The following is a 62,673-nucleotide window of genomic DNA, read 5'->3' as shown; positions in this document are numbered from 1 at the left end:
AGTTCGTATAGAGCACTGACCTTGGTAACACATTGAAACAATCTACAAGTCAATTGAGGATGTTTTGGAGCCTGGAGGCACTAACCACTAAACCGTCAAAAGGCCAATAGGACTGACTGACTGAGAGGACACACATTTTTGTCCACTGGTGCTTTAATTGGGGTGCTGGAGCTGTGAAACTATTTGCTCCAGGACGCCACATACTAATATGGCTGACCTGTAAAACAACACATTTCACTGCACCTATCTGGTGTATATGACAATAATAAAACATTTTTTCCCCAATAACTTTCCAAAGCCTCCTAGTCGTGGGATGTACAGCACTGTAGCCTATTTAGGAACATGTAAACTTGTATGCCCTTGTCAACACTCACAAAGCCATGTATAGAATGCCCTTATGGAAAGTCAAACTACAGATGCAATTGCCATTTAGGCTAATCATTGTGACCTCTTCTGGGTATCAGAGAACTGTTATGTGATGAAGAGCAGCAAGGTTCCTTTCAAACAAAATAAAACCATCCCATGATCACAGAGATTTGACTGAAAGCTCTAATAGGCCTAATATCACAGTAATTGTATTTGAAATATAGGCTTCAATGATCACCATGGTGATGCTAGGGAATGCTATCTCTGTCGTGATGGGAATAGCTACCTTAACACCGCATGCGACATGAATCCAAAATACACTCGGAAGGTTTTGGGGGTTATGTAATTTAATAAAGGACGTTAATATAAACAGCGTGTAGCTTCAGGCTACTGCAATTCACCAGAATGGCTATTTGAAAAGATATGACGGTAGACTATAACCTACGTAGGATAACAGAATAAAACATGCCTGATCTCGTTTACAATACATAATATAAAACGCCGGTACTTACAGTATCTGGGGCAAAATTCAAAAAAGGTATTGTCTTTCTCAAAGCTAGATCAATCTACAGTCCCTCGTCCTGTCAAACCCCGCTCACTACACACTTGACGGATGATGTGTGTCTAGACGCTTACGCTGAATACCACCGGAGCACAACAATGGTGATGGACCGCAGCAAAACTTGGCAGGCAAAATCTACGCAGCCGAAAGCAAAATTAAGAGAAGCACTGACTTCATTGGATAAGGAAATGTTGGAGCGATGCTGCGGGCTTCTTTATTGGACACTAGGGCCAGACGATGCTGGTCCGATTGGATAGGAGAAAATAGGTGGATACGAATAAATTGTACGAGATTGGTGAATTTTGACAGGTGAATTGCGCACCGCAATTGGACACAATCATCCTCATCACTGACTGTTTTCAAACATGTGTAACTATTTATATTATTCTGATATTAACTATCTTTATAGAGTATTCATAAAAGCTTTATGCACTATTCATAGATGTTTCACTAATCATTTATCAGCAAAGTCATCATATATAAAGCATAGACAATTACCTATGAATATTCTGATGCATGATTTGCCTTTTCAGAGCCAATATGCCCTGAGCCTCATAAAAGGTTATAAAGGGTTTATGAATGCTGACACTGAGGCCATTATTCCTGGGTTGTAACAAAAGTGGTAACAGACTGTTAAATATTTAATAGTCAAAGCCCTGAACTTGCATGAAGTCCTTTAATGTCAAGAACTTCCAGGCACAAATATTTATCCATTGCCATGGCTGTGTTTATCTTAATTATGGTTCATCATCATTCTTATGATGTCAGGCATCCTTTCAATCATGCAGGCACATGCAAAAAATGGCAAAGTTCCCTTCCCTCCTCATAATCTTCCAAATACTGTCCCTTTCATCCACTTGTGAATGGAACATTAAATACTGTGAAGCAATTGTCCCCAAAACAGTGACACTGACTAAAACAGAGAATTTGATATTTAATTTATTTCAGTTTAATTTAAGTAAAACAATTATTTATAGTTAATTGACTATATCTTTGAAGAGATCAGGCATAAATTATTGTACACTGGAACAAAAAATATTATAAGGAAATCAGTCAATAAAATAAAAATTAATCCATCTAATCTATGGATTTCACATGACTTGAAATACAGATATGCATCTGTTGGTCACAGTATACCTTAAAAAAATGGTAGGGGCATGGATCAGAAACTAGTCAGTATCTGGTGTGACCACCATTTTCCTCATGCAGTACAACAAATCTCCTTTGCATAGGAGTTGATCAGGCTGTTGATTGTGGCTCTGTGGAATGTTGTTCCACTCCTCTTCAATGGCTGGGGGCGGGGTTGCTGGATATTGGCGGGAACTGGAACATGCTGTCGTACACGCCGATCCAGAGCATCCTGCCGTGCTCAATGGGTGACATGCTCCAGGGAGTATGCAGCCATGGAGGAACTGGGACATTTTCAGCTTCCAGGAATTGTGTACAGATCCTTGCAGACATGAGGCCGTGCATTATCATGCTGGAACATGAGGTGATGGCGTCGGATGAATGGTACAACAATGGGCCTCAGGATCTCGCCACAGTATCTCTGTGCATTCAAATTACCATTCACAAATGCAATTGTGTTTGTTGTCCGTAGCTTATACCTGCCCATACTCCCACCGCCACCATGGGGCACCCTGTTCACAACGTTGACATCAGTAATCCGCCTCACCCACACGACGCCATACACGTGGGTCTGTGGTCTGTGAGGCTGGTTGTACATACAGTACTGACAAATCTCTAAAACTATCGTTGGAGGCGGCTACATAAAGAGAAATGAACATTCAATTATCTGGCAACAGCTCTGGTGTACATTTCTGCAGTCAGCGCTGCCAATTGCACTTTTATGGGTATGAACACCCTCTCGCTATCTTTTTATTCTCAGGTCATGAAAATGGGACCAACACTTTACATGTTGCGTTTTTATATTTTGGTTCAATGTATAATTTAGCATATTTTAATATTCAATAGGATGATACTTAATCAATCAATAACTACAGTATGCTCATTGATCATCGCATTGCACATCAATCAATAATTTAGAATATCTGTAAATATGTTGTCATGGCCACATTTGGAAACAATCATACAATATAATATACATTAAATGTGCTACTTTTCTGCAATGTCATTCATTATTGACAGGTTCTCACTGCACTGAACAGTGAATATACTCGTGAATCCTTGGTTACAAAAGCAGTGGGCCTATTAGTATGTTTCAATATTTACATTAAATCACTAAATAAAGGGCAGATAAATAAAGACTACAGAATATGTGTGTGTGTGTGTCTAAGACTCTACTAACTCACCTCACCTGCCTGGAGGAAGAGCAACTTAGCGATCAGTCATGTCTGCAAACAGCCTTGAAGACGCCTCCACAGGAGCCAGCCAGCCAAAACATTGATGAGCAAGGAAAGTGTTCAAACCACACACACACAACACCGCTGGCTTCATGTATGAATCACATAATAGCTTGCACCTGGTGTGTATGGGTGAGTCACTCCCCAATGTCCTGAAAACTGAAGCTGACGACAGAGCATTGTGGCGCACAGTCACTTCTAGTTAGTTAACCATCAGATCCACTAAAGACATGGGGATATGGGAATCTCACCTCTAGGGTGCTACTGTAGTTTTTTTTTTGCTGATGGAGTAATTCTGTATAGTCGGTATTGAATAACGCACCATTTCCTCATTAATGAGTAGGTTAATAATTTGGATGACTGTGTAGTACATGACTCTAATGAAACAGTCATAGAGGATGTTTGTTGTTGTTTTTTACCAGCTAAGCCTACCCAGGATGGTACTGAGATGGCCAATAGAACTACAGTATGAGTCATGTATGAGAAATAGGGCAGCTGGGCTTGGAGGAACGGAAACAGGCGAAACAGATACAGACTAATACAACAGACAGACATTAAAACATCCTGGCTGTAGCAAATACATCTACACCACCCAAGGATATGTGTTTACGAAAATGAATAGACAAGACAACACATCGCTCATGTAGAGTGGAGAGCAACAGATCATTATTTGCAGTTTCAGTTAAAAAACATATCACACTCCTAAGAGAAAGATATCACGCACTGTACTTCTCCTTTCGCAGGCACTGGCCTCACAGTAATAACAGCACTAAGTAATTTAAAGGCCCTATACTGACGGAGAATAGAGCAATCACCACAAGGCTGTCAGAGTAATCCTCAACCTCACACCCATCCTGTCACAAGAGACTAGTGTAACCCCAATAACATATACAGAATAAAAAATTCCATATATATCATTTTGAAATAGGCAGTGAAACTGAACTGCTTTGCTTGTTACAAAGTCACGCCCATTCCGAAAACATAAGCCTGTAAATCGGGTAATAGCGGACTGATATTTGCACTATAAACTGCCATAAGCCCATGTAATGCAATAACTCTTCATAGAGGCTGACATGATTCATAATGGAGTAGCGGAGACCTATCCTCCATCAACAAAATATAATATATATGCTATTTAGCAGACGCTTTTATCCAGAGACTAGGAGTCACACGTGCATATATGTAACATACGGGTGGTCTCAGACTCAAACCCACTTTCCTGGCATTGCAAGTGCCATGCTCTACCAACTGAGCTATAGAGGACCACAGGGTCAATCTACTGTAAGTCCACTGGTTATCGGTCTTCATTCTTACTGTAGGTCCACTGGCTATCAGTCTTCATTCTTACTGTAGGTCCACTGGCTATCAGTCTTCATTCTTACTGTAGGTCCACTGGCTATCAGTCTTCATTCTTACTGTAGGTCCACTGGCTATCAGTCTTCATTCTTACTGTAGGTCCACTGGCTATCAGTCTTCATTCTTACTGTAGGTCCACTGGCTATCAGTCTTCATTCTGTGTTGATATGAAGGGCAGAATGTCCTGTTACATGGGAGTACTAAACATGTATCGCCTACACAACTCTGATTAGGACTCACCCAGCACTATGGTCTATAGATATTCCCTCCAATCATTTCATGCATTGGGCTTAAGAGTGCTAATGGCCTGTGCTGGCAATAAACATGCCTTCATTAATTGGCTATTTCTCCTCAAATGTAATCAGATTGGTGCCTGAATGGGAAATGAACCCCAGGCCCCCCTCCCCCCAACTAGCCCAATCCCACCCTTCCTCGTCCCCTCTTCATCTTCCTCCGGAGGAGGCTGTACCTCTGGCTAAGTCCCAACTGGCATCCTATTCGGGCTATTATGCACTATTCTTGACCTGGGCCCAAAAAGACAACAGAGTACTGATTGTGCCATTTGGGACACAGCATCTGTCGCCTAACAGTCTGAAGTGTCCATCTACATCCATGTTTATCATCAGTTCTAGGCTGAAGATGTTTCCTTTCTATTTCTTGGACCTTGCGTGAGCACACCGCCGTTGCTACTTTTGGCGGCTCCTTGGCTGATATGACCGGTTGGTTTCTATGGATATGCTGCTGCTGCCTCAGCCTTGGGATTACAGATCGCAAAGTTTCAATTATAATGAATTCAGAACATGACTTCCACAATGGAATCTTTCATGTTCCATATCCATCAAAAATCTGATCTAAATTCATATTAACCAATATCACAAAGATGTGAAACATACATTGTGTTATACAAAATGAAGGGACAAAATGGAATGTACTGTATTGCATTTTTAATATTGCTTCAAAAGAAATGTGAAAGAGATACTGTACAAAAATTGAAAGGAGACATTGAATGACAGTTCTATTCTCAACATTTACAACATCAGTTTCTTTTTCCTCATCCACAAAAGTAAACTATTCATTTCCAACTTCTCCAGAACTGGGGGCATTATCAAATGAGGTGTTGTAAAATGCACACATTTGACAACTCTGTACATCCACCGATGTTTTATCATGGAAAAGACATTGACCAAAACCACTTAACCAAAAGTTCTCATTGATTTTGCATTGCAAGATTGTGAATAGGTACAGGGATGTGCATCAGGGTTTTTAAATAAATGTTGGGCTCTTTTGTGTCATGGCTGTACCAAAGCATCAATTTCTGACTGATCTACAAATAATTACAAGTAGTTATTTCGATGCAAGGCTATTTTTAGATCAAATAAATAAGTCTGCAGCTGCTTTAATGCAATGTAGTCGATCCCAAACATGATCCATGTCTCTGGGTGGGTGGGGGGATCGCTCAACTGCAGATCCAAAATGGCGTCTCCAGTCTAACAGGTTAGCCAGGCCCCCGCTCCTCTTCCCAGTTTCAGTCTCTTCCTCAGATGCTCACTAATACCTGCCAGAGTTTACTTGCCGTGCCAGGTTCTTCACAGCTTCACTAAACCGGCCATCTCACTCTCCTGAGATCAAAACAAAAATTGAAGGTTGTAAGGTAATACATTTTTTTTTCTCAAGAGTAATAATAATATTAAAAATGTAAATAAAGAGATAAATAGTTATTATCTTGCTGTTTGATAATCAGCAGGATAACATTTTCATTTTAGCTTCATGTCATTTTCTCATGGAGAATAATAAGCCAGACATTTATATTTTAGTCATTTAGCAGACGCTCTTATCCAGAGCTTACTTACAGTGCATACATTTTTCATACTGGCCCCCTGTGGAATTCGAACCCACAACCCTGGTGTTGGGCAGGCGGCCATGCTCTACCAACTGAGCTACAGGAGATCATCAGTGGTGGTTTGGCCACATGGTCAGGTATACAGGTTAATGAGAAGGTCTTACAGGAGTTTGCGTTTCTGTGCTGGCTTCATCAGGCTAAAGTCTGTTGGTTCTGGCTTCTTCTTCACTGGCCTGAGAGGGGGAAAGACAAAATGAGAAAGATGGTCAAGAAGTGACTGATTTCATATGGAAAATGACATGGTTAAAACAAGGGTAAAAAATGGCAGTCAGGAAATACAATGTGCTATCCATGTGCGACTGGTTCCAGGCAGTGCCATAGTTAGGACTGTCTTGTATGTGTTTAGTTCTTTAGGACTGGGGCCAGACAGACGAGTGCTTCACAAGTGTGGTATTAACAACAGACAGAGAGAGATGGAGGCCGGCCAACTGAGCTGGATCCACCAATGATCCATTCTGGCCTTGTCCATCAATTAACCATGCCAAGTTGCAAGGTCCAGAAAAACCTTGTTTGCTATTGCAAATTGGATGTTGAGTTTATCAAACATCAGCAAAGACATAAGGGCATGACGGGACAAACACAGGCTCTTGCGAGTTGTGACAAGTTTGACAGACAAGAGGAAAAGGGTAGACACGGACTTCATGCTTGCGAATTAAAACTATTTCAATACAAATAAATTCGTGTTTTTTCAACAGAGGGGTCAAGGAACTGCAGCTAGCTTGGAGGCAGTGGGGGAAGCCAAAGGTCAAAGGTGAAACAGCCTTGTGGAGTTACAGTAAACACACAGTCTAGTCTAAAAGGTCCATCCAGGACAGGACGGCTACAAGAGTTCAATTGGGTAATTAATCAAATATTATCATCATAAATATCAACTCTGCCCATAATAACACAGATGGAACACAACTGAGAACTTGATATCTTGCAACTGAAGAGAGATTGTGTTGGCTGAATAGCTAGTTAGTCAATTATGCCTGAAGGTTTTAAGTTTATAACAGGATGGGCAAATTGGCAGATCACACCGGGGTCTCAATTCCACGTTGATAGTTAGAATAATAGAATACACATAAGGTAATTTCAAATTGTGGTTGTGCATTAGCAAATACCAATTAGCCCATGTCAGCAAAAAATCTAATTGATTTGTAAATTAGTCTAGTGGCCAGCTATCCAAACTTGTAGGGTAAGCATGGTCGAATTACCGACTGTGGGATGTAATTCAATTGATCATCAGTTATCGCTTTAAAAACTGTAAACATTTGCATCCAACATTTGCATAATCTTATCTCCGCCTCTATGTCAAAATGTGTAGAATTGCAGGAAATGAAATTAAATCTAAAAAAATAAATATATTCCATTGGCCACGAGGGAGGCCGCCAAAATGTTTTGCTCATAAGGTGAGGTATATAATTCATATACTGACCTATATTGTACAAAAAATATATATATTTTATACTAATACAATTGCTCAGAGAATTATATTTTGTACATTGACTTTGCAATCGGTTCCCTGTATATATAGCCTCCTACTGTTATTTCTCAACACTTTTTTGTTGTTTTATTTTACTTTTTTTATTAAAAATAAATGCAACGTTAATTAAGGGCTGTAAGTAAGTATTTCACTGTAATGTCTGCACCTGTTGTGGAGCCTGCATGTGGCCACAAAATGTGATTTGGATTTCATCAAAGATTCACCACCACCATTTTTTATATTAGTATGGGGTTCTTTTCTGCATATGCATTCCTTCATTTCAACGCCAAACCCAATACTGGTGTGCGGCCAAAGAGCTTCATTGTCATGTCATCTGACCAAATCACCGGTTCCAATCCAAGTGCTAATGCCGCTTAGCAAACTCCAGGTGTTTACATTTGCTGGATGACATGAAAAATATAGCTCATTGGCTACGCACACCGTGCAGGGTTTGGCTTCAAAATGAGAATGCATGAGCAGAAAAGATCCTCATACCTACTGTTAAATATGGTGGTGGATCTGATGTTATGGGACTATTTTGGTCCCACTGGTCCTGGGGCCCTTGTTAAGGTCAACGTATCACGCCCTTTATCCAGTACCAGGACATTTTAGCCAAAAACCTGGTTGCCTCTGCCAGGAAGCTGAAATTCACGCAAGTGGATCTTCCAGCAAGACAATAACTCAAAGCACACATTAAAATCCACAAAAAAATGATGAATTGACCACAAAATCAACATTTTGCAAAGGCCATCTCAGTCTCCAGACTCTGGAAAACCATTGAAATCCCTGTGGTTTGAATTGAAGAGGGCAGTCCATAAGAGCAGACAAAGGACATCAATGATCTGGAAGGGGATTCTGTATTGAGGAATGGTCTAAGATCCCTCCCAATGTGTTCTCCAACTCATAAAACGCTTAAGAAAAGGTCATTGCCATTAACTCGCAAGGTGAGGTATTGAAACAGGGTGTCAATAATTTTGACCCTACCTTAAGGAAAAGGATTACTTGTTAAACAAAATCTCTTTATCTGAGCAATTGTATTAGTATAAAAGAAAGAATAAATACATTTCATGATTTGTTTTATACAGTCATTGTTGCTCATCTATTAGTTTGTAATAATAATTTCAGACCCCACTGTACATACACACTTTTCCTAACAAACATTCTATCTATTACATAGACGCAAGAGACTAAGTTGTCATGGTAGGCCAACATGTACAGGCGCTGTCTGCACTCTTACACTGGTTGAGTTGTATAATGAACCACACAACCCCAATCTTCTTCTAGAGGTGTCTGTCAGTGTCAAAGAAGAACAACCTTCATCTCTGGGGGTGACAGTGCAGGTACAGTTCCTCTTATTCCATAAAAAAGAACATCAAAAAGATAATGAACAGTTTTAGGATTTGATAAAGGTGGGAATTGAAGGAACATTAATCGTAAACATTGTCAAACAAATCATCGGTCAGGAGGAATTCCAGTGTCACATAGCTGTTGGTCATAAGCCTGTCTTGTTTACACTTCATACACATTATACTGACATCCTTGGCCTTGGCTTATGTTAGGATCCCTGTTTCAGACTTCAAATACCTCCATATGTCAACCTGACAGACCAGTATTAGGGCCTTTTACTTGTATGAATATACAACAGGCACATCTAACTGGTACAAAAGCAATACTCTACATCCATCTCCCCTGAATCTTCATCAAAAGACTGCCTTTCATCAACAAATAAACTTTTCTTTGACCTTCTTTATAGTGCCTGCTATTTTGGACTCCTGAATAATGTGAGAAGTGAGCCAACCTTACCACTGCCAGCAACCATGTCTCCATGGACTCTGATGGAAGGCTTTGTGAAGAACCAAAAGGCTAATTACCTGTACTGGAACAGTCTAAAGGGCCCTTTCACGGACCTATATGGTGAATTGCTTTGAGTCTGACAGTTACCATTAGGAGGTAGGTCATGTGCAAGCTCAGCTGAGCTCGCCATCTTGGTTTACTTTACCTTTAAGCTTGGGAAGAGAGATACAGATAGAAACAGATAGAAACAGACAGAGAGCGAGAGAGAGAGCTGCGGCAGCACATTAAAAATACAAAAGCAAGGCATTGGCTCCAAGGCATTACTGCCAGACATTTATGACCGAGTGAAAAACTGCCCATTACACAACAAGCTCCACTGAGGGCTTTCCCGAGCTGAATTTGACTTATTAAATAACCCTGGAAGCATCCAGAAACCAAAAGAGGAATGTTATAATGCACAATTGAAATTCTTAGAACTAGACCAGACTTGATTTACATGCAGGATTGACATTGGAGTGTAGATTTCTTCCTCTCATTTTCGAATTCCATTGCAAAACGCTTGGTGTGTTTATCATTTCATTTAGAACCAAATGGAATGAAACGGGAAGGACCTACTCATTTGTTGAATAGAAACTCCGAGGTTTTGTTGCAAAATGTTTTCCGCTTGGAGTAAACGGTTTTGCCAGAAAACGCTTAACAAAAGACCAAATATTTTGCAATGGAACTGACTAATGACAACACCCCAGTTCCCCTCCTTCTTCCTCTGGTTTGAACGAAGTCAAATTGCCCTTTATTATCTGCAACCCTGTCAGCAGAAGCCAAATCTGTCCTCTACACCTCACTAACGTCTGACTAATTATGTGCTGAAGGCCATACTGTGAGGTAGGGTAGTATTGGCTTGCTGGGTGTGGTGTCAGGCACTCTGATTCTGTCATAATGTACTATGTGGAAAATATATGGGAATGTCCATCCAGGTTTGTCATGTAACATGGCTCACAAATCCCAGTGACAGCGTCCTGAAGCACTGGGTGTTGCTGTGCTGGCCCCTGCTACCAGGAAATGATAAGTGAGGGGTCCCTGAGACCAACCAAACACTGGGACATTATGAGCTCATGTATTCCTGTGACAAAAATGCTAAGAATGACCTAAAACAGAGGGTTGAAATTCACTTGGATAAACTCAACTTGGCTCAGCTGGAGGAGAAACAGACAAAGGGTCAGACAGTGAAGGAGATGACAGAGCACCAAAAAAATCAACTACACACGGTTAAAAAAAGGATTTACCCATTTGAGGATGAAACAAGGCCTGCTGGACAAACACAGTTAATTTTCAATAGGAAAACTGGGCCAGGCAGCAGTTAGTGGGGTGAGGAAAATAGCATGTGTGACATCAGGCATTGTTAAGTTTCCCTAGGATGTGTATTTACACCTTGTTCTTTCTGGAGGCCTTTCTGGAGGTCTTGGTGGTGGAGGGGATGAGCTGCAAAGTTCTGGCAGGCGTCTGCCAGCGGCCTCATGTCACCCACAACGGGGCATGGCCGCCTCTTAGCCTGGGCCACTTGTTGCTCCTTTGGCCAGCTTTATGGAGCTGATCTCTAAACATCACACAGAAAATAAAGGGAGGTTACTATGTTTCCACTCATGGCACAAGCAGCAGAGACTTACTGTATGTCAAAGATGTGCATCCACAACAATGGGCAGCCTTACCAAGATTACCTATAACCTTTGGTCATGTAGTGTATCAATACGACTTGCCAAAAGGACCACATCTCATTCCAAAATCATGGTTATTAATATGGAGTTGGTCCCCTTTGCTGCTATAACAGCCTCCCACTCTTCTGGGAAGGCTTCACCAGATGTTGGAACATTGCTGTGGGGACTTGCTCCATTTATCACAAGGGAAGCTAGTGAGGTCGGGCACTGAGGTTGGGCACTAGGCCTGGCTCGCAGTCGGCGGCCCAATTCATCCCAAAGGTGTTCAATGGGGTTGAGGTCAGGGCTCTGTGCAGGCCAGTTAAGTTCTTCCACACCCATCCTCACAAACCATTTCTGCATGGACTTTGCTTTGTGCACGGGGGCATTGTCATGCTGAAACAGGAAAGGGACTTCCCAAACTGTTGCCACAAAGCTGGATGCTCAGAATTGTCTAGAAATGTAATTGTATGCTGTAGATAAAGATTTCTCTTCACCAGACCATTATTCCTCCTCCACCAAACTTTTAGTTGGCACTATGCATTTGGGCAGATAGTTTTCATGGCATCCGCCAAACCCAGATTCGTCTGGCCGTGACTGCCAGATGGTGAAGCGTGATTCATCACTCCAGAGAACGCTGCTTCCACTGCTCCAGAGTCCAATGGCGGTAAGCTTTACACTACCCAGCCGACGATAGCATTGCATGGTGATCTTAGGCTTGTGTGGGGCTGCTCGGATGGAAACCCATTTCATGAAGCTCCTGACGAACAGTTTTGTGCTGACATTGCTTCCAGAGGCAGTTTAGAACTCGGCAGTGACTGCTGCAACCGAGACAGAGGATTTTACGCCCAGCACTCTCAAGTGTCCTGCCTGTGAGCTTGTGTGGCCTACCACTTCATGGCTGTGTTGTTGTTGCTCCCAGACATTTCACTTCATATAACAGCATTTACAGTTGACCGGCAGTTCTAGCAGGGCAGAAATTTTACTTAACTGATTTGTTGGAAAGGTGGCATCCTATGACGGACCCATGTTGAAAGTCACTGGAGCTCTTCAGTAACTCCATTCTACTGCCAATGTTTATCTATGGAGATTGTATGGCTGTGTGCTCGATTTTATACACCTGTCAGCAACGGTGTGGCTGAAATAGCCAAATCCACTAATTTGAAGGATGTCCACATACTATTGTATAGTAAATGTAATGTACACTGCTCAAAAATAAAGGGAACACTTAAACAACACAATGTAACTCCAAGTCAATCACACTTCTGTGAAATCAAAACTGTCCACTTAGGAAGCAAACACTGATTGACAATACATTTCACACATGCTGTTGTGCAAAATGGAATAGACAACAGGTGGAAATTATAGGCAATTAGCAAGACACCCCAATAAAGAAGTGGTTCTGCAGGTGGTGACCACAGACCACTTCTCAGTTCCTATGCTTCCTGGCTGATGTTTTGGTCACTTTAAAATGCTGGCGGTGCTTTCACCTAGTGGTAGCATGAGACGGAGTCTACAACCCACACAAGTGGCTCAGGTGTAGTGCAACTCATCCAGGATGGCACATCAATGCGAGCTGTGACAAGAAGGTTTGCTGTGTCTGTCACGAAGTGTCCAGAGCATGGAGGCGCTACCAGGAGACAGGCCACATCAGAGACGTGGGAGGAGGCCGAGGGAGGGCAACAACCAACAGCAGGACCGCTACCGCCTTGTACAAGGAGGAGCAGGAGGAAAGACTACAGAGCCCCTGCAAAATGACCTCCAGCAGGCCACAAAATGTGCATGTGTCTGCTCAAACCGTCAGAAAACAGACTCCATGAGGGTATGAGGGCCCAACGCCCACAGGTGGGGGTTGTGCCATATAGCCCAACACCGTGCAGGACGTCTGGTATTTGCCAGAGAACACTAAGATTGGCAAATTCGCCACTGGCGCCCTGTGCTCTTCACAGATGAAAGCCGTCTACACTGAGCACATGTGACAGACGTGACAGAGTCTGGAGACGCCTGCTGTGAGAACGTTTCTGCTGCCTGCACCATCTCCAGCATGACCGGGTTTGGCGGTCAGTCATGGTGTGGGGTGTCATTTCTTTGGGGCGCGACAGCCCTCCACATGTGCCTCGGCTTGGGAGGTAGCCTGACTGCCATTAGGTACTGAGATGAGATCCTCAGACCCCTTGTGAGACCATATGCTGGGTGCTGCTGGGTCTCTGGGTTCCTCCTAATGCAAGACAATGCTAGACCTCATGTGGCTGGAGTGTGTCAGCAGTTTCTGTGGCAAGAGAAAGGCATTGATGCTATGGACTGGCTCCGCCTGCCTCCCAGACCTGAATCCAATTGAGCACATCTGGGACATCATGTCTCGCGCCATGTTGCACCACAGACTGTCCAGGAGTTGGCAGATGCTTTAGTCCAGGTCTGGGAGGAGATCCCTCAGGAGACTCATCCGCCACCTCATCAGGAGCATGCCCAGGCGTTGTAGGGAGGTCATACAGGCACGTGGAGGCCAAGTACACACTATTGAGCCTCATTTTGACTCTGTTTTAAGGACATTACATCAAAGTTGGATCAGCCTGTAGTGTGGCTTTTCCACTTTAATTTTGAGGGTGACTCCAAATCCAGACTCATGGGTTGATAAATTTGATTTCCATTGATGATTTTTGTGTGATTTTGTTGTCAGCACATTCAACTATGTAAAGAAAAAGTATTTAATAAGATTATTTCATTCATTCAGATCTAGGATGTGTTGTTTAAATGTCCCCTTAATTTTTTTGCTCAGTGTATGAATAGAATCTCTCGTTCTTCAGATTTAAAAAATATGTCCTTCATTCAAAAATGGTTAAAAGCATGGTGGTTTGGGCTTCTTGGTCTCCACTCAGAGTGCTGTTGATCCCATCCATTTCAGCCATGAGTTATGATGACTATGAGCCATATGGTTTGTTATGTGCAGAGTTGTCCATGTAATTGACTGTGACCATATCAGCGGCAAAACACTAAATCCTACATCACCACAGACTTTAATAAATACGGTGATCAGAGCCAAGGAGGAATATTCAAACCAGATGTCATCAGTGGTACAGACGTCCAGTTCGTGAACAGGTGAAAATTGAGGTGCATTAAACTTTATGGCTCAAGCGTAAATAATTCTAACTTTATGGATACGATCAGATCATAGACAGGATGTGTTGAAGTTATAAAAATGTCTGCTGAAAATTATTCACCGCCTTTAAGTCATTTCAAGCAATCTCAGGCTGTGTCCAGATTGTGCAGAACTGTAGATAGATACTCATGCAATGTGCGGCTTTGATTGAATTGTCCTATCTCTTATTTCATCTAAATTAAGAAACACATCGTTAATTAAATTTACCTTCAGAATATACAGTCTTAATAATAATCCTTATTAGTTAACACATGTTTTGCACATCCTCATCAGTAGAGATCCAGAGGACGCCACACTGCAGATACAGACAGCCCTGCCTTTTCCTGGAATACAGTTGGTCTATGACAGAAAAGCAATTATCAGATTTTTCTTTCTTCTGACTCCTTGTTCATTTCCTGAAAACTGCAGAAGTCTGAGGCTCATAGCCTGTCTCTAATTTCAGATGGAGTCAAAAGGGACCATTAGCTCCTAATGATATGCATAGAGGAGACATCTTGTGTTACATAGAGAATTGATTGATCAGCAGATTGGGTTACTCAGTGATCACAATTATAGAAGAATAGGTGGTGGTGTTACATGCACCTTGGATTCCTGGGAATCTTGTTCAATGGTCATTTCAGAGGGTTGCTGTTTTGCTGAATAACAAATGCCAGACTGTAGCTTTAAAAGGGCTTGTAATTACATAGACAGCTAGCTCTGTCCCGGGCTGGGCTGTCGAAGCGCAGAAACCTCAGCTTCTCAGTAGAGATCAGTGGGGATGGGGCTCTCATTGCACCAAGCTAATGCTGTTATGTCCTAAAGGCATCTATATATTGCCTTTCAAACATATGATTTTTGGAACACAAAAGGCTAAATCCTAAACATGATAAATTCAAACGCTTTTAGGAGAGAAATACCAATGTCATGGTTAGGAGTGCCGAAAGGTAAAAACGTGAAGATTAAGACTCCAGTTACCCATGTCATAGACTATTCTCTGCTACCGCACAGCAAGCAGTACCGGGACATGCACTAAGTCTGGAAAACTAACAGGACCCCTGGAACAGTTTCTACCCCCAAGCCATGACCAAGTAACAGTTAGTTAAATAGTTAACCAATTGCTACCCGAATATCTGCATTGACTCCTTTGCACCATTTTGACTCATCACATAAGCTGTTACTGTTTATTATCTATCCTGTTGCCTAGTCACTTTATCCCTGCCTATATGTACATATCTACCTCAATTACCTCGCACCCGCACATCGACTGGGTACTGCTACTCCCGTGTATATAGCCAAGTTATCGCTACTCATTGCAATTTATTCCTTGTGTTATTTTTTTAATTTCAAAATTTTAAATACTATTTCAAATTATTATTACTTTGCATTGCTGGAAGGGCCCATAAGTAGGCATTTCACTGTTAGTCTACACTCTGTTGTTTACGGCTATGTGACAAATAAAATGGTGATTTGTTACAGAGTCCCCTGCCTGTGAGTCTTAACACCTAATGAAGGTCACTCCACCCATCCCCCAACAGTGCCAGAGAGATTAGGGGCCTGGCAACCGCTCCTCAATCTCCCAATGACTCCCAGTGACCAGGCCACTGATCGCTTGCTAGGGTCTGGTGGTTGCTAGAGCTGCAGAAACAGTCCTCTTGCTCTGCTCTTGTGAGCCTCTTCAGTCTCTCTTAAGTGGACATGTGAATGGTGTGGGCAGAAGAAGTGCCATTATCACTAAAGTGCCAATATCACTATACAGTCCATATTATTATTGCTCTTGTATCTGCTTAGCCATTCATTATCAAGTGATATGTTTATTATGTACAGTATATTCATTCATCATCTCTCTTTGTACAGAACCACATTCATCACATATGTTCCTGCCAATAAAGTTCCCGACAGGCCCTCTGGTGAGGGTGCCTTATTCCTCTGACAGGGAAAGGTGTCGGCACGGGCAGACCAGCCAAATAGGAGGGTCTCCTTCATAGAAACAGTAAGGAGTCGGATCGATGTTAAGTTATGACAATACTCACTGTTAAGCCACCGGTCTCTCCTCTCCTTCATCTTCTTCTTTTCTTCATCTGCTGTTTCTTCGCCCAGGGGCTGTGAAATAGACAGACAGACAGACAGTGCATCCACAATGTTACATGGCACTTCACATTCAGTAGAGAAAACATACCCAAGAGGAGAAGCTACACCATGTAAAGAGGTAATCAACAATAGAACATAACATTCAAAGCAATTCAGTTCATCAATACTAAAAGCATTTCAGTTCATCAACATTAAAAGCAATTCAATCTATCACCATTCAAAGCAATTCAATTCATCACCATTCAAAGCAATTCAATTAATCAACATTCAAAGCAATTAAATCAACGATAAAGGAAGGAGTGACGACTTTTATAATGCTTTGGAAATTGAAATGTGCCTAATTTTTAATCCACAAGATAATTGGAACCAGTTACATTTTCCCTTTGCAAAGCAAAGAATTCACAGTTGAATAGAATCATAATAACAGATTTGAGTTTGGGGTATAGAAATGGAAATCTCTCAGCTTAGAGCTTGACTTTATTAAGGAAAAATAAAAGCCTGTAATAAAACAAACCATGGCTGAAAATGTAAGCCCAAAAGAGAGAAAGTAATCACAGAAAAGCTGTGAGCGCCAGAAGAAGATATGGCTAGATCAGGGACATGTGGCTTGTCTTTCCCGGTTCAAAGGCATGGAGACAGAGGAGAGATACAGTCAGAGGGAGGGGGTTGAGAAATAGAAAACACTCACTCTTAATATATCTAGCTATTTTCCTCTTTAGAAAAAACATCCTGTCCTGGGATGGAATGTTTTTAGTAATTGGGACAACTGCGTTGAGGCCCCTGTGTATAGGTAGCCCTAGGGGGTGTGGTTGTGATGTGTGTGTGTGTGTGAGCATTTGTTCCCATCTCTGCCCTTCCTGACAAAGAAAGAGTTATCACTGACACTGGGCGTATAAGAGCAGAGGTTATCACACAGACAGTTGCTTCCTGTAGCACAAATGACAGATGCTGTACAGTATGCTTATTGTCACGTCAACCATATCACTGGAGTGTCTCGGAAAACGAATACATTTAGAGAGAGAAAATGAGATGGAGTTGGTAAAGAAAAGAACTGCTTTTTTTTTTTTTTTTTTTTTTACACAAAAACATGTGACAGTATTTTTGTGGTGTGTTTTTAAAAAAGCCATCACCGTGATTTCACCTCTGTTGACGGCGTCGAGAGAAACAGGATCGACGCGCTGCTCCATGACTTTGGGGGAAAGCCGAAGTGTCCGTGTTGCAGCCTGGCCTTATATACAGCTAGTAGAGTCTACTGATGGACCAAGCTTTAAATTAGCAATGCAAGGTCCTGACTGGCATGCCCTGAGAGAAGGTTAAAGTGGAACTCAATGGGACCCAAACGTCACACCGCCTGTACAAGCATCCTAGTAGGGACTTTTCCTCTCATCTCTCTTATGTCAACACACAGTGCCACAATTGATTTTCTTCTGAACAGGCTACATTGTAACCTGGGACCTCATTTTCAGAGGATCTTGCACCTTTTGTGGCTGCCTATTCAGTGATACTGTTATTCTGTCAAACTGAACAAGGACGCCTAGTTTGATAGATGTTTTTTTTGTCTGCAAATGACATTAACCCTGATGATGGATCAATAACTAGACCTATTCATCCAGGCTTTGGAAAGATAAAATACATTACACCATCAATATTACTTCATGACATTCTAGATGTAGCATCTATCATTAGTGTTAAATTAGATACTAAGGATTCTAGCTTTAAGGTACTTCCAGTTGAAATGTAAGCTTTGAAAACACTGTCCCCTATGTTGCATTTTAAAAAACAGACACGGGTACAACAGACAGATATTAAAAACACATGTGCGTGTGCTGGAATTGGCCTTGGGGTCCTAATCACTGTACTGCTGGGAGTGTAGCTACTACGTTACTGGCTGTGACCCCACTCAGGAGGGTCTCAGGGGAGTTCCTGATATACAAAACACCAAAAATGTCCAATTCACAAAACTGTACAATACACACTTTTATGTGTGAAATAGGACAAATATAAGATCCCACCTAAATATTATTGATCATCTGTACTGTGCCTGCCTATCTCTGGAATCTAAATGCCTTGTAGAATGTATTTGAATAGGTACTGTAATGTGTTAGAAATGGATATGACTTATCAAGAAAAGTGAGGAGGAAAGGCAGGAAAGAACCACAATCAAGTTATGATAATACAATACAGTCGCCCACACTGTGCTGCAAATCATCTTCAGCCTACATTTTGGGAAATGACTCTCCACTAATGATAGCAGGAAGGAAAAATGAAAGGAGGAGAGGAGTGGGCAGCGGTTGGCAGAGAGCTGGCAGGGATGTCCAAGCAGTGGGTGGTAGCTAATATCATTCTGCGGCAATGAAACTGTCAGTGGGACGGTGGGAGTCAGTCACATTAGGAATTCATAGTGTTTGTGTTTCATTCTCTGCCACCTCCTCGCCTATCCACTGCTATTAAAAACATCCTACAGCTTCTCTCTTTATAAAACAAACGTATTATAAGACCAGGGTTAGCTCATTCAGCCTCAATTCAGAAAGTACTCCGATTCCAAATTTTCTCAAATCAAAAGCATTGGAAATAATTAGAATTGGGTTTTCAGTGGGGTACCCTGAATTGAAATTTCTAACCCTAACATTGGTATGGACTGTCCAATAATACCTTTCACAATAGTATTTAAATTTGAAATTATGCCAGGGTAATGATTAACTTTGACAAATAATCTAAATTGAAGTAATGTCATCCATTTCTGAGTAATGCTTTAGCTAACATGGTTAAAAAGTGCTCATGGTGGGTGAGCAAAGGCTGCACGGTCTGCTTTTAACTCTGTCCCTTATCGATCTCCGTCCTGCAGCCACAAGGTTGAAAGGTTAAACAACAGCCAGCCAACAACAAGAACACCAGTCATTTCAATGACCACAGCACGGTTGATGAGTAAACGGGATAAAACCATTGGGCCTTGCGAGCAGCAGTTATGTAAGTGTATTGATCGGTACAGTGACAATTGTAGTCTACTCTCATTACTTTACCCGGGAAGCAAATATTGATGGATCCTAACCAGAGCTCATCCTTAGACAACAGCAGCAACTGGTTCACAAAGAGATCAGAGTTGTGTACTACGAACGATAGAGGAGTTAGCGAGCTAATCCTGGCCAACTCGAGTTCAATCGATAGCCCCAACCAGCCACCGGTGACATGAAAGTGGGTCACCTTTTAGCCAGGTACATTTCTATGGCAACGAATCCTTCAGAACTAACCTGCTCTGAGGCAGGCTAACTCCACTTTCCCTGAATGAAGTGTTGGAGCCAGGAGTTGAGGACTCAATCAAATTTGATTCCTCTCTCGCAGAAAGAGCGCATCATCATCCCTTCATTCATAAGAAGACGACTGATTAAATATTTTATTAATCAAATGTTAGTGTTAAAAAAAACAGTCATTTTCAAATACATATCACACAACACATTTAGTAATGACAGGATGAATTTGAAACTTCACGCGTAGTAAAACTCCAGTATGACTTAATAAAAAAAATTGCTTTATCGACAAAAGTGTGGAAAGGGACTTGTGCATTGATAAGCACACAAAAGCATACCTGCTAATTTCTAATGGGCCATTTCACACTATGGCTCTTATCCAGAGCGTACTTACAGGAGCAATTAGGTTTAAGTGCCATTGTGTAGTATACTGTAGAATACCATAGTAAATACTACAGTAGTATCCGCAAACACACTACACTTTAACTATAGTAATACTACTACAGTATTTCATTTGCATATAACCTACCTATTCCCTCCCTCCGTCATCCCAATTATCGTGCACCATGAGTGAGAAACCTATACATGCCAAGTATAGACCATATGTTGTGTTCTCTACAGGTTATAAAGAGCAGAAGCTCTGAACTATCCATTCAGACCACAGTCCTAACTACATTTATAGTTTATGGAAAATGTGCTATTTTAGTATTTTGTCTAGTTGGTGTCCTCAAGGAGAAAGAAGTGGTATTATGTCAAAGATATTGAAACAAAAACACTATAGTAAATACTCACAGTAAAGTCCACAAAACCACTACAGTGATTACTGTAGTATATAAATGTAGTAATCCTACAGTATTTATACCATAGTGTACTATAGTATTTTCTCATGTGGGTAACGCTACCTAGCAAACAGTTTTCATAAACCGATACCTGTGAGACAAAGCATCGATAGAATATCGTCCAAAATAATATACACACACACGATATAAACTTTACCGATTTCCCCCATCACTACTACTTCGTTAGACAAAGTGTGACACTGACTCCAACTAACATCATATACTGTATATATGCCATTTAGCAGATGCTTTTATCTCCGTGACTTAGTCATAATATTGCAGTCCATATTTAATTTAGGCCCTAAACAAGTATGAACTGATTCTCAGTTGAGGAGGACCTCCCAATATGTTGGCCTGACACCTTTCATTATGTGACTATGATAAAACACCATGTTTTCTCTATCTGGACAGGAAAGGAGCTTTAGAAAGTCTTATGAAGTCCCTGTTACTCTTATCACTGATAATTATAATGTACTCTAATTATTGACTTATCGATTTTACTTTTCTAATGATTTTTGAAAAGGTTCTTTGATATAATGCAATCCTGCAAGCATTTTGAATACTGTAATGCTCCGTTTTGGCTTTGACTGATGTAGGAAAAGAAGCCGATGAATTTGACAAACCGCAGAGATCTGTCTCTGTTGAGTGGAGATGAGAAATAGTCTTCTGAGGTAGATCTGGTTCTGTTGAGTGGAGATGAGATGTATGCATGGGTGTATTTCTTGGCCAGTTAGTTCACCCAAATTACTATGACATTGGTTTCCTTACCCTGTAAGCCAGTCTATGGACAATGGGCGACAACAACATGCTTTGGTTTGGTTTCCTTGCACTGTTGTCACATTCAAGTCTCATCCAAGTCATTTGACGATATTGGCATTTGTAAAGTACATCAGCATAGAAAATGTATGCACTCACTAACTGTAAGTCGCTCTGAATAAGAGTGGTCTGCTAAATGACTAAAATGTAAATGTAATGTTTGCATATATTTTCCATATGGGCGCCCAAGCGGAATCGAACTCATGATCATCGGGCATAGCAAACGCCATGCTCTAAACAACTGAGCCACACCAACCACAACTAGATTCATTGATGTTGCCGATCATCTTCCTCACTGACAGGATGACCGACCAATTCCCAGCCACCCTCACTGCTGTTGCTGCCATGGCAATAGACAGGTCAGGCTCTCGCCTCACATCACAAATCAGGGTCACTCTTTACCCCAGGATGTATCACGCCGATCAATAAATCCTTGCAGAAAATGTGTCATCTCTAATCCTATAGCCAAACCAGTCACTATCACAGAGTTTATTTCAACCCAAAACGTGGTGGCATAAAAAATTAACTATCCAACCAAGCGAAAGTATTTTCATCGATCTCTTTTCATTTCTCCGTGCATCTTTAATGCAAAGTGCTCAGATACAGCTCTTCCAGCTGCAAAAAACACACCACCTTTGGCCTGCAGAGGGCAGCTCCTTCCTGCCTGGTCCAATCTTTTAATCTGCCACCACAGTGTCAATAAATAAATGTGTGGTTCTGCTGTAGCAGCAGAGGCTGCCAGATAGTCATCTCTACTCCTGCTGCATCCCTCACCTCCTGACAGCCCTGGTCCTGGACTGCTGATGGGTTAAACCCAAACCCGACCTGGGGCTGTTTGTGGTGGGGAGAGAGCTCACTTACCACCTCCTGGTCCTGTACCCCCAGAGAGTATTGCCCTCAGCACACAGTGAAATAGATAGCAGTGATTAGATAAGCAGGCATTTCACTGTACTAGTGCACATCACAAAACCTTGAAACTTGATTAGCTTTATTATGAGTGGTTGGGAGAATTCCATATTTCCTTTCCTGCTTGGTTTGTCTCGCTTAGCCTCTCCGCTTTCCCCTTTTCTCTGGTATAATTGGATATGCAGCTCTCTGTTAGGTGGAGGACAGGAAGGGTGAGGAGGAGGGGTAGTGCCTTCGGGAGCTGGATAACAAGACGCAAGAGGTGGTTTTGTTTGGTCCCGGCTCAGATACTGATACCCACTATTAAAGTGCAGAGGGTGCTCTTTGTCAAAGCAGGTGGTCACTGAACGATCAACTGCCGCAGTCATCACTTTTAACATTGCGCCGTGGCATGGGCAGTAAGTGAGGTCTGCTCTTTGAAACGCAGACTTTTCTGTTCAAGACGAACGTAGAACAGAACACATGCTAGTGAACAGGGATCTACAGTGCAAATCCATTTTACTCGCATATGCTACTAAATATTTGCCAAAGCACTGTAATAATAAAAAATGATAATTGCAATGATTACCACTTTTTACTCGCAGCCATGGAGAATACACCGAGCGCAGATTCCTGATCTCATGCTTGCACCATTACTACAAAAAAAACAGCTTGTTACCTTAAATAAGCTTAATTGTGCTCTTAAATTGTTTAACACTTGCTCCTTGTAAAAGGTCAGCGAGAACCCTGGTGAAGACTATGAACTAAGGCAAATTGAATAGGCCTAATAGAAATAAACTGCAGACTGATATTCAGTCAGGAGAATGGGAAATGATGTAGCCAAAAGGCAAGCAGCCACATGTACATACAAAGCGCATTTGCTGCCAACGAATATGCCAAGCACCAACAGTAAGTGTGCATACAATATTCATTAAATCAATCTAATTAAATGTGGCCGATAAGAGTTTTTATCTGTTGATATGTACTTTCAGGGGGGCTTACAACAGGCAACGGATGAAAGGATATGACATACAGCATTTGCTTGCTGCTTTCTGCTCTGACAGAGTTAGAGAGAACAGAGTATTTTATAATTAAAAGTATAGCGAAGTAGAGTGGCTAGCTGGATAGATGCCTGAACAGAAACCAGAGGGCTTTAATCACTGTGGGCAGACAGACAGACAACGTCGAGGATAGGGTGCCCACGGCGATCTAACCAAAGAAGAACGAGCCAAAATGTAATATGAATGGAGGAGTCGGTAGAAGTGAATTTGGGATCCTTCCGGTGAAATGCCCTATTAATACTACAACGACAGCGCTTTAGCTGAAATGATAAGCTGTAGACTAAAAATAATTGGTTTTCTATAACGCCTGTCCCCTTCCGTTCCTCATTGTGAATGTGAGAAGCGAGCAGTGCTTTTAATCACAGCAGCTTTCACAGCTAGAAGAGCCTACAGCTCTCAATGTCTGTCTGCTTATTTCTTTCTCTCTCATGTTTATCATTGCTGGTGCTCTGATGAGATGGCAAACCAATTCATACCATTTCCATGGACAGAAATTAAAAAGAGCATTCTTATTAAACTTTTCCTTATACCTCTTCAATTTTATTTTTCCACTAACACCCACTGTCAAATTATACTTTGCCTTCAAAACCTAGCTACCATTTCACAAGGAAGGTAATATAATTGTGTCTACAGACACTGTTTTGGCAAAACAAGAGCACACCACAAACATTTCACCATGGCAACAGATGGAAGACTGCATCCTCATTGCCCTGACTTTTTTTTATCTCATAAATTTGTCAGCAGCTAGGAAAGCACTTGCTTTAATTGGCTAGCCTAATCAATAAAACAGCTAAATATAGCTATACATAGATCACACACATCCAACGATGCGAAAAAAGGCTGAGTGAGTACTGGCTAGCAGTGTGTGTGTGTGAAAAGCGCGGTCTGCAAGCGCGTGAGTATGAGAGAAACAAGAGAAAGAAACAGGGGGGTAATGCAGAAACTGAAGCCATTTAAATCCTTGCTCACTAGCCACAGGGAACAGTCAGACACCATCTGCAGAGATTGAGCCAGCCAGGACCTGGCACCCCTGGAACACCCTTCCCACCATGCATTACAGACAAAAGCCTAAACAAGCAAGAGACAACAAGACATTGGAACAACCTTGATGAGAAATCCAAACAGTAAAAGTGCCACCACAAATCTCTCAACAGTCTTTCTAACAAAGAGCCTGGGCAGACTACTACACACTGTATATCAACATCATCACTGTTACACTGCACAACACAAGGGACAGGACCATCCAATACTTCCATGGGTCTGCAGCGGGCAGCAATTCTACCAAGAGAACTACACCCTGCAGCACTCAGCCTTCTTTCTGTGCGTCAGTGGTGCCACGACTCATCTAATAAGGGAGGAACACTGATGCAGGGGAGCTAGGCAGCTGAACTGAACCTTGATTTGAACTATTTATGCTGCAGAGAGGCTACAACAAGAACCAGTCCTCTGTTGTCTAACAAGGAAGATGGGCTTTTTGCTGCAGCTCTGCCACCGCAGCAGCTGCTCTGACTGACTGACTTTGGGGTTCCAGCTTATTCAAAAGAGCCTAGGTCACAAGAGGGAAGAGGTAGGCGGCTACATGCAGCAATATGTAAACATCAATGGAACAATATATGTTAAAAAACATGTCAGCTTGAATACGTAAATGAAATAGAGTCTCCAATAAGTTCATATAATTAATAATTCTGGATGGTTAGTCTCTTATCTATAGTTGTCATCCACGGACCACTTTGCTACGTAAAATTGTCTAAGTCGCCGGATAAAAGTGCCTACAAAATGGCATATTATTATCAGTTACTTTCTTCATTACACCTTTTATATCAATGGTAAGCAATATACTGTATAGACTGTTGCCATCATCACATCACAAGTCACTTGCTGTCGAGTGATTATTTTGTATTCTCTGCCCTCTTTAAGGAGAGAATATAGAATGTAAAGAAAAATACTATGTGCCTGGTTGATGCTGCTGTAAATAAACACATTCCAGGACAAGCTCTTGAGGAGCTAAAACGTCATTGAAAATGAAATGTATATACTTGAAGGAAGAATATGATTCGCTATTGAGACACAGACAAATACTCTCGTGCAGATTTCAATGGATTAACTAGCTAACAATTTGGTTGACAATCAAAGTGTCTTTACCTTTCTGTGCAGGTGTAACAGTGTCATTGGATGGTTCTTCTCAAATCCTAAGAGTTTGCACGAGGGCTTCAGGTCTGACGGGTGTGCCAGCAAAGATTCCACGGAAAGGAACTCAGTGGGGTCTGTTGGAAGAGAACATCCACATTGACACCCAAATACATAAATATAATAAAAAAAACGTCATACTAATAGTAATTTCTATGGCCAGCTAGGGTGGTCCCAAGGAAATGTACAAATTATGACCTAGCTAGCTAGTGAAATAGCCAACCGTTAGCTACAGCTAACTGTTCTAACAATATTAGGCTATAACGTTAGCTAAAACTATCTAAAATAATTTAAAAATAGACGCATTTTTTAAAATAGACGCATTTGGCAAGCGAACGTTAAATTATGTATGTTGATAAAATACCTTCATGTTTTCATCCTTCTTTATGTGCAGCTGTGCATTGTTTGTCTTGTTTACATCGAAGATGAATGAACCACTTGGAATCACAGGAATCGGTGCCTTTTCTAAATCTGTGGATCTTACGCCACCGGACGGCAGACCTGTCAAGCTTGTCCGCAGCCTGATGAAGCTATGACCCACACCTTTCCAACCATACTGCCTTTAAGTTACTGGAGTTAAATAAAGATAAAATCTGTCTCCGAAGCCACATCTATGCTCGAGCTAGCTAACAATGTAAAAAAATCGACAACAAGAAAATGTGCGTCTCTGTGATATGTGACCGGGGGAAACAATTTTTTTACAAACTATAGTTCCGCCCTTCCCAACAAAGTCCCGCAGTGACTGATGGAGTGGGCAAAAAAATATGCCTACAATAAAACAAAATGGGTGCAAAAAAGTCAGATGCATATCTAAATTATTAAGATGATAAAATGTCATATGTACTTTATCTTTGTATATATACATCCATGAGGTAATCTACCAGTTGCTGAACTCTTTAGATAAATTAAAACTATCTTTATTTGCAAATGGATATGGCAAATAACTAACTACTGTAGTACATGCATAAATAGCTAAATACATAAACAAATAATACAGGTCTATGAAGTCTGAATTGAACAATAGTACAAAGAGTTAATAGATATGCTATAACACAATACAATAGGCTATACATCAAGCCCTACAACCTCAGCTCCTGGAGACATTGTCATGTAGGCTTTCACCCAACCCCAATCTAGCACCTGATTCTAATAATTAGCTGGTTCATAAAGCTAATGTTAGTTACAACTGGGGTTGGAGGAAAATCTGTAGGGTAGTTTCTCCTGAACAGGGTTGTAGACCCTGCTATACATCACGAACACACAGTGTGAACAAAAAATATACAACTATTAACCCAGCAGCAACATATACATCTTCTATCAAATGATCCAAACAGATGACAAAAGTTGAGACATTTTGGCGCTCCTCTATAATTGCTTTTTATACTTCAAAGGGATTGTCTAGAATATTGTTCATGGAAATGATAATATGAGTGAGAGAGGTGAGGAATGGAATATATTAGTTTAAATTGGGCATCATGACCCATTTTAAACCAAACTTGCCAATAGGCAAATTAGGAAGGAAATGGGTCCTACAGTAAGCCCAGGCTACATCAGGCTAAGCAACTCTAACCAAAACAGCCTCACCAATGTTACGTTCTGAGGAGCTTGGTTCATAAAAAATACTGTGGTGTGGTATAAGAAGACTGACTGAAATTATGTTGAAATGTGTTATTACTGACCAGTGGTGGTACATTTATCCACTACATATCATTGCAACAAAACAAAATAATCTCTACAACAGCTGTGTAAAGTTGACTAGCATTTGATGAAAGAGTTGGAAAAGCAGAATCATCCCAGAGCCAGTTCTTCAGTAATACATCCAATTGGGAATACACACTATAAATATAGAAATCTAGATCACAAGTGAAAAGCACACAAATCATAATCATACTTTCTAAAAGTACATTAATACCTACAAAAAACATTTGGCTTAGTTTTAGCTATCACCTTGAAAGCACAACATTACATACGGCTTGAGGAAGTAGTTACAGGAAGTATTCATTGCATAGTTTGTGAAACTAGCTCTGAATGTCCAAAACTGGGTCTAGTAATACTATGATGGTTTGTTCTCTTTTAGTCCCGTCTTCCACCTTCAGTGTCTTCCACCTTCCAGTTGTTCCATCTACATAAGTCTTGTAAATGCCAGAGAGGTAAGCAGCGACTGGAATTCTAATGTTCAGCTCATACAAGGTTAGTGGGATTCTAACATGTACAAATATGAGTGGAGGAATACTGGTGCCATCCTTAGACAGGAGGTGGATGTGATTTTATCCTGAAAAGAGAGTAAAACAGCCGATTAGGTCATTGATCCCATCTTATTACATATTACTGTCATATTAGAGGTTATTTAATGAGAATGCTTAAATACAGAGGCAGAATACATGCGGATGAGCCTTACCTGCTGAATACATGAGAAAGGCAAGGTATACTGTCCGACAAAATCATTCCTTGACGCCTTGTCGTAGTCCTCCACCACAGCGCACCAGGGCCAGCTCAGGCGCATGAATGTTGAACCGCAAAGTGTCATACCACACCGGATTGAACCTCGGAACAAACACAATCCATTAATATATAAAATAGAATAGAATAATATCAATATACTGCTTTTTTGTATCAACATTACTGTAAAAGTCACATTATCATTTATGTGATTGGGATTTAATGTGGTGTGTATAGTACTCATTGTTGTCTATGTATCTGGTCTCTGTTTGGCCTGGTCTAGAGGAACTCCATGAATCTCCACTCACAAACGGGTCCACAACAGAGCTCTCCTGATGTTCACTGGGGAAGCTGCTGTCCACTGGATCACCTTGAAAACACACACAACATATACACACACACAATGAGAGAGCTTGAGGTCAGATAGGTAAGTTAGCATTCCGCTTGGTTTCTGTAGTTCAGGTTGTGTCTTAGGTAGGTCTCAGTTTGTTATTTGTACCTGAATGCAGAGACTGAGTGGTTGGTAGTCATTCCGGCTCTGTGGAACTCAGGATCGAACTTCCACTTCTGGACATCCTCATGAAGTCAGTTTGAGGACGTAGCCACAGCGGCCATTTTGACTGAACAGTCCATCGTTGAGGTCCATCTCAACCCCGCCGCCTGAAAATCTGGACCCTAACTGAGAAACAAGGAAAACAGAGAAATGAACCAACCGATCCTAATGAACAGAAGAATAAGCTTAACTCGCTCTACAAAGTCATGTTTGTAAATTGAAAATTGATCTTTGTTTAATCCATTGTGTCATGCTTTTAGAACATCCTGCAAACGCCCTTCACCTATTTGAGTCCCTGTGTTCCACATCTCCTGTGGGGCTGGGGTTGGAGGAGTCTGTTCTGAGGCCACTGGGATAACCTGGTCAGCTGCCTTGGCATTGTGATGGCCAAATCCTTCCCCTGGAAGAGACAGGCAGTTAACCATACATGAGATGATCTGAGGAACCATGCTATTGAACAGTAGACAGACAAAGCACTGTGCCCCTAGTCATTCTGCTTCTGTTTCGGCACTTGCCTCTGAATGAATAATTGACTAAATCTAACTCATCAGACAGTACTTTTAGTAAATCAACAACTTTTGGTTTCTGTTTTGAGGTCCAAACAGAACAACACAAACTGTCCTGGAGTGAGTAAAGGAGTGGTTGAGCCGGACTGATGATGTCATGAGTTACCGTAGGGATTCAGCCCACCTGCCTCTCTCATGTCGGCGGGCTTTGGACTCTGTGAAGGAGGAGATCTCGTAGAACTTGGAGTGGATGCGGTAGTGCTTGAAGCTGCTGAAGTGGACACTCTTGCAGTAAACCACGCAGTCTGACAGCTCCTTTGACAGACGCTGTTTTGATTTCTGAGGAAAGAAGGAGAGAGTTGAATTGATTAAACTTTATTGATCCACAGGGAAAATTGGAGTGTTGGACTCACTAGGCTACATTCAATTCAACTACATATAAATTAGGCAAATGGCTTGTACAAAAATGCACTAGGAGGATTGGATATTGCCAGTAAAACCTTGTTTTGACAATAGACAAGGCTGTGCGATAAGAGCAACGCGGCACTCAGAAGTTCGCGAGAGGAGGAGTGGAGTGTAGCTAGCCATGGGTGAAAGCAGCAGGATTGAGACAACCCCAATATGGGGTTAAGTGATACTTCACTATGAAGCCAACCACAGGTCTGCCAGTGCCAATCAGTCAAGGACCGTAAGGCTGAGGTATGCAGGCGGGGCACAAGGCCAATCTAATTAGCAATGCAACTTAAGTCTCCCAGTCCTAGTTACACCTGGGCTGCCTCTATAGGAAAGCTAATCCGAGCCGAACACAAACAGAGACTCTGAGCTACAGTCTGTCATCAGTCAGTTACAACGGGCCAAGGGCACGGAGCCTACTGCCCTGTAGACTTCTGGCTTCTACCCCTGATTACCATATTGATCAAACCATGTCAACCCTAGTATGCCATTCTCCTAATTCATGCTTTTAATAAAACATAGAGAATCACTGTTACAGATGCAAAATGGACTCCATCTCATCTGTTAATGGTCTCTCTCTCTCTCTCTCTCTCTCTCTCTCTCTCTCTCTCTCTCTCTCTCTCTCTCTCTCTCTCTCTCTCTCTCTCTCTCTCTCTCCGCGCGTTAGGAGTCCTTGGGTGTCTAGTCCCTGGCTATAGCCCCATGTGTCTTTCATAAAAAATGGCGTCAGAGGAGAATGCAACCCGACAGTATCAGTCCTATAACAGTGTTATAACTTGGTTGTCAACACAACTGTAGCAGATCAAGATTATACACATTCGCCTCCCACGGGAATTGAGGGACAATGGAGGAGTGAGGACACTGGCCTTATGCTAAGTGGATATGAGAGCGGGAGATGGAGTTGAGAAGGAGTGACAGGAAACATGCTACGACTACATCCAGGCAGGCCCAGAGTTTAGTGACAGGACTAGGTTGCAAAGCTACTGCAATTTACTGCCACTGAATCCTCAGTAATTTTGCAAATTAACAGAAAATCTATGGCAAGCTATCGTAATCTTGGTAATTTATACTTGAATACTTTTTTTAAATGTAATTAATGAAAAAGCATCTATTCAACAATGGCATTATTTTCAATTAACTCTGCAACTCATCTTATTGAATTATTTCCTATATTTCCATGTGATAGTCCACACAGAAGGCCAAAGATAATTACAGACACCTGTGATAATCTGAAGCACCTGAAAGGGCCGTTGGATCTCTTTTGATAGATTTTCATATAAAAACATTTGAAAGATACCAAAATTCTGCAGTTTACTGTTAAACTTTGAAAGTGTCCAGTAATATACCCTATCTTTGCAACCCTAGACAAGAGACACAGACATACGCCTCGCAGGTGGAACTCTAGAGGAAGTGTCACGTCCACTCCCGCTCCCTCTCTCCGGCGCTCGACGCCTACTAACCACCGGTCCTGGCAACCCATCCCAACAGCACACCTGTGCCTCATTAGGCACACCTGGACTTCATTACCTCCTGATTACTTCCCTTTATATAGCACTCTGTTGTTATCACCCACCAGGTAATATTGTTTATGTTTCCATGTTTAGACGCTTTTCTTGTTTTGTATCGTTCAGTGTTCTTCGTCATTAAACTCACTAATTGCACTTGCTTCCTGACTCGTCTACGTTATGCAGGAAGGGTGGAAAGAGGTCGACAGGCCCGGCCGAGGATCAGCAGCCCACCCTTGGCTGTCACTGCAGAGGTTATCCTCGTCATTGTCACAAGCATGCACAATCACGCACACAGGCACACGCCCTCACACCCCCCGCCCACACATCCACACCCCCTACCCACAGACACACACACATGACACCAGTAGCCTACTTTGGCCGTGCGTCGGAGGCTGCCTGTGGAGGTTGTCCTCAATGATGTCAGCCGCCTCGTCCTCGCTGTCGCTCACCCTCTCCTGTCAGGGAGTCCTCCAGCTCCACCAGCCCGTTCAGACTCCAGACCTCCGATCTTCTTTCCCTAGAAGAATTTCAACTCTGTCAGTTGTGAACCATGGTCGTTTCAATACCAGGAATGGATATCGTACAAGGGCATGTTTCAGAACCTCTCGACTGCACCTCTCTCAACCTATCTCTCTATTGCATATTGATAATGTAACATAATAGATATTTAGAGTCACCTGCATACTTGATGACAGGTACAGTATACTACAATCACTGAGGCAGAAAAAATATACATCAGTGCACAGAAAGACTACAGTCTTTGCATTGAGATGCAGGCATGTAGAGTCTTTTGCATTCATTGTCTTACATGGACCTGCAGGTCAGGCCCAATACAATGTTGAAAGGCTGAGAGAACAATCAATCATATTCTATTCAATGCTGAGGGATGGACAGGAGGGAATAATATTGTGGCTTTTAATAATTCACGGTGCCAGTGTTGCATGCTACAGCACAGATCATATGGCCTGGGAGGCACTGACAGAAAGTTAGCAAGGCAGAGAGTGAAGGTGAACCACAGGTCACTCACTCTACAGCAGGGTTTCCCACCCTGTCCTGGGGCCCCCGCTCTTAGCTTCATCTGGGTTTCATGTTAAAACTGTCAAATATATGCATTATTTATTTTTGCTTTCAACACATATTCAGTATTTGCATATCTCAAATGAGTATTCATTATTATTTTGATTTGCATGCAATGTATTGGAATACATTTGATTTTGAACAAGGAACTTTGGGCAGCCAATCTGTTTTATAGCTTTATATTACATGAGAAACAGTGATTATAAAACTTAATCTGACATTCTGTGTGAATTCTGATGAATGTGCTCTTCTAACTGGCATTGGCAACAATTCTCTTGAGGCATTCTATCAACAAGATAAACTGGTTTAATAATGTACGACTGTACACTGACTCTACCCTAAAGTGTTTTGTTGAGGCTTACAGGTAGCCTAGGAGCAGGTTTCCCAAACTCAGTCAATAAACTCGTTTTGGCTTTTTGTTTTAGCATTGCCACAGCTGATTCAAATAACCAACTCAGCTTTGATTATTTGAATCAGCTGTGTAGTGCTTGGGCAAAACCCAAACGTGCACTCAGGAAGGGCCACAGGACTGTGTTTGGGAAGCTCTGCCTCTACAGTGACGGCTGCCTGGTGATGCAGCACAGCAATATGTTCCTGTAGGAAAATAGTTCTCAGACCATGGCAATTTGACATGGTACACTTCAATATGGCCACTCGGGTCCACACATTGCAGAACGCTAATTTGAATTGGAATAGTAATGTCCGTTCTAGTACGTACTGTGTACAATTCTGTCCTATCACCACCACCACCACCACCATCAGCCATTTGCCCCGCCATGACGGGATTAGAGTCAGATCAGAGCAGATAACCTGCCTACTGCGCCTGGTGCCGGCCTCACCTCAGGAGAAGGAAAGCTGATGGCTATCTTTCCATCCAGGGTGCTTTTCAGCAGCTTTCTGTCGCCATGATGGTGTTGAGGTGTTGGGCCATGATCACGAAGTTGCCCAACACCGCAGTGGTTCGTAATTGCATGACTGCACTGACACCTGGGAGGAGGAAGGGGGGAGTGAATAATTCACTGGACATAATCATTTAGTGGAGAAAGGCTATACCTGCTATAATGCCCTATACACCAGCAGCTTCTCCACTTAGGTGACAGGACAGGGGTCGTATGGAGCAGCCCAAGCCGCCATTCAGTTGCAGACAGACAGAGAGCATGCCCCACCACTCTCTATGGTCTATCCACTATATTCTGGGCTGACTGTACTAGTGTAAGGCCCCAAATGGCACTGTCCACAGCACTACTTTTGACCAGGGCCCTGGAAACCCTGGGCACACAACGTGAACTCAAGTGCACGGAGGACTGTTTTGGCATAAAATAGGATAAGTCTTTGACAGGCAGGTCATGCTGGTTTACTGTGTGAGAGTCGTTGAAAGGGCTGTGGCTTTGGGATATCATGATGGAATGATCCTCCTGACTCATACACATATACTGAGGTGCTGAGGAGGAGTGTTTGATACTGCAAGTTCATGGATTCCTGTGTAAAGTACTGCACTGGGTAAATGACCATGAAATGCTTCACAATGATTGGATCTGGAATAGCTAAAAACACCCTGTATTCTTGTACTGAACAAACATTATTGTCATGATACTGCAGAGAATACCTGTAAAGACATTCATACAAAGAGGTTTAATTTCTGTCGTCATGTTTTTAATGAATAAATAAATACCTTGAAGGCATAGTTTCAAGTGCTGCTCACAACATCTTTGAAGAGGATCTTGAGGTGAGGCAGGTCCTTGGTAATTTATAGGCTCTCCATTGGGACCAATTCCAACAGTCTACTTCACACCGACAGCCTCGCTTCAAAGCTTCTTCCCAACGAAGAAGAAATAAGTTTGTGATTTTTGGACTTTGTCCCAGAGATGAACACTAACTTTCAGATTCTGTCTTCTAAAATGTTGTGTCATAAATCATCTCAGACAGACTGATCATTTTCCAAAACAAAGGATCAAATTCCTCTCAAGAACAGCCTACTAAGCCTTCCCATCAGCCTCACTGGGCATGAGTGTAGCACATCAGAGGCATCCTTGACACTGCTGTGTCCTCGAAGCTGGTCCTCCATCAGGTATGTGTTGTGAAAGGAGGAGGATGGAAGTGAGTGGCTGAGGGGCTGGGTCAGTGTCCTGGTACAGGCTCTGCTGTTTGGGTGAAAGATGGAGCCCTCAGCCGACGCGCCAGGCATATCAGGAAACCATCGATAGACATGGCCTGCATCTGGGCTGTGGAACACAAATAAACAAAGACAAACAAGAAAACTTTGCTATCAGTTCAAACTATATATTTATATTTTCATTACAACCATCATGATATTCGTCAAACATATTGGTTCTTGGTTGAAACAATAAGAACTGCTTAAGGCGATGTTGAGCTGATGATACGGTTATTGACCTGATTTATTAGTAGGCTGTGATTGGTCAGCTATAGCCACAAATCATGCCAGTGTCAGAGGTCCCACTGTGTCGGAGGGTTCTCAGAGCTTTGCGAGCCCCATGGCCAGCTGCTGAACCCCGTCTACCTCCTCTAGTTGTTCATCTCTCTGTGAACTCCTCCAGGTCCCGCAGAGACAGCTTCTGTCCATCGCCAGAGTAGTCCTGGAACACCCTGAGAACGCCCTCTCTCTTGGGTCAGCATCTTGTAGAACAGGACAAACTCATCATCCTCCAGAGCTCCTGCCTGAGACTTGTCACACTGTGAATCAAAATGGAGAAAGGTCTTCAGGGCTCTTTTCAGTTTGGGCAACTGAAAGAGCACCATCTTTGTCAGTGGACTCCAAAAGAGGTGGCGGTTTAGTAAGGAACAATAGGGAGGGATAGAGAAAACCTGTTTAATACCATGCCTCAACAGACACCAGCAATGTACAAGGACCAAAGATATACGGCCTTATTAAGATGATCTCAGGTCACAATGAGCAGCTGGTGAGCGTGATGTCTTGCTCATGTCCACGCTCATCATCTTCAGCAGGACCCTGATCTCCCGAAGTTCATTCTGCCGTTGTTCTTATCAGCCTTCAAAACCATTCAGATCCACCTGGAACAAGCCGCCAAGGCAACGCCACCGCCAGCAAACCTATAGAGCTGAGAATCTCAAATCACTATCTGCTATAAATGTATAATGCACTTTTTAATTTTATTAAACAAATTAGCCAGGACTATGTATCGTATTTGGCCAGGTCTCTTGTGAAGTACTTTGTGACAACTGTATATAAACAGGGCTTTGTAAATACATTTAGATTGATTAAGGATTGGTTTAGCTTGTCAGAAAGGATACTGGTCAAGTTACACCGCCCATGTTCTTGTGGCTCCCGATCAGCTTCCTCATGCCTTTGATCCAGCACTGGGCCTCATCCGCCGAGTCTGCCACCAGGTCCAGGTTGCCACTAAGACTACTGAACACTAGGTGAAGCAGCGGTCCGGGAAACTCGCTTCCGCGATGCTTAGCAGAACCTCTGACTGGTGGCCCTCACGCACCGTCTCCACGCCACCACAGAGACTGTTGAAAGGTCGAAGAAAAGCTGGAATACTATCTATCAGTATCTTTTAGGTATTTAGCTATCTCCTTTTAGGTTTTCTTTAGGCCATTTGCTCCACTCATGGCTAAAAGGAATAAGTAAAGTCTTAGGTACATGGGTGAACCCTATAGCCCTTCACCACCAGCATGTGATAAACCAAGACCCCCCTGCTACAACAAAAATTACTCAAAATGAGTGTACAAACATTAGAACACCTGCTTCTTTTCCATGACATAGACTGGGTCCAGGAGTCCAGGGTCACCTGACCAGGTATCACGTTAAAACCACTCTAGTCAGTGTAGATGAAGGGGAGTGAGACAGGTTAAAGAAGGATTTTTTTTGCCTGAGACATGGATTGTATATGTGCCATTCAGAGGGTGAAATGAGCAAAACAAAATATTTAAGAGCCTTTGAACGGAGTATGGTAGTAGGTGCCAGGCTAATTTCGGTTTGAGTGTGTCAAGAACTGCAACATTGCTGGGTTTTTCTACACTCAACAGTTTCCTTTGTGTATCAAGAATGGTCCACCACCGTGCTGACATCCAGACAACGGAATAAAAACCTACAAACACAAGGTGAAAAAACATTACGTTTAAATATGGTTCAATCAGAGATGACCCAGCCGACAGCTGACACCTGCTACTCTCCGATTGGGAGCTCACGACTAATCAAACCCAACAAAACCAAACACACCTAATAAAATGCCAACATAACCTACCCAAAACCCAACAAAACGAACACACCCTGACTCAAAATACAAACCCGGGAGCCAGAGTGTGACAGCGTTCCCTAAAAAGGCGCTGGGACTGCGCCCATCAAGGGCCCACAACCCCACAATAGGGAGGGACAGTGTGTTGCTGGAGGCGCTCCGCTCCGGCTTCACCACTCACCCCACTATAGTCACCACTTCCACTCTCGTAGCCTCCAAATGACCACCCTCCAATTTAACCCACCTGAATTAGAGGCAGCACCGGGACTAAGGGCTAGCACCGACAAAGGGCCAGCACTAGGATAAGAGGCAGCACCAGGCCCAGCACCGGACTGAACATGGATCCTGGCCGGGTTGGCCTGGGCGGATCCTGGCTGGCTGGCGGATCCTGGCTGACGGCTCTGGCATCCTGGCTAGACGGCTCTGGCGGATCCTGGCTGGACGGCTCTGGCGGATCCTGGCTGGACGGCTCTGGGCGATCCTGGCTGGGATTTGCCCGGCGATCCTGGCCGGACGGTTTCATGATCCTGGCCAGACGGCTCTGGCGATCCTGCCGACGGCTCGGGCGGATCCCGGCTGACTGCCCTGGCGATCTCGCCTGACGGCTCTGGCGATCCTGGCTGGACGGCTCAGCGGATCTGGCTGCTCGCGGCTGGCTGATTTGATCTGGCTGCCCGCGGTTAATTGACGCATTCGGCTGTCAGCGCTGGCTGTACGGATCTGGCTGCTCGTGCGCTGGCTGATGGATCGGGCTGCTCATGGCTGGCTGACGGATCTGGCTGCTCATGGCTGGCCGACGACTGGCTGCGCGGGCTATTGACTTGATCTGGCTGCTCATGGCTGGCTGGACGGATCTTGGTCGCTCATGGCTGGCTGATTTGATCTGGCTGCTCATGGCTGGCTGGACGGATCTGGCTGCTAATGGCTTGGCTGACGGATTCTGGCTGCTCATGGCTGGCGGAAGGCTCTGGCTGATCTCGTCTGGCGGAAGGCTCTGGCCGGATCCTGTCTGGCGTGAAGGCTCTGGGCTGATCCTGTCTGCATGGAAGGCTCCGGCTGATCCTGTCTGAAGTGGAAGGCTCTGGGCTGATCCTGTCTGGGCGGAAGGCTCTAGCGGCTCCTGGGTTCGATGTGAAGGCTCTAGCGGCCCTGGTCTGCGGATGGCTCTGAAGGCTCAAGTGGCAGACGGATGGCTTTGCAGGCTCAGCATAGAATGGTCGGCTTAAGCGCCGTTGGGCAGACGGGGCAGTTCGGGCGCCGTTGGGCAGATCGGGCAGTTCAGGCGCCTGCGAAGACGGGCAGTTCTGGCGCCAAGTAAGGGTGGACGGGCAGTTCAGGCGCCAAGCAAGGACGGGCCAGTTCAGCGCCGTTGGGCAGACGGGGCAGTTCAGGCGCCTGCTAGACGGCAGACTCTGGTCAGCTGGAGACGCACTGTAGGCCTGATGAGCGTGGGGCCGGAACCGGTGGTCCCGGCTGAGAGCCACGACCTCAGGGCTAGTGCGGGGAGGTTAAGAGGCCGGCTGGATCAGACGACCGTAGGCTTCGCGGCGTGGAGCAGGAACAGGCTGCAGCCACTGGTGACGCACCCGCAGGGATTCGCGCGTGATATGTGAACAGGCCGGCCTGGGCTGGTGACGCACATCGTGGACCTGGTGCGTGAAGAACAGGCCGGTCCGCACCGGGAAACACACCACCGGCCTTAACTGGGATCAGAAACGGGCCGACCGACTGCAAATACACCTCAGTCTCTCACGCCGTGCCACAACAACTTCCCCTCCTCTACTGGCCAATGGCTCTTGTAATCCGATAGCCTTCTCTCCACATCTTCCCTGTGGCAGCCTCCTGCTGCCCAGGCGCCCAAGCCATGTGCCCCCAATTTTTTTTTTTGGGGTTGCCTCTCGTCCTTCCGACGATGGTCTGATGCCGTTGTTCTCCTCCCGCCAGGTTCTCCTTCATCGCCTCTCCGCACCGGACGGCCTCCTCCTGCGTAATATGTCCCTGCAGCCGAGGAGGACATCCATCAGCGCTTCTCTCACCTCGGGCGCTCCTCCCAAAGAAATTTCTGGTAGGGGTACTTACGAGCTTCACCTTGCCTCTTGCTGCCTCTCTGATTAATCGCGCCTCCTTGCCTGGTCCGTAGCTGCCTCCAGCTCTTCACGAGGATGTCGATATTCTCCTGCTTGTGCTCTAAGGCCCTTACTATCCAGACCTCTCTCCATGTCCATGAACTATGGCATATAAATCCTGTGAGGCATCCTGCTGCCGCTTGACACGCTGCTGTCTTATGTGGGTTTTTCTGCTACACTGGCTTCCAAAGGAGACCAAAGCGCAGCGTTGAGTGAACATGAATTTGACAACTATAAAGTGCACGTAAACCAAAACAATAAACAATGACGAACGAAAGTCCAACAAAGGAATAATTTCACAAATCTAAACAAAAACCTAAAAATACAGCGTGAAAATACACGTTTAAATAATGTTTCCCAATCAGATAACGAGCTTGCTTGACACTGCTTACCTCCGATTGGGAGTCTCATGACTAATCAAACTAACAAAACCAAACACACCCAATAACACAACATAACCACCTAAAACCAACAAAACGAACACACCTCGACTCAAACATAAAAGTCCTGGAGCTGAGTGTTGCAGACTCTGGGGCCTTTCAGGGAACCGGTGATATACTGAGACTATGTGACAGTAGATCACGTGATACTTAGATTGTACACAGGTGGTCTTATTCTAATTAATTATGTGACTTCTGGAAGGTAATTGGTTGCACCAGATCTTATTTAGGGGCTCACAGCAAAGGGAAGTGAACACATATGCACGCACCACTTCCGTTATTTATTTTTTGAGAATTTTTGAAATAAGTTATTTATTTACTCTCACGCCACCAATTTGGACTATTTTATGTGTATGTCCAATACGATGAACGAAATAAAAATCCATTTAAATTACAGGTTAAAATGCACTAAAAATTGGAAAACGCCAAGGGGATGTAAATGCTTCAAGCCCATCACGATCTGTAAGGTCCCTCAGCTGAACAACAACAAAGACGAGGGAGGTTTTCCATTGCCTCACAGAGAAGGGGCACCTATTGGTGAAGGGCAAAAATAAAAACACCAGACATTGAATATCCCTTTGAGCATGGTGAAGTTATTAATTCCTTAAGATGGTGTATCAACACGCCCAGTCACTACAAAGCATACAGGCATCCTTCCTGCACCCAGCTGCCGGAGAGCCATGGGTGACTTTAAAACAGTTCAGAGAATTTTAATAGCTGTAACAGGAGAAAAACTGAGATGGATAAACAACATTGTAGATACTCCACACAATACTAACTGACAGAGGGAAAGAAGAAGCCTGTACAGAATAAAACATATTCCAAACGTATCCTGTTTTGCAACTAGGCACAAAGTAATACTGTATAAAATGTGGCAAAGTAATTCACTTTTTTCCTGAATACAAAATATTATGTTTGGGGCAAATCCAATACTACACATTATGAGTACCACTTTTCATACTTTCACATGTGGTGGCTGCATCATGTTATGGGTATGCTTATAATTGTTAAGGATTCGGGAGTTTTTCAGGATAAAACAATCAATAGAATGGAGCTAAGCACAGGCAAAACTTAGAGGAAAATATGAATTCACTCCTTTAGCAGGACAATAACCTAAAACAAACACAAGGCCAAATCTACACTGGAGTTTCTTACCAAGAAGGCAGTGAATGTCTTGGAGTGGCCAATTTACAGTTTTTGACTTAAATCTACTTTAGTAACTATATCAAGACCTGAATGTTGTCTAGCAAATGATCAACAACCAAGGTTATTCTAACATGTATTGACTCAGGTAAGGTAAGTTACTTGTCTTCATTGACGTCACAGAGTATTTTTGTGTAGACTTCATTGACAAAAAAATTACAATTGTAAATCCATTTAACCCACTTTGTAACACAACAACATTTTGAAAAGGTCAAGGGGTGTGAATACTTCCTGAAGGCACTGTACTGTAATTACATGCATGTATTTTTCAAAAGTAACCCCAAATTTTTTTTTTTGCCAAGGTCTTTACAGGTAATATTCGGTGGTATTAGGATGTGGATATTTGTGGTTCAAGGTATTATAGATACATTTCTGGATTTAATGGGGATCCTATGGGCAAACAGTATAACACAATATGATCCTAGAAAATGTCTAAATATGTGCGATATGAACCAAAAACGGTCTTGGGATATGTTTAAGAAGTGGTCCTAGTAAATAAATGAAGCTACCAAGCACAGCACACCCACTGACTATACCGAAATAGTTTTCTCTTTACCAAACAGACCTAAAAATTACGTGGTAATGGGAAATGTGTGTTTCGGGGAAATGAGAGCCCCTTAGCTCAATCTGCAAAATAATAGGTGACAGTAAACAATTGACCACATCACTAAAGTCCATTCATGCATCCATGTTGGTAAGGTAATGGTTCTCAGACTTTTTCCCTAAATTGACTTAAGCCGCTCTGGAAATTAGAAGGGGTGTTTCAGAATAAAACCTCATTCTGAAGGCATGCGTAAGTTTCTAATAATTTACCTTAACTTTTGCTATCTAAGGACTACTCCTGTAGATGATGTATCATAGGTGAATAAAACTTTATTTAAAAAACTGATTGTCGCTTTTGACAGTAACTTGAAAAAAGTTTTACGTAATGAGACATGTCAACAGACACTGTGTTTTTTAGAGTAATAAATATGATATATAGTTTAATGTAAACTTCAACTAGTACACAATTGTTATGATTTATGGACAAAACTACAGCATCATATTGTGTTTTATTCAAATACGTTTTTTCTAAAGTAAAAAGTTATAAAATGACCTGATAATTGAATTAGGACGCATCTCGGTAATGAGATATTTGGAGTGAAAATGTACAAAAATTCAGCAAATTTTTTAGATTTATTTAAAATAAGAAGAAACCAGACATCTTAGTCTTCGCAATTATAGTTTATTTTTGCAGATGCATCATGGTTTCGTAACTCAATTTGTACAACATGTTTAAAACTTGTTTCATGAGAATCACCCAATGCTGCTGGAGCACAGCACTTTTTAAGCCCAGGATCAGCAGCCTCTTTGTCCAACCCTCATCTCCTAACTTCCTCCCATTCAGCCTGTACCAGCCGGGTTGAAAGCACCTGCTCTGTTTTGCTGCATCATAAGCTTTCACTGAGTAGTCAGTCTATGAAATTGTACTTTCTCCTTGTTTTGGGAGGTGGGAATTCGGAGGGCAGCAGAAATTCATCTTTTTCATCTCTGCCATGGTTTGGAAATGGCATTCCATTCACACATCAAGTAGCATACCAATTTAGGTAGATTTTTGAACCAGGTATAAAAGTAGTTTATAATCCGCTTTATCAACCTTTGCAGTGGAACTCAAACCCACCTAAAATAATGTCTGGTGGGACAAGAGGAAAATGATCTCACACTGGGCCAAACGCTCATGACTTCTGACAACGCCACACCCAAAAACAAATGGAAACACTTCTGATAGCATCCTCACTGAGGAACGCTTTCAGATATAACAATGTGCAGTATATAGTTGGTTTGCATATTAACACACCCCTCAACCTTTGAACTTCCAGAGCAAAAAGCAAAAGTTAATGCAAAGCAATCCCATTTGGATTAATCTCATTTGAATGCTTCATTGTAAAACTGTGTTATTGTATTTCATAACACACCCCATCACAACACCACTTACGCTATGTGCTGTTCCATTTGCTGAATGTTTAGCAATTGAGTTTCATTATTCATGTTACCTGTTGTTAATACCTTCTTTAAATCTGCCTGTCCCATTCTCATACTGACACCAGCTATACACAAGCATAACATACTGTGTGTGTGTGTGTGTGTATATATATATATATATATATATAATTTTTTGTATGTATATATTTAAGCAATAAGGGCATGTCCAATATACCACGTGCTAAGGACTTTTCTTATGCACGACGCAACGCTGGAGTGCGTGGGATACTGCTCTTAGCCTGACGCACATCATTTCACTGGGTTCAGAAAACCTCAAACAAAACCATGTCTCCCAAATAATTTAATTCATCTCACAAGAACCCTGCAACACATTTAAATGATGTTACTAATTGAGGCTTATCTTAGTGTCAAGTTATTTTACATACTGTAGTCAGTAGGCTAGCAAACATGGCGGTAATGAATGTATTGACAGACATAGAATGAAGGGACATGCAGGTGGAGAGAGGGTGAAGCTACCGACTCACCCGACGGAGGGGCATCTCAGCTGGGTCCAGGGGTGGGTCTGTGCCTGTTGTGGTTGTGTAGCTTGAGAGAGACAGGGAGGGGAGCCGAGCCCTGTCTGTCTGGGTCAGCTCTGGCTCTGCATGCCGCTGTAGAGCGCCGAGAGAGGCAGGCAGGAATAGCTGATCCACTGAGTCAACACAGTCGCCAACACACTGACACACCCTTTCCCTCCTCCACTTCTCATCCCTCCCCCATTCATCCAACCTTCTCGTCTTTGTTTAGTTTTTTTCCATTCAAAGGGTCCACTTTACTGCTAAATGGTCACAGTTTGAAATGTAATGAGCTGTACAAAGATCAAGTAACTGAGCCAACAGCCCAGTTCAAAATGTGTGTTATTACTTTAAGCTTCAGCAACAAATTTTTTTGGTCTTCCTTGATAAATAAAAAGGTACTATTCATCCATAAAGGAGGTGAAAAGATTATGTAGGTGCCCCAAAACTGAACAACTGGGGCGCCATACTTTTCCAGAAACGACTAACTCATGTTACCAGCATTACTACTGTATATACAGTGATGCCACACATCATTGAGCTTATTTTGTATACACAGTTTAAGGACTTTTAAAAACAGAACTTAAACATGTTAACACACTGAAGTTATTTGAGATTTGTCCAAGACAACTAAACCTGATGCAATGAGCCTAAGTGAACACACGCAAAGAAGCTTCAAGCTACCAAACAGACAGGGGCCAATTACAAAGGGAGACACCGTACTCATCAAAGATGCAGCACCTCACACTTGGCACATCAGGTCAGTTTTTTTTTTTTTGGCCAGCCTCCCAATAGGCACTCATATGATTAAGTGACTGAGTAGTCCACACCAACCCATGGATCATTTTACTCCCCTGGCCAAACTCTGAGGCCCTGTACACTTGGCCTGAACCAACCATACCTCCTTGCTTCTTAGAGTATAGTCCTCTTAGGTTACTAAGCCTTGGCCATGAAACATGTGTCTTCCAGTTCACCTGCCGTTGTGTAGAAGATGGGTCAGAGGAGGAGAGTTTCAAGAGCAACGAGGCACTACTCAAAAAATAAAGTTCACATGCTTTGCCATTGACAGAGAACAAGGTTGTGCTGAGGCTGGAGCGACTCTACAGTTTAGCACTGAGAATATTAACTTATTTTTTCTGGACTGAGTCTCCCTCTTGGACTGTTTCCCACTACTCACCTTGGTTCCACAGCATCAATACTACACTGCAGCAGCTCAGGTTTCACATAGATAGACAGGGCCAAGTCTCAAATGGGGGAGTCCCTTTATCTGTCAACACTGAGAAGCAACACACCAACACGTTTACCTTGCAGCAACCCCTGTAATGTACACAAACAGAAGCAGCTTGATTTCAGCTCATTTTCATACATAGCCTATTTGAGATGTGTATATCAATAACACATCCATGTAATACATAGCAGTTACTTTGTAACATGTTATTACACTTCATTATTGCACATCAGAGCAAGCATGCCACATAAACAGTATCGCACATGTCAAGGTGTAACATTTTATTGTGCCGTTTACTTCAATTTCAGAACACTTAGTGAAGTGAAGACTCCAAAATGTCCTTGAGAAAAATGATATAACTAATAGTTTGAGACCAAGTGAAAATGCATCCATACACTTCTGGAGATAGGGCAGGCAGATTGATCTGAATGAAAGATACGTAAGAAAACGGCTGAGTAGAGGGCTTTCATTCAATACAGTCTTTCTTCACAAAAATAAGTGGCCCTTTTATGAGTCCGTCTGTCATTCAAACTAGTTAAGCTTTTTCTGTTTGTGAAGCTGCTACTTGCTAGGTGGGTGTCACTCAGTGCAGCTGCAGGTAAGTAAGGTTGCAAAATTCTAGTAACTTTGTCAAAATTCCCGGGTTTTACATAAATCCCATTTGGAAAATTCCAGATTTTCTGATTATTCCATACTGAATCCAGGAAAGTCTTGGTAAACCTGGGAATCATGGGAAAGCTACCATAATTGTGCAACCCTGCTGGAGAGAGTGAGGGGAGCTACTGTGTGGGCAGAGGGATGCCCCTGGGGTCTGTGACTTGGCCTTCCTGTAGGTTCCACCAGCTGTGCCAGGCCAGCGCTTTGTTCCCGGTGCCATCCTTCAGGACCTGGGGAAAACGTGGGTGGTCTTAAGCTGGTCTGCTAGACACTGACGGAGGGCCTCTCGGCTCTGGTGTGGGGGCAGAGGTGAGAAAACAAAGTCATGTTAGCTATGATAGTGAGTAAGCTACACTATCAGCAGGATCTTACCAAGATAAGACCATGACCACATCGACTGTTTTCAGAGTTCCAACATCATTTCCCAATATTGTTTTTTAAGTAATTCCTGGAAAATCGCCTCAAAAACACTGAATGATTGAACGCAGGCTAAATGAGACAAGCAATAGCGGCTCAAGAGTTGATTTCAATACCCGGAGCTGTCTGACAGGCGTAGGTAACATCGGACAACATGTTTCAAAAAGACGAGCGGAGGGCTCTTTTTGGACAGCTGGGAAGAACCATTTTGCCCTGAAAAAGAGACAGTTGTGTAAAACAATCATTTTGGAGGCAACCAATGTCTACAAAAAGTATAATATTTTGAATATTGACTAACCTTGAACTTACAAGTATCATGCAGCCACATGGGAGAAGCGTACCGTACGCCTGGCAAAATGTTGCTAGCTCTGTGTCATCAAGGAGTATTTTCTGTAGTATAAAAGTTGCTACCTGTCCGACAGAAAAATGAAGGTTGAAATACATTTATCTTTGAGAGGCAGAGAGAGAGAGGACGACAGAGATAGAGAGAGCGACACAGAGAGCGAGGCGATAGACAGAGAGAAAGAGAGCTAAGCAGAGAGAGAGATAGAGATACATGGAGAATAGGAGATATGTACCGTTTGGAAAAGCTCACTGCCAGACTCCATTATGCGAAGGCACAGGGGAATGATTCGCGTCAACAGGAAGTTGATCACTTCCTTCTGCTCATACTGTTTTGACCAAGGCACCTGCCAATCAAATAGGGACAAAGTTATAGACAAAACATACATGACATACTGTATTATCAAAGTAATTGGATAATTTCATTACTTAGGCAATGACAACATCAGAGAGTGAGATAGAGAGTGAAGAAAAGACAGAGAGAACGTATCATATGGCAATAGAACCAAAAAAATGATATACATTATATTTACCGATGACTCCTAGGCTGGTGAGTCGGAGGTACTCAAAGGGTCGTGGTTTTGCTGACAGTGTGTAAGAAGGCGTACAGGAATAGAGGAATGTGAGCTGCCAGAAACGCCCGATCTGTAAAAAGACAACATAGTACATAAGTTAAACATTTCTGTTAGTTTTTGTTAAGTGCACTGTACAATTCAATCATGTTGATAGAAAATCAAGGGACCCACCGTGGTCCTTGGATGAGAGGCCACACACTGCAGAAGTGCTAATGCATTGCAAACCCTGTTGGACTGGTGAGCGGTGAGGGCTGGGGGCTTTATTGAGGCGTAGATGTTGACGATTTCCTATTTATGAAAGAGAGTAAGACGAGGGTCATCATCATCCCTACCAGCATCAAGTTTAGCGGCACACTCACAGAGAGGAAAACTATGCTACATCCTGCTATGGGAGACTAGCCAGCGAATGATGTCCACAATCTTACCTGCAGGAGAGCAGCTATTGTGCCACATGAGTGCCATGAGCATTGGAGCCAAATCTGGCACGGGACTCCCGTTTCACTGAGCTCGAGCAGGGCATTCTCGCGAGTCTCAGGGCTGGACAGCCTCTGTTGATCCACTGCTATACCTTTTCCCTATCCACTTGGGCCAGAGCCGTGGTTACAGCCTGTTTTACAGGAGAGTGTGGACATCGTGAACTAAATTGAAATTGTGTTTGAATTATGCCGTTTACTGCCATTGGGGGCAAGTTACAACAGGGTTAACAATGTGTTTCTTGCCACCTTTATGAATGAATGAGTTAGCTAGGCACCTAGCTAGTGAGCTGGCTACCGAACGGTAGCTGCCACCACAAGTCAACAATATAAATTAACGTTACTGACGCTACAGTAACTTTCCCACAAATAACAGTTAGCTACCATAGCTAGTAGCTGGCTCATTCAAATGCGAGTATTATCCAAACAGTTTGCCACAAGAGGGGTTCAAAACAATCTCTGAAATAAGTTTAGCATTAGCTAGCTAAAGCAACAGTACTGGCTAAAGTCAGGCCTTATGCTAGCTATTGTTAAACTAGCACCAACGCTTGCAAGCTAGCAACATATGTACTGCACTTACTGCTCCTGTAGCCAGCATTCTCTGCAGCGCTTGGATATTTTAGACAATTTTACAACGTTTCGTAAAATATAAAAATATGTTATGTTGTGAAAACAGAGAACGAGGCTCGCGAGAGCGCAACTGCGCTTAACCTTTCAACCCAGACGTGCCTCCTCACGTGATACGCTGGGAAAGTGACGTAACTACTTTTGCGGCCTTCTTCTTCTTCGATGAGGTTTAACGGCGGTTGGCATCCAATATGTTGCATTTCCGCCACTCTACTAGACTGGAGTACAACTCCCCCATTATTTTGCTTGAAAAATAAAATAAAGAAATACCCTACCATCTAACACCACACTCACAAATGTAAAAAAAAATAAAAATCAATAAAACAAAAAACAAATAAACACCACCCTACTCCACTATTTACATCAATTTATTCCCACCTCATGCCCTCAACCTGAAAGGATGGGGACATCACCACTTAACACAGCCTGTAACTTTCTGATGATAAGTCTCGCACACCCAAATACCTCTCTGCAGCTGCCACCACAACCTCATTTCCTTTGACTTACGTTCCATCCCCTAGTACATTAATAACCCAATCTTACTGAAACATATATCACTTGTTGGCCTATCCCTCTGTAATGGTACATATCTACTACTCTCACCACTCCTCCCCCCTATTACCCATCTTCCTCTACTTTCACTGCCTCAGCATGATGACAACTTCTTCACTACCCTGAAAACCTCAAACTGCCTCTCTACGCACGGGACATTTCTGATCCCCAGCCCCATGGGCACCCTACAATTAGCACATACCACTACTTTCCCGAATGCTACACATTCCTTTGTCTCATACCAGTCAAAAGTTTGGAGACACCTACGTTTTTTCTTTATGAAAATAAATAAAAATCATTGTAGAATAATAGTGAAGACATCAAAACTATTAAATCAAATCAAATCAAATTTTATTTGTCACATACACGTGTTTAGCAGATGTTATAGCGGGTGTAGCGAAAATATCTAAGTAATATCTAACAATTTCACAACATATACCTAATACACACAAAACTAGTAAGGAATGGAATTTAAGAAAATATACATCCACATGGACAAGCAATGACAGAGCGGCATGGACTAAGATACAGTAGAATATTATAGAATAGAACTGCAGTATATACATATGAGATGAGTAGTGCAAGATATGTAAACATTATAAAAGTGACTGTAAACATTATTAAAGTGACTAGCGTTCCATTTCTTAAAGTAGCTAGTGATTTCCAATAGGCAGCAGCAGACTCAATGTGCTAGTGATTGCTATTTAACAGTCTGATGCTTGAGATAGAAGCTGTTTTTCATTCTCTCTGTCCCAGCTTTGATGCACCTGGTACTGACCTCGCCTTCTGGATGATAGCGGGTGAACAGGCAGTGGCTCGGGTGGTTGATGTCCTTGATGATCTTTTGGCCTCTGTGACATCGGTTGCTGTATGTGCTTGGAGGGCGGAAATCATGTAGTAACCAAAAAAGTGTTCAACAAATGAAAATATTTTATATTTGAGATTCTTCCCAAATAGCCACCCTTGATGACAGCTTTGCACACTCTTGGCATTCTCTCAACCAGCTTCACCCAGAATGCTTTTTCCAACAGTTAAAGGAGTTCCCACATATGCTGAGCACTTTGGCTGCTCTTTCCTTCACTCTGCCGTCTGACTCATCCCAAACCATCTCAATTGGGTTGAGGTCGGGGATTGTGGGAAGTCAGGTCATCTGAGCAGCACTCTCACTCTTCTTGGTAAAAGCCCTTACAGCCTTGGAGGTGTGTTGGGTACATTGTCCTGTTGAAAAACAAATGATAGTCCCACTAAGCCCAAACCAGATGGGATGGGCGTATCACTGCAGAATGCTGTGGAGCCATGCTGGTTAAGTGTGCCTTGAATTCTAAATAAATCACAGACAGTGTCACCAGCAAAGCACCCCCAAACCATAACACCTCTCCCTCTATGCTTCTACGGTGGGAACTACACATGCAGAGATCATCCATTCACCCACACCGTGTCTCACAAAGACATGGCTGTTTTAACCTAAAATTTGCAATTTCGACTCCAGACCAATGGACACATTTCACCGATCTAATGTCCATTGCTCCTGTTTCTTGGCTAAAGGCAGGCCTCTTCTTATTATTGGTGTTCTTTTAGTAGTGTCTGTTACTTGAACTCTATGAAGTGTTTATTTGGGCTACAATTTCTGAGGCTGGTAACCGAATGAACTTATCCTCTGCAGCAGAGGTAACTCCGGTCTTCCATTCCTGTAGGTCCTCATGAGAGCCAGTTTCATCATAGCGCTTGATGGTTTTTTTGCGACCGCACTTGAAGAAACTTTCAAAGTTCTTGAAATGTTCGTATTAACTGACCTTCATGTCTTAAAGTAATGATGGACTGTCGTTTCTTTTGTGCTTATTTGAGCTGTTCTTGCCGTAATATGGACTTGGTCTTTTACCAAATAGGCTATATTCTGTATACCCCTGGTACCTTGTCATAACACTGATTGGCTCAACGCATTAAGAAGGAAAGAAATTCCATAAATTAACTTTTTAAGAAGGCACACCTGTTAATTGAAATGTGTTCCAGGTGATTACCTCATGAAGCTGGTTGAGATAATGCCAAGAGTGTGCAAAGCTGTGATCAAGGCAAAGGGTGGCTATTTGAAGAATCTCAAATATAACATTTATTTTGATTTGCATATGTGTTAATTCAAAGTCTTGATGTCATCACTATTATTCTACAAATGTAAAAAAATTAAAGAAAAACCCTTGAATGAGTAGGTTGTGTCTATACTTTTGACTGGTAGTGTATATATATAATTATATAGGTATTTGTGGATTCATTTACTTATACTGGTGTATTTCATGAAGGCATTTGATTGCGTTGTCGTTTTTTGTGTGTTTTGAGCTTGAGGGTCCATAAAAAAATCCCATTACTACATGCCTAAATAGAAACCTTGCTACATTGATATATCAGAGTGGTAATCTTTGATAATATTCAATTTCATTATACTCGCAATTGTGATGTGTACATGAACTTTTCTGATGATCTGCATCCTACACATTCAGCAACTAAAGATTGAGTTGACCACAGAGTGAAACAAGAAGGTAGACTTTCGTTCTATTTCAACGATTATCTGTTTTTATTCAAGGCATTGAATTCAATGCCATGTACCAATGTATCAATAGGACCAGGTAGTAGGAGAGTATTCCACTGCACCAATAGGCGCTCAAAGATTTGGCCAGTTCGAAAAAGCAGCTCAGTCCATCCAGATCCCTCTGTAGCATTACTCATTAACCAGTTCAGCTGACCGTATTTGTTTGTTTTGGGGGGATGATGGATGCAACCACAGACGGGTGTTCATTGATTGATGTCAGTTAATCCTTCAACAGTTGGCTAGAACACAGTCCCTAGCACAGAAGACATTTGAGAAGCCTGGATCAAGTTGCATCTTCAGTGGATCAAGACCAAAGTAGTAGGCTACATCTTGCATAAAAACAAACTAGTCAACCTGTCAATATGGATAATAAGAATCTGCCTGCTTGACTGCTACTTAGCTGAGTAATGCTGATCACCTAGATCAATGCTGACTGCTGAGCATGTTTGACTGTTCGAGACTGCTTAATCCTTTGGGATAAAGGTCACAGAGGCTATAATAGGAGCCACTACTGCCATAGCTAATAATACCCAACATGAAGCCCTTTGATTCAGATGTAAGAAATCCTATTGGTGATGGTGCATATTATGTGTCCTATTTAGGAAATGGTGTTACTGGTACCAAAATGTTCAGAAAGTCTGCAAACCACAAATACAAGAGATGAATACACAATGAATGCAATATGATAATGCAACAGGGGGTCTAGATCTGTGCACTACTCCACATTTCAATCATAATTATTGGACTTATCATTCTTCTTTTTGACCCTGAGATATCATCCAATATGACTTAGCCAAGTGTTTAGTATGGCTGTGGTGAGAAAGCAGCGGTAACAGCTAGAGTGGAGAGTTCACCAGCTATCTGTCTGTCGGCCTGGATACCTCCTTTGATCATACTGGATTTATTCCTTCACCCTTCGCATCAGGTGCTCCAGTATTTAAATGTAACCTCTATGGAATCAGGGATTAGTGTCTGTGAAGCTTGCAGTGAGGTTGGCGCCTTCCGCGCAGGTCCTGGTAAATATTAGACTAGAGCAGCCTGGGAATCACTGACAGCTGACCTAGATAAGAGGACATTGGAGCAAGTTAATGATTCAACCAGTGTTACAGAGGGACAGACCGCTGCTTAAATGTCCCGTTTGGGGATGAAGAGAGAGACTGGATGGGTTGGTGTGTGCAGAGAGAAAGGGGAATACACTTTGCCTTAAATTGGTCTGATTCCTTGTCTCGGACGACCTGACTCTGTGATTATTACGCATCATGGCTAAGCTGGTGGAGTGTGTGCCCAACTTCTCAGAGGCCGGAACAAAAAGGGGAGTGGGCATGGAGATACAGAAAGTGGATTACCTGTTGGCACAGCAGAAGGAAGCTGTTAGTAGTAGTCTGTGGTGTGATTAACACAATGCATGATAGCTTTATATTGGTCATGTAAGAAGACTTTCTGTCTGAATCATCGATCTTGATTACCAAGAACATTATTTTTATTTGACATTTTTTTCTATATTTTATGAGATCAGTGTCTGGAATCAAGGGGGCTCATGGAGCCTGTGAATACCTAAGCAAACAAACAAACCAATTACAAACAATTTTACAGTATAATCTCAATCCTGAATATGATCTCGAGATACCAACAAAATGTTTTCTGAACAACTGTATGTGGACGAAACCTATTATAAGAGTCAATGTGACTTGCTTCCATTCCAGGTGATTGATGCCATAGTAGAGGCTATCTCCAGCACGGAGGGATGCAGTCTGTCGACGTGGACCCTGGATCCTCCACCAACCGTACAGTCTACACCTTCGTAGGCTCGCCACAGGCTGTGGTGGAGGGGTGCACTGAACGCTGCACGCACTGCCTTCCCACCTCATTGATATGACCAAACACTCAGGTGGGAGATAGAGAGAGAGGCTAAAAGAGAGACAGAAACTGCTGACCCCTCTCATATGACTTAGTCAAACAGTTATGTTCAAAGGCTATAGTTCAAAGATACCACACGACTCCTCTCCACCTCACTTTAAGTGTAAATAAGGGGTAGCTAAGTACTGTTGATAAGTTGTTTAGTGTCGTTTGTTTGTTGTAGGGGAGCATCCACGGATGGGCGCCATGGACGTGTGCCCCTTCATCCCTGTCCAGAATGTCACTATGGAGGACTGTGTCAACTGTGCCAACATTTTTTGCCCAGCAGTTAACAGATGTGCTGCATGTACCTGGTAGGTTTTCCTCTCTGATCTATTGACCTATGGTTTACATACTGGCCATTTACTTAGCTGTAGACAAAGCCAGTTTCAGTGCAGTGCCCCTTGATTCTGTGGATTCTGTCCTATATGGTATTGCTCTCAAAAAGCCACATAAAGGTGAATAAGACACGTTGTCGTTTCTCCACAGTGTATCTTTATGGAGAAGCAGCGAGGAAAGAGAACAGGAGATCTCTTCCCTCTGTCCGGGCAGGAGAGTATGAGGCCTTGTCTGAGAAAGTGAGTTTGACCTAACTTCATTGTATTCATACCCTATGGGCAACATTTCCCATCATTGTAAAAGAGCATAGATCTGCGAAAAATAAGCTAAAAATCAAAGGCAGTACTTTCACTACTTTCAGTTATCTGCTTGCTCTGCCCTCATATCTAGCCTCACATAGAAGTGTTTTACCATTCTATTTTCAAGACAACCAGGGCTACAAGTGGAACACAACACAGGTTGACATAAACAGTTGCATTCATTCGTTTTACTGTCAATAAATGTCAATAAAAAATAAAGTTCGCCAAGCAAAAACCTGATAAAAATGTTATTTATAAGAATGCTGTAAGTACAGATTGTTTGCTCAGTGGGAAATGAATATCCATCTAGTCAGTGACAACTGTGTGGAGATTGGTGTTTGTGACAGCAACTATGTGAACTTATTACAGTATTATACATTATGTGCAATAATTGTGTATGTAGAAGATCTCTTACCTTTATAACGACTCTTGTGTGGCTTGTGAGCGTCATAGAGCAAAGTTCATGAGAGTCTCAGCTTTTCATATTGGGGTCATAATAGTTCGTAGCTCAAACCGTTCTGACTTTACAGACGTTTTTGTGAGAATAACCATTTTCTGGATCCGCCCTTGTCTCACAAACACTGCTCTAGCTTAACCCCCAGGCTAATGGTTGGCATCAGCGGATGCAGAAGAAATAGACGAATCCAATGTAAAACAAAACAAAGTCTGTAGCTCAAACACACAATGTTTAAGAGGGGTCTGAAGCACTAAATTATGCCGCTGTGTCTGTTATCCTCAGTTGAAGAGGACAGAGTGGGCTCCTGACTATGGCCCTGCCACCTTCGTGCCCTCCTGGGGAGCTACAGTAACAGGCGCTCGCAAATTCCTGGTTGCCTACAACATAAACCTTCTCAGCACCAAGGAACAAGCCCACCGGATCGCACTAGATATCCGGGAACAGGGCAGAAGCAAAGACCAGGTAGGGTAGGCTCGCTACTGTACATCTTGATCATCCAATGTCAGAGATGACTGACACACAGCTACTTTGGAAGAGATTCCTTCACATCTTTGTGTGACATTGTTGTTATCCTCTTCTTTATGACTGATGCTGAACTAATAAAGGCCTCCCTTTTGAGTCATATGCCTTGTCTGCTTCCAAAGAGAGTAACATGATTGATTTGTATTGTAGCCGGGTCTGCTGAAGAACGTGCAGGAATGGGCTGGTACCTGGAAGAGGCGAACATAGCCCAGGTGTCCACCAACATCCTGGACTTTGAGCTGACACCCGTCCACACTGTTTACGAAGAGATCTGCAGAGCTGCCAAGGCAAGGAGCTACCACAACCACAACAACCACAGCTGAAAACAGTACAACCTTATTGTACTAAACCCTCTCACTGATCTGGTGTTTTGAACCAGTGACTTAAGGACAACGAATAATGTCAACACGTTGAGCCACTTTGACACCTCTCCTTCCTTCCTCTTCTCCCCAGGACCTGAACCTGCCAGTGGTGGGCTCTCAGATTGTAGGCCTCATGCCTCTGAGAGCCGTGTTGGACTGTGCTGACTTCTACATCCAGAGAGACAGGCTCTTCATTGTGGAGGAGGAGCACAAGGTCCGCCTGGTCATCAGTAAACTTGGGCTTGATTCACTTGGGCCTTTCGACCCCAAAGAGAGAATCATAGAGTGAGTGCAGATCTATTGGATCTATTTCTATCTCTGGAATGTGCTGGACATGGTTTTTAAAGCCAGGCAGCAGACTGCTATGGCCATATAAATATAATCTATATATGAGAGTACCAATGAGTGCACTATTTCCATGGTCTAAGGGACTTTTACATTCTAGTCATTCAAATCTATTTCTATGGTTGTGGCGCTAGGTACATGGTGGAGAGGACTGACAAGGACAAGCGTCTGGTGTCTCTGTCTCTGCAGCAGTTTGTCCGCAGCGTGGGGGCCAGAACCGCTGCTCCAGGAGGAGGGTCAGTCTCTGCTGCCGTCGCTGCAATGGTACAACCATCTTTAATATCATGTAGATTACTATATTCCCTTTATGACATTGCCCAGCACATAGGAATAAACCAATATAAAGTAGGTACAATACAAGGAGGAGTCAAAGGTGTGTGTGTGTGTCTGTGTGTGTGCACGTTTCAGGGGGCTGCTCTAGGAGCCATGGTGGGTCAGATGACCTATGGGAAGAGGCAGTTTGACAGCCTGGACAGTATCATGAGGAGACTCATCCCTCCCTTCCATCAGGCCATGAATGAACTGCTGGTAATGGTGGACGCAGACTCCAAGGCATTCAGTCGCTACATGGTGAGAGGAAAACATAGCATGGTTAAACCAGATTGAAGCCTTCAGTCTGGTTTAACCGGGCTAGGGAAAGCAGGAACTATACAGGGAAGAACTAGCCTGAAATCCTAAAATAATATTTTCCACTATGGTTAAACCAGATCGAAGCCTTCAGTCTGGTTTAACCGGCTAAGGGAAAGCAGGAACTATACAGAGAAGAACTAGCCTGAAATCCTAAAATAATATTTTCCACTATTGTTTCACTTTATTCCGTTTCAGAGCATATTCAGATTGGATTCCAAGCTAAGAAAGAAAGACTTAGCTAAACTTATGCTTTGGAAAAAAAGAAATAAATAAATATGTTTTATTGTCACATAGGTGCAGTGAAATGTGTTGTTTTACAGGGTCAGCCATAGTAGTACGGCGCCCTGGAACAAATTCCGGGTTAAGTGCCTTGCTCAAGGGCACAGACTAATTTTTCACCTTGTCGGCTCAGGCATTCGAACCAGCAACCTTTCGGATACTGCCCCAATGCTCTAACCGCTAGGCTACCTGCCGCCTGATGCGACCCTACCTGATGCGACCTTGCCCTGCCTTTTAGCTAAGCAGAGAGTCATACAAAATATGATGAATATTTCTTCTGATTATAAAAGTTCAGGTGAAGAATGAGTGGTAAAAGCTGTTTTTGTTCCTTGTAAATGCTTACGTTGAAGGTTCGACCCAAGGTAAGATCTTGATGTTTGCTGTCTTGTGGCTTTACTATGAAAATGTAGTAGAATGTAATATTTTAGTGGAAAAGGAGAGTTGATATAACCTTCAGGGAACAAAGAAGAGTTTAGTACAACTATCTAGATCTTTTTGACTCTGTCAATGAACCTGTCAATGAATCACTTCCATCTAACATAGTAGTTATAGCCGGTCCCTTGTCAAACGGCTGTTGCATTCTCACCATTGTTGAATTTTGTTGAATGTTGATGGTATTACATTATGTGTTTAATTGTGATGTGAGAATAAATGTGGCTTGTATAGGCTTTGCTGACACTATATGCAGTCTTATCATTTACTCCTGTTTTATATGGTTTCACTTTCTCTGTTTCAGGCTGCATTGAAGATGCCAAGAAACACAACAGATGAAGTTAGAAGGTGATTGCCACGCTACAATATATGGCAGTTCTGTCGAATCCAAGATGTCATTAAAGTAGTTGTGTAATTACGCACACACACACACACATCTCTAAACAGCACAGCACGTTGGAACTGCTTCAAACCATTTATGGAATCTTTACTTCAGATTGAGATCTATGGAAACTCATTACTGTACATTCTCCTGTATCCTGCCCTCACCTGTCCTCACACGTCACCTCATTTTACCTGGAAAGCAACCTGGCCTATCCCTGTACACGTGTAAAGCAGGCTTTCCCATAGACTAGTTTACTGTAGTTCATTTACCGTCAGCCCACCTGATCTTACAGTATGTAAGGTGTAGTCTTGTAGTCATGGTGTAGTCTTGTCATGCTCCAAATCTATCTCATCTCTCTACTCTTCCTCTTTCCTATACCTTTCCCCACCCCTAATCCTGCCTCTGCCCCTACCCTGGTCTTGCTTCTAACCTGCCTCTTCCCCTATCCCTACCTAATCCTGCCTTACCATTACCCCTACCCCTGTTCCTGCCCCAGGAGGGAAGCTGCCATGCAGGAGGGTCTGAAGCAGGCCGTGGAGGTCCCACTGTCTCTGGCTGAACGAGTCAACCTGCTGTGGCCTTGTCTACAGGAAATGGTGCTCTACGGAAACGTGGCCTGCAAGTCTGACCTCCAGGTACTGTATGAGGGGTCTAACTGAGAGACAGTTTTACAGTGACTGAAACCATGAACAGAGTCCCTGTCTGTCTATGGACTTCTCTACACATACCATCCTACTGGCATTATGTAAAACAGCATTCCAAAACGTCAGGACACTGTTAAGCATGGTTGCAAAATGTTTTCTGACAGATGCCCCAGAGTTATGACATGTATTGTACTGTAGACAGCCTACAAAACATCTTCCTTATATGGTTATTTTCATGGCATTGCAGGTAGCGGCTAAAGCCCTGGAAACAGCAGTGTTTGGAGCCTACTACAACGTTGTGATCAACCTCAAGGATATCACAGATGAGTCCTTCAAAGTGACTGTAAGTTACAATGTAGCCTATAGGTCTTTCTCACTCCAAACCTGCTGCCTAGGTTACAACATAGGTAATCTATCAATACTGGAAAATGAATCAAAACAAAAAAAGGCAAGATTTTGGTGAGCCAGTGACTTATTACATTGTTATACGCTTATTTCATAGTTACACTTGTACATTAGTGTTTTGTGTTTTGCAGACTCAACAGAGAGCATCAGCTCTACTTACTGAGGCCAGGGAGACTGCTAATGCAGTCCTGGATGCTCCAGAGAGAAAAGAGTGAAGTTACCACATTACCAAAGCATCACCCTAGGCCTCAAACCAGCCTTTCACAACCATCAATTCTATTACACTTTACAAAATAAACTGGGTTCACATAAATAAATACTTTATCAACTACTTCTCAAATGGTTCTCCTTTGCTTTGTAAGAATTCACTAAATACTTGCATAACTGAGCACAGTCCCCTGTAGCTCAGTTGGTAGAGCATGGCGCTTGCAATGCCAGGGTTGTGGGTTCGTTTCCCACGGGGGGCCAGTATGAAAATGTATGCACTCACTAACTGTAAGTCGCTCTGGATAAGAGCGTCTGCTAAATGACTAAAATGTAAAATGTAAATAATGTACTGTATAGCAGCAGCCTACACCAATCCAGTACATCACAGTGTTCTTATCCAGAGCGACTTACAGGCTCAATTAGGGTTAAGTGCCTTGCTCAAGGGCACATCGGCAGATTTTTCACCTACTTAGCTCGGGGATTCAAACCAGCAACCTTTCGGTTACTGGTCCAACCTCTTAACCGCTAGGCTACCTGCCGCCCTTGAATCACATGAAATAGAATAGTACTAAGTGGCTCTGGATAAGAGCGTCTGCTAAATGACTCAAATGTAAACGTACTACAATGGTTCCTCTTCTCTCTTCACATGAAGTTAAGATGATAGAGTAGTATTATTTGCTTACGAATGACAAAGTGATGCAAGGTGGGTTACAAGGACATGAACCCCATCCATACCTCAGCTCCACCTGTGTAGTACAATAGCCAGGATGACATGACGGGAATAAAAAGGGTGTAGTTTATCCAGTTCCTATAAGAGAACATCCTTCACACAAGACAAAGGGCAGAATCGAGAGCTGCTTACCAACCAGTTACAGGCGTGTACACTCTTCATTTAATCTGCATTCTATGTTAAAACTGTCAAATATATGCATTATTTGTTTTCTGCCACATATTCAGTATTTGCATATCTCAAATGAGTATTCATTATTCTTTTGATTACATGTAATGTATTGGAATACATTTAGATTTTGAACAAGGAACTTTTGGGCAGATCAATCTGTTTTATAACTTTATAATAATATGATAAAACAGTGATTATAAAACTTAATCTGACGTTCTGTGTGAATTCTGATGAATGTGCTCTTCTAACTGGCATTGGCAACAATTCTCTTTGAGGCATTCTATCAACAAGATAAACTGGTTTAATAATGTACGTACTGTACACTGACTCCACCCTAAAGTGTTTTGTTGACACGACAGGTAACCTAGAGGCCCCTGGTTTGAATACCCGACCCGACAAGGTGAAAAATCAGTCGATGTGCCCTTGAGCAAGGCACTTAACCTTAATTTGCTCCAGAGGCGCTGTAGTACTATGACTGACCCTTTAAAACAACACATGTTACTGCACTTACCCAGTGTATGTGACAATAAAACATGTTTTATTTTTGACAATGGTATTTTTGGAAACTTGAAAATGTTTGGCAGCAGCGCAGGTAAAAATCCTCATTATTTTGTCTGCTCTTTGTATAACATTTCATTAACATATTTTACCTAGCAGTGTTTTAATGATAATTCTCCTTTTGACTGATTTCTGATTCCCTCTTCTAGGGGGTTGTCACCCCTCAAGGTACGACTTAGATCAGCAGATACAGCCCCATGGTGGCCCAGGGGGATCGGGGGGCTGTCCTCCTGGGGAGAAGGACCACCACTCTGGGGGACGAGACCATGGTCCTCCAGAGGGTTGCTACCCCCCAGACGGCAGGCAGTGTTGACCATGGAGGCAGACACATCCCTGGTGGTAGAGAAGGTGGTCACCACGGTTGCCATGGAGATCATGGCGGTAAACACGGTAGCCCTGATCATAGAGACCACCATGGTCATGGTAGTGATAGCGATGGTGCTCACGGTCATGGTCATGGGCACGGCCATGGAGGAGGCCATGGGCATCACCACAAGAGGCACTGAAGAGTAATAGAGTACTACACTTTACTCTCTATAAGTGAAATTCAGCCATGATTTTCTGAATTACCTTTTCCCCATAACTCTATATATCATTCATGTATTTTACATTGTAATGTGTATAAACCCATTGTATAAACTTGCTTCCAATTGTATTTTAATAATCTGTCAAACTGATAATAATCCATTGAAGCAAACTGTTGGGCAAATTGAGTTTTCCTTTGAAGATTTACAAAAATTATGGTAACAACACAAACAACTTTATCTTATGGTCAAAATATTGTGTGCTACCCATATTTACTCAGTAGCCATGCAGCTAACATTGAAATAACCCACAGTCCAAACAATACTGAGTGACTTGTTTTGATGGCCACAAAGGCCAGGTTTCATGCCAAGGTAAACACCCACAATGACGAGGTCATCCTGTTATTCAGGCGAGAAGACAAAACATTCTCTCACAGTCAATGACAAAGATATGAGAGAACAGTGAGGTCGCAAGCCGCCAACTGCATCTGTCCTAGGGGCCAAACATGAAAGGAAATCATATTTTGAAGGAGTTTATTGGTTTGAGGAAAAAAGGAAATTAAACCATTTTCCCCCCAAAAATGTGTTTGATACAGATGCATGGTGTTTGGTTTAAACTACAAAATTGGCAGACACTTTGGATTGTGACCTCTGCTCTGGCTTGTTGTATAGGGGCATAAGCAATTGGTACCACTCATGATCTGTGCATCCCTCAAGTGGCATTCTTGCTTCCAGTATTAAAGGCAACTTACTTGTGATTCGATTAATGAATATGATATTGCTATTGAATAACTAATCTCAAGTGTTAGTGTTGCTTTCATTGGATTTGACTGACTTCAAATCAAATCAAATTTTATTGGTCACATGCGCCGAATACAACAGGTGCAGACATTACAGGTCATCCCCAGTCCCTGTTGCACATCCCCAGTCCCTGTTGCACAAGAAGCATCGTATGTATGAGTGTTTATATTGTTCATCTGTGTATGTGCAGGTCAACCTAATTATTTCAAGCCAATTTAAGTCTGAACTGTAACTAGGCCACTCAGGAACATTCAATGCCGTCTTGGTAAGCAACTCCACTGTATATTTGGCCTTGTGTTTTAGATTATTGTCCTGCTGAAAGATGAATTTGTCTCCCAGTGTCTGTTGGAAAGCAAACTCAAACAGGTTTTCCTCTAGGATTTTGCCTGTGCCGATGACAAGGATACCCATAACATGATGCAGTCACCACCAAGCTTGAAAATATGAAGAGTGGTACTCAGTGATGTGTTGTGTTGGATTTGCTCCAAACATAACACTTAGTATTCAGGTTATAAAGTTAATTTATTTGCCATATTTTTTGCTGTTTTACTTTATTGCAAACAGGTTGCATGTTTTAGAATATTTGTATTCTGTACAGGCTTCCTTCTGTTGACTGTCATTTAGATTAGTATAGTGGAGTAACTACAATGCTGTTGATCTATCCTCAGTTCTCTTATCATAGCCATTAAACTCTGTTTTAAAATCACCATTGGCCTCATGATGAAATCCCTGAGCGGTTTCCTTCCCCTCCGGCAACTGAGTTAGGAAGGACGTCTGTATCTTTGTAGTGACTGGGTGTATTTATACGCCATTCAAAGTGTAATTAATAACTTCACCATGCTCAAAGGTATACTCAATGTCATAATTTTTATAACCCATCTACCAATAGGTTGCCCTTCTTTGCGAGGCATTGGAAAACCTCCCTGGTCTTTGTGGTTGAATCTGTGTTTGATATTCACTACTCGACTGAGGGACCTTACAGATAATTGTATGTGTGGGGTACAGACATGAGGTAGTCATTAAAAAAATCATGTTAAACACTATTATTGCACACAGAGTGAGTCCATGCAACTTATTATGCGACTTGTTATGCAAATGATTACTCCTGAACTTATTTAGGCTTGCCAAAACAAAGTGGTTGAATGCTTATTGACTCAAGACATTTCAGCTTTTCATTTTTTACTCATTTCTAAAAACATAATTCCACTTTCACATTATGGGGTATTGTGTGTAAGCCAGTGACACAAAATCTAAATTGAATCAATTTTATATAAGTCAAGGGGTGTGAATACTTTCTGAAGGCAATGTAGTTAGTTAAGTGCTTTATGTTTATACACATTATCACCTAATTATTCATTGTTTCCAGTTCAGTAAAGTGAGTGCACTATATAATGTATATTTCTACAGTAATTGTGTATGCTTCAAATTGACTCTATACAAAAAAAAGTTAACTTTCCGAATGCACTGTATTCAGACCCCATGACTTTTTCCACATTTTGTTACGTTACAGTCTTATTCTAAAATTGATTACATTATTTATTCCCCTCATCACTCCACACACAATACCCCATAATGACATGGTGAAAACAGGTTTTTAGAAATTGTTGCAAAAAAATAACAATAAAATAATAATAATATTCACACAAGTATTCAGACCCTTTGCTATGAGACTCGAAATTGAGATGTTTCTACAACTTGGAGTCCACCTGTGGTAAATTCAATTGATTGGACATGATTTTGAAAGGTACACCTATCTATATAAGGTCCCACAGTTGACAGTGCATGTCAGAGCAAAAACCAAGCCATGAGGTCGAAGGAATTGTCCGTAGAGCTTCGAGACAGGATTGTGTCGAGGCACAGATCTGGGGAAGGGTACCAAAACATTTCTGCAGCATTGAAGGTCCCCAAGAACACAGTCGCCTCCATCATTCTCAAATGGAAGAAGTTTGGAACCAACAAGACCCTTCCTAGAGCTGACCGCCCGGCCAAACTGAGCAATAGGGGGAGAAGGGCCTTGGTCAGGGAGGGACCAAGATCCTGATGGTCACTCTGACAGAGCTCCAAAGTTCCTCTGTGGAGATGGGGGAGCCTTCCAGAAGGACAACTATCTATGCAGCACTCCACCAATCCTGCCTTTATGGTAGAGTGGCCAGACGGAAGTCACTCCTCAGTAAAAGGCACATGACAGCCCACTTGGAGTTTGCCAAAAGGCACCTAAAGGACTCTCAGACCATGAGAAACAAGATTCTCTGGTCTGATGAAACCAAGATTGAACTCTTTGGCCTGAATGCCAAGCGTCACGTCTGGAGGAAACCTGGTACCATCCCTACAGTGAAGCATGGTGGTGGCAGCATCATGCTGTGGGGATGTTTTTCAGCAGCAGGGACTGGGAGAGTAGTCAGAATCGAGGGAAAGATTA

The 62,673-nt window shown here is 42.6% G+C and overlaps 3 pseudogenes; 1 reads left to right on the top strand and 2 right to left on the bottom strand.

Moving 5' to 3' along the window:
- Window positions 1–6,637: 6,637 nt before the first annotated feature.
- LOC123485103 lies at window positions 6,638–35,047 on the bottom strand (annotated as a pseudogene).
- Window positions 35,048–44,823: 9,776 nt separating this feature from the next.
- Window positions 44,824–47,186, bottom strand: LOC123485109 (annotated as a pseudogene).
- A 4,826-nt stretch (window positions 47,187–52,012) lies between these two features.
- LOC123485112 lies at window positions 52,013–57,594 on the top strand (annotated as a pseudogene).
- The last annotated feature ends 5,079 nt before the right edge of the window (window positions 57,595–62,673 follow it).

Source organism: Coregonus clupeaformis, unplaced genomic scaffold, assembly GCF_020615455.1.
Source record: "Coregonus clupeaformis isolate EN_2021a unplaced genomic scaffold, ASM2061545v1 scaf0575, whole genome shotgun sequence".
NCBI lineage: Eukaryota > Metazoa > Chordata > Actinopteri > Salmoniformes > Salmonidae > Coregonus > Coregonus clupeaformis.
This window is presented reverse-complemented; position numbering and strand designations above follow the sequence as displayed.